The 55,534-nt window shown below is 40.5% G+C and overlaps 6 protein-coding genes across 12 annotated transcripts; 4 read left to right on the top strand and 2 right to left on the bottom strand.

Annotated features, from left to right (window-relative positions):
• Window positions 1-3,923: 3,923 nt before the first annotated feature.
• On the top strand, window positions 3,924-7,019 carry rassf11 (Ras association domain family member 11). Its single transcript, XM_078254412.1, has 3 exons — window positions 3,924-4,033; window positions 4,308-4,420; window positions 4,511-7,019. Exons 2-3 carry the CDS (start codon window positions 4,318-4,320, stop codon window positions 5,842-5,844), a joined length of 1,437 nt encoding a protein of 478 aa, XP_078110538.1. The 5' UTR covers window positions 3,924-4,033; window positions 4,308-4,317; the 3' UTR covers window positions 5,845-7,019.
• A 148-nt stretch (window positions 7,020-7,167) lies between these two features.
• On the bottom strand, window positions 7,168-23,264 carry csde1 (cold shock domain containing E1, RNA-binding). Of its 7 annotated transcripts, none has more exons than XM_078254405.1 (21): window positions 23,156-23,264; window positions 19,883-20,579; window positions 18,661-18,908; window positions 16,249-16,447; window positions 15,940-16,106; window positions 15,306-15,392; window positions 14,673-14,770; window positions 14,505-14,586; window positions 12,940-13,068; window positions 12,687-12,812; window positions 12,391-12,606; window positions 12,053-12,223; window positions 11,803-11,967; window positions 10,337-10,444; window positions 9,900-10,078; window positions 9,685-9,797; window positions 9,428-9,547; window positions 9,137-9,315; window positions 8,810-8,973; window positions 8,500-8,632; window positions 7,168-8,232 (listed from the first exon to the last, which is right to left on the bottom strand). In XM_078254405.1, exons 3-21 carry the CDS (start codon window positions 18,784-18,786, stop codon window positions 8,185-8,187), a joined length of 2,610 nt encoding a protein of 869 aa, XP_078110531.1. In that variant the 5' UTR covers window positions 18,787-18,908; window positions 19,883-20,579; window positions 23,156-23,264; the 3' UTR covers window positions 7,168-8,184. The 7 variants fall into 7 exon arrangements, with proteins under 7 accessions (XP_078110531.1, XP_078110532.1, XP_078110533.1 ...); XM_078254406.1 differs by having other exon boundaries at window positions 10,349-10,444; XM_078254407.1 differs by having other exon boundaries at window positions 12,083-12,223.
• A 2,166-nt stretch (window positions 23,265-25,430) lies between these two features.
• On the top strand, window positions 25,431-30,522 carry sike1 (suppressor of IKBKE 1). Its single transcript, XM_078254413.1, has 5 exons — window positions 25,431-25,878; window positions 26,772-26,877; window positions 26,970-27,112; window positions 27,247-27,360; window positions 28,854-30,522. Exons 1-5 carry the CDS (start codon window positions 25,720-25,722, stop codon window positions 28,971-28,973), a joined length of 642 nt encoding a protein of 213 aa, XP_078110539.1. The 5' UTR covers window positions 25,431-25,719; the 3' UTR covers window positions 28,974-30,522.
• Window positions 30,523-30,709: 187 nt separating this feature from the next.
• micos10 (mitochondrial contact site and cristae organizing system subunit 10) lies at window positions 30,710-35,005 on the top strand. Its single transcript, XM_078254404.1, has 4 exons — window positions 30,710-30,820; window positions 34,098-34,145; window positions 34,540-34,646; window positions 34,787-35,005. The coding sequence occupies exons 1-4, from the start codon at window positions 30,748-30,750 to the stop codon at window positions 34,793-34,795; spliced, it is 237 nt and encodes a 78-aa protein (XP_078110530.1). The 5' UTR covers window positions 30,710-30,747; the 3' UTR covers window positions 34,796-35,005.
• A 1,917-nt stretch (window positions 35,006-36,922) lies between these two features.
• On the top strand, window positions 36,923-44,654 carry htr6 (5-hydroxytryptamine (serotonin) receptor 6). The gene is made up of 3 exons (XM_078254401.1): window positions 36,923-38,307; window positions 40,975-41,109; window positions 43,591-44,654. Exons 1-3 carry the CDS (start codon window positions 37,393-37,395, stop codon window positions 43,945-43,947), a joined length of 1,407 nt encoding a protein of 468 aa, XP_078110527.1. The 5' UTR covers window positions 36,923-37,392; the 3' UTR covers window positions 43,948-44,654.
• A 17-nt stretch (window positions 44,655-44,671) lies between these two features.
• Window positions 44,672-52,812, bottom strand: tmco4 (transmembrane and coiled-coil domains 4). The gene is made up of 14 exons (XM_078254400.1): window positions 52,704-52,812; window positions 51,818-51,968; window positions 50,975-51,149; window positions 50,809-50,836; window positions 50,585-50,714; window positions 50,125-50,222; window positions 49,715-49,858; window positions 49,414-49,533; window positions 48,476-48,640; window positions 48,074-48,210; window positions 47,896-47,980; window positions 46,223-46,340; window positions 45,918-46,035; window positions 44,672-45,270 (listed from the first exon to the last, which is right to left on the bottom strand). The coding sequence occupies exons 1-14, from the start codon at window positions 52,744-52,746 to the stop codon at window positions 44,770-44,772; spliced, it is 2,013 nt and encodes a 670-aa protein (XP_078110526.1). The 5' UTR covers window positions 52,747-52,812; the 3' UTR covers window positions 44,672-44,769.
• Between the last annotated feature and the right edge of the window lie 2,722 nt (window positions 52,813-55,534).

Below are 55,534 nucleotides of genomic sequence, written 5' to 3'. Positions count from 1 at the left end.
AAGTCCTCACAAATAAGATTCCCTGAATTACCAGGTAGTATCAATCTCTTAGGAGAGTAACTAGTAACAGCAACTTTGCTGCAAAAAGAAATTAATGAAAAAGTGTATTTTTCAACTGATAATAAAAGTTGATATATCGTTAAGACTTTTTAAACTCTCCTCACCTTCTGGCTTTATTTGTCCTGGTTTCTATATAACCATCTCTGAAAAACTTCCCTAGAATGGAGGTGAATGGATTTCCATGTGTTCTCCTAGGAGCATTGACAATATATATTTGAAGAACCCAAAAGAAACATGTTTTTTCCAGAAGCAATGTTGGTACCTTGGTACTTTGTAAAATCCACAAAACATGCAGGGCAACAGTTTTAAGGGAATATTTCTTCAATTTTAATTACTGTTAAAGTTTTTTTTTTTAATGTTTTTTTCCTGCTTTGAGCACCACAAACAAAATTCCATTTAACTCAATTATTCATTTTAATTCAATTTTATTGTCATTGACCCAATGTGCAGGCACATTTGTAACGAAATGTAGGTCAGTGGCTTCCAACAAACTGTGCAGGCGGTGGGCGTATACACAGTAAAATTAAAAATACACAATATTATTAACATTATCAACATTATTTACACTCTGCAATTGAGGTAAGATGTATCTAAGGAGTAGGGGGAAAAAAAGCAGGACAGCAGATGGGCCGATACACGTGCAAATAACATTGTATTATAAACATGTGCAAATGTTGTAAATGTACTTGTGCAAATAGCAATTATATCAGGGTGGGGACAGAAATCTCAGACAGGTATTTATAAGTTTGGGTTGTTAGGGAGGAAATATTCTCATCATAATCGCAGACTTTGCCATTCAGTTGTGTAACACACTTTTGCTTCGCCGGTCATCCTAAGACGGTGCCCAGACACTTAACAAGTCATCTATTTTTAGGGAATGTGATCCTAAATGTCAACGTTCCTCTTAGGGTGCAACTAGTGAGATATCATGTTAGAAATGGGCAGGCAGTCAGTTTAGCTACAAAAATTCACAATGACAGAATGTTTTAACAGGACATTTTGTAAATGATAATATTTTTCATAAGCATACATTTTAAAATTCCAGCTAACACGGCAGTTTATAGTTTACTGGTGATTGCACAGTTTTGAGACATTATCTTGAACTCTTGGTATGAATTTAATCTTCTCATGTCTTGACTGTTTGGAGAGCATGCTCTCAATAAAAATTCTTGTATAATTAAAGCAACACTATGTAACTTTTAGCGCGAGCTGTAGTTCCAATGAGACAACCTGTAGGTGGACCGAAGCGGCGGGTAGCACCTTTTTTGCGTGAGAATTTTGTATTTTACATTTCCATAGCCTTCACCAGGTTGCCACATGAATGTGAACTTGAAGGACAAACCAACAAAAGAAAGTGGCAATAGGTGCACAGGCTGACATGTTCTCTGAATAATTTCTTTTCCGTGATCTAGAGAGATCGAACGGTTGCTCACCAGGAACCTGAGAGATTATAAACAGCTGTCCATGTGGTTAACATGAGCAAGAGGGAGCAGGGAGTCCAAGTTTACCCTTCTCATATTACTCCTATCATCATCACCCGGACTGTCAGACACTACCAAATTACAACAGGTGCTCCCCTGTCCGGCTTCCAGTCTGGGAGTTGTTTGGTTAGTGTTTAGCCATACAGATATTCCCTGTGGTTTTCACTTTTGTAATTAATTTCAAATGTCATTGATATTCATTTATTTATTTATTCACACGTCATCATCATATCATTAAAACTTAATTTCAGAAGGTACAATGATCATATGTAGGACGCGTGAAATGGGGAACCCCAAATAAGCTACTAAAAGCTTTTCGGGGGGGGAATACATAGAACAGAGAATTTACAGTTCAAAGTTTATTGTCATATGCACAGTAAGGAAACATGTTTATCCTGTAGAATGAAATTCTTCTTTTGCTGTCCACAGAATGCCAAACAATGTAAAATCTACAATATATACTACAAATATACAAAATAAAACAATTTTAAAAGGCAGCATGTGAAAAATAAAGCAACAACACTGATGATGATAATAATAATAATAGTAAACAGTGCAGACACTAAACACTCAATTTACAATAGACACTACACAGTCAAATACCACAAAATACAGACACTTAAGAAAAAAATAAACAAATAATAAGAAACAAACAAAAATGAAAAAATAATTTTAAAAAAACAAAACCAGTCACAATAGACTCAACACAGACAAATACCACGATCCCAGTACATATAACACTTAAAGAATATTGAACAATCATATGCTATAAGCAATTTTTCCTTCAGACTTTTCTTGAAGATGGAGACAGAATGGGACAATTTCAAGTTTTCATCAAGCTCGTTCCAGATCTGTGCTAGAAAAGAAGCAGCAAAAGATGTTGTGAGCACCAAAATGAAACAAATCCAAATGGTATTTCCAATATATAAATAGTTCAAGTTTGTGTCATATAACAATGTTTTGTTTGATATTGAATATTACCGGTGTTAACTTGTGACCACTTAGCTCATCTCAAACCTGAGCTCCACCAACAGCCGCACAGAAACCTATGATATAAAGCGAAGATCACTGCAGCATTATAGCCGCCTCAATGCACTGTGTTGTCTGCAACATCTTTTATACCGTCTTTTGATGGCCATTGAGTGAAAAACTGACACATTACAAAAGAAGATACATCTCCAAAAGAATTAGGTCTAGGTAAAATAGTCTGAAATGAAAAAGCCCAGATTTTAATGAATGACAGGCTCGGAATATTAAGCAGCACAGACTCACTGAGGAATGAGTATGTCTTTGATAGTAATGGCTCACTTGTGCACAGTTTACAAGTTCAGCATGTTTACATGTTCTGTTTGGATTGTAATCACCCTTCCTGTTAGAAAGATAAATAGGACACCCAGACTTTAAAACGGCATGAACGCTTAATCCCTGGTGAATGCACGTATACAGGATCCGTTTGTTTTCAGATACAAGTTTCATAAGACTGTTTAGGTTTTACTCCACAAAAGGCACTGGCTTTAATCCTAGTTATGCTAAAACATCCTATATATTATACACTATACTACACTGCACAATAATAAGTTAACGCAGCAGTTTCACATTTTAAAATCTCTCAATATAGGCAAATACGTTTATATAATAGTATCCTACAAATTGTGGAGGTAGGGGTGAGTGTTTGTGTTGAGGGGGAAATCACACAGGAGACACGGTTTAAATAAATAAAGTCTATTTTTAAAAGTGTGTACATGCATGACTGTGTACCTTTTATAAGAAATAGAACTCACTGGCAATAAAACACATTTTTTAGACCCTTTTTAGGGGGGCTCAAGATTCAATCGGCTAATGAAATTACTGATTTAGCAGGGGAGGTTAACACTTTTACAAGGCACTATATCCATGTCACATTCTCATTAGGGGCTGAGCCCCCCACAAAGGTCTGATCCTAGAATCGCCCCTAGCTACGACAAAGGCGGAGGAGACACAGGATACTGTCAGGAATGTGTTTTTGTCATGGACATACAGTATAAAACCCGTACAAATGAGCTCAGCAAGAAGATTGAAGTATTCCCAAAGTAATCCAAATTATTTACAATACAACACTTAATTTGAGTAATCTAATGAAATGTTACATTTTAGGGCTATAGTATTCAGTAATCTGTAGTGGGCTACATTTTAAAAAGTAGCCCTTCCTACAGTGTTAGCTATGTAATTCATACCACTTTCGTACCGACAGTGACTAACCAAATGTCTTCTTATGCTCCATTTATTTTTCCTGTCGTACAATCTCATATAAACCTAGAGAAATTCAATTTCGCTGTTTTTTTTCCCAGGCAAAATGGAAACTATGCAAGATGGGTGGGATCATAAACTGTCCTCATTCGTAGATTACTTCAGGAATTTTAATTGCTCTTAATTGCTCAAGAGTTCCTCCAAACCAGAACGTTCCCCCAGAGCAGATCGGTTACGAGCAACTGCACTACAGACAGAACAAAACGGTAGGTGCTTCTAATATTTTGTCATGGATATTTCTTTCAAAGCCAATATTAAAAGTTTGTTTTCTGTTGTCTTAGTTTCAGTTTAAAGGGGACACTGTAGAAATCCTACAAAAATGCTTTAAACTGCCCTCAAGCTTGACCAACACATGAGTTGCAGACAGATTACAGTGAATGTTAATGGGGGTCATATCACTGTCTCCACCACTTCCCCTAACAGTGACCTGCACAATGTGCCACACATTGACTCAAATGTATTGTCTTTTTCAAATCACAGATTGGGTACAATGGAAGTGAAAGTGTCAGTGGACGGTATCCCACGCGTTGTTTGTGGAGTTACAGAGAAAACAACATGCCAAGAAGTAGTCATAGCGTTGGCTCAAGCCCTGGGTATGTACATCTGTGTCTCTACATGGTAACAACATTTATGTTCTGACATGTCGACCAAGCTGACAACCACAGTGTCATCCTTCTCTTTAGGTCAATCTGGGCGTTACACTTTACAGGAGAAATTTAAAGACTTTGAGCGGTGCATGACCCCTAATGAATGCCTCCTGGAGACTCTTAAGAAGTATGGTGAGCAGGCCAGGGAGGTCCGACTCACACTGCTCCACAACGGACCCTCAGTCTGGGATGAAATGAGCAGGACAAAGGTTGGCAGATACCAGCCCTGCCCGCCATTAAGAAGAAAAGATGCAGGCACCAGAATGCGGCGGGGCAGCAGTTCACTAAGTTTGCATCGCCAAAGCCTGCCACCGCTGTCCTGTTTAAGACAAGAGGCTGAGCAGCAAAAAGAGGACTTGAAAAGGCCTAAAAGAAAGTCTCTGACGCTCATGGAGGAGGCCTGGGAATGGCTGGAGAGTCTGGGTAAAGGCAAGGTATATAGTACTGCTTGTGATAAGGAAAGCAGTAAGAGGACAGATAAAAGGAATCGTACCTCTTTGGGTGTTCCTCTCACTGTTAACGAAGGTAACCCAGGTCAAAGCAGCAGAAGCAAAATCAGAGGTCAGAAAAGTTTAAAGTCAGACTTGGACAATCAAACATCCTGCTGCATGGGAAGTCAGACCAGGAGTAAAGAAAGCAAACACTTAGAGAAAACTCAAAGAGTAAAATCTGATGACCTGTCCAGTTTAAACTGTGCCACAACTGAAGATGAGAAAAACAGTCTAAGAGAAACCATAATATATCAACTCAGCTGTTTGCAGGATTTCCAGGTCCAAATAGCGTGCATAGACAAACAGATTTTGGAGCTTGAGGAAAAACAGAGAGCCAAAAAAGCTGAGCAGGAGGCTCAGCAGAGAATGGTTGAAGAGGAGATGGAGCAAATCAAGTTTTGGGAGAATGAATTAAAGGCAGAGGAAGGTTACGAGAAAGATTTGCAATGCCAGTTCCTTGAGATGAGGGCAAATGCTGTGGAGTGCAAGACTAAACTGGAGGAGTACAAACGCAAAATGCAGGGGCTTGATTTCTTTGCCACTCAAAATGTTGTTCAAGAGGATTTAGAGAGGCTTTCAAAAGGTGCAAACTCTGCCACAGAGATTTCAGCTGTTTCAACTAAGGACCTAAATCAGCAACAATCTGATTCAGATGGGGATGTAAACATTAACAGGAAGTTCCTTCCCAGAGAGGACTTGAGCCCTCCTCATGCTCCAAATCCTCCGAACCAGATAAAGGAGCGACGGCCCACAGGGCCCACCGAGTTGAGGGAGTGGTGGGCACGCTGGGCTCAAGCCCAAATCCCTCAATCGCAGACTAAAAAGAAGGTGATCCACCGCTCTGAGCTCACTATACATCTGGGCAGTACCAAGGTTTAGAATCAAATCAGAGATGACACATTTTAAGTCAATAAATATTAGGAATGCTTCATTGCACACAAGCTGTGGTTATTTATTCTCTTAAAATGCAAGCTGCTGATCCTGCTGGTTTAACTTGTATTGAGCATTTGTATCAAAGACTGGCCACGGTGATCCTCAGCAAGGGAACAAGGTTAGGGGGTAGAAATCGGATGACCTTCAACAGGAAGTGCTTCAATAAAAAAAATAAAAAAAATGTAAGCCTTATTTTGTGTACAGCACATTTTAAATCTTAGATTAGATTCACAAAACTTTACATTTTAAATGACATCTGCAGGTAGGATTCCTTGTCCATGCAACCTTGCATTCTGGTAAATTATGGACTATATTGTACATGCTACAAGCTTAATAAAAGAGATGGAAATCTAAAAGGACAATATTCCTGCCTTTGCTTCAAGACAGCTTTCAGCTGAGCATTTTAGAGATTCTGCACTTGACGGTGAAAGAATGGGCTGTCTGAGGACACAAGCAAAGAACGGTTCTCTATAACTGCAACAGTACATACAACTGCACACCTCAAGAGAGCTGGTGCAAGTTTTCATTTTAGAGTGTTTGGACTGAAAGCTTTCCTTGAGCTTCTTTTCTGGTGAATTTATAAATGGCTGAGAAGCCCTAATTGTTAATGTTTCTTACTGGGGCGCACTCACATTTTTTTAAACAATCGCTGGCTAATCTGTGCAATTGTCTTTTTAAATGGAGGTCGTTTCTAGCCCGTAAGTGAATACTTGAGTGAAACATTGGTCAACATAATAAAATTGTTTTCGCAGCTACTTTGTTCATACATTTTATTCAGTCAAATCAAGCGGCCTTCCTCTGAAATAATTCAATTACAAAACAGCTCATGATTTTCATAAAACTTTATTTCATTTGTTTCATTAGAGACCATCAACAAAAGTACATGAGAACCTCTGTCCGTGGTTCAACTGAAACCCGGTGATCTCCAAAGTTGAAATTAATTTAGACTGTAACTTAATGTGCAGAGGCACAACAGCTCACCCACCATGTCTCCAGCGCACAATAACTGGTAGCCTGATTTCTTAATGCTTTTTTCAACTGAATTTCTAATACTCTTCTCCTTCTTTAAGTTAAATTTGTTTTGTTATATCTGAAGTTTCAATGAACCTTCACTAAGCCAAGCACACACATTACATACAGTATATTTCAACCCACAGGTTTGGGATGCATATCAGTATTATTTCTACTAGAAAAGAAAGCCACCCTAAGATTGTTCTGAATGTTTTGGTGGTTTGGCTGGGAACAGAGGATGCATCTAATTTTTTTCCATTTTGCTTGTAGTTTTTAGGCACCTTATTCTTACTTAATTCAATATTAGCAGATTGAGTTTCAATGGAAAAAAGCAAAAATATGTGCAAGAAAAGAAAAAAAGAAAAATAGTATAAAAGAACTGTAGATATAAGATGCCACAAGGAACTCTGCACCTGGGAAAAAAATTGCTTTAGTGGAGCATGTGAATACCAAAAAGGTATCTAAAGGCTCCAGGTTGGTAAAAGTAAATCCCATTAGATCAACTACCTTGACATAACATACATCAATCACACACCATGCTTTCACTTCAGCTCTTCAATAAAGCATTTTTAAAAACTGCTCAAAAAAACGAGCAGAGAAGAATCCTCAGTTTAAGCCCGCACATGAAAAATATGATCCTCCTTATGGAGGGAACTTTGCTTTGCTTTATGCATCTTTTAGGAAAGCATACAGTAGTGGAAACTTGTCCGTGACACCATTTTAAGTTTCCATGGTTAAAGGAGCAAAAATAAGAGAGGAAAAAAAAAAAAAGAAAGAAAAAAGGGGAGCAGATGCTCAAAAGACATGCCAACAGTCACACTCATTCACCCAGGCAAACTACTGGACAGATTACAGGTGCAGAATTCCAAACAAAGCAGATTCAAAAAAAGGACAAACAGCCACACAGTCATCACTCTGATTTAGAGGGACAAGACCCTCAGAAACAAACACCTCAGTTACACACTATAATCACTTCTAGAATACATGACACACACGCGCGCGCACACACACACTCATAGACCCCATGTACACTGCAGTGTGAACTCTGTATCAAGTACATCATACATGGGAGGCAGGGAACTGTGGAATGAGAAAAGTTCCCTCGCAGGCATCGATGCGGATAAAGATTACACATGCCGATTACTGTATGTGCGAGTATGTCTTATGTATGAGTTTGTGTGTACAAGCATGTGTCAAAATCAAATTCCCTTAGCCCCTGTTGTTGCCCCTTGGGACAGCATCCCACCAACACCAACAGGGTGGGCTCTGTATTGCTCAGTCAATGACACCAGGCTGGCGAGTCTTGCGCTCCACATTAAAGCCCTGTATAGAAGAAGACAGATGTCATTAATGTGGTCGCTAACAAATGCAGAAGTATTTTCTTCTCAAGTATTGACTTGATTTTTCCCTAGGTAATTCCGCATATAAAAAGAACATAAATCAACAACTTTGTATCGACAATGTTTAATACAAAAATAAGTTAAACTGGTATAGAGTTATGATTTCAATAGAACTGCATATTAGGTCAAAGACTAGCAGCTACATTCATAGCACAGACAAAATGTGGCAAGAGCACAGGCTCGTTTGTACCTTTGAATTGTCAGGACCACGGGGCTGTCTTACAATCACCAGGCGAGGAGCACTGGCGTCGTCAAGAGTGATGCTCTTTAATCGGTTTACCAGACGATCTGGACGCGGAGTGGCCACCTGTTTAGGCCCCTCACTGTAACGTTAGGTACATAATGAGCATTCAAGATCAGCATTAAGAGCAATTTCTTTTTTTAAATCTTATATCACTTGAAAAGTTTAAGTATATAGCCTACAACAACATTGAACATTGAACAACATTGAAATTATAGTTAATTTAACCAAAATGTAAAAACAGGTTATGAGTCTTTACCTGACTCGGCGCACGTTGCAGGCACTACATTTCCCTGTGCGTTGATTGAGGACAACCGAGAACTCCACCTCATCCCCGGTCTGAAGCTCTAGGCCATCTTGCACTTCTTTCACATGGAAGAACAGCTTCTTGCTCTCGCCCACTTCATATGTGATGAAGCCAAACTGGGGGCAACGAAACCACACAACTTCAGGATTCCAAATTGGAAGCAATTCATTCCAGCATAACCTATTCAGCAGTAATGGTAACTTTAACACTGAGGTTTCTGAGACATGTGGTGCAATGAGCAATAATGAAACCGGGAAAAAAAAATATATACATCACTACCTGGTCTTTGACACACTCCACCATGGCTCTACGCTGAGGGACCACATTACAGGCCATCTTCTGACCAGTTTGGGCTACTGTGCAAACCTGGAACTTAACAAGTTCTCCTTTCTGCAGACAATCAGCCTTGTTTGACATACCCATGATTCCAAAGGGATAATTCTGACCTTTAGTTGCACCTGAAACAATCAAAAAGGGAGCAGGGTTGAGATCACCTTAATCTTCCTAAGAAAAAAGAAAAAGTGCTTTAAAATGTTGAGTCTATAAGTCCCATTAAAACTTGACACCAACCTTCCTCTGTGACTTCAATAAGCCCTTGGTATTCAGTCTGGGAAGGGTCCACACTGCGTAAGGGACGGATAACTTTCCCCATCGTCGCTGTCGCACCAACATCCTCACTAATGCCATTCACTAAAATTGGAGAACAATGGATTTCACACACACACACCTTTTATCTGTAGGAACTCCCACCTACATCGCCATATTAACAAATATGAAATAAAAATTGTAAATATTATAAAAAACAGTTGGAATTAAACCCCTCATACCTGCAGCCACTTTGGTAACCTTTTCAGCACTGACTTTGTTTCCTTTTCCCTTAGAGAGAGTGTACTCCACTGTGTCGCCCAGCTCCAAGTTCTCCAGGTCACCACACATTTCACTGAGGAAGAATGGATATACACTGAGACAAGGACAGATCTTTGAAAGCCATTCACAAGTAAATGAACTCATCCAAAAGGGCATGTAAGACTTAAACCTCTACCTATAGTGAAAGAAAATCTCCTGGTCATGATTTGCTGTCTCAATGAAGCCAAAGTTGTCCTTCAGTGTGGCAACAAATCCAAGCAGTCTCTTGGCATTGGAGGCATTACGGTTGAGGACCCTAATGGAGACGGCGCTCTGCTGGCCAGTTCGCTTCACTTCGTTGATGGAGAACTCCACCTAGAGGACAAACATTAATAAGTCACACACAGGGGGTAAGACCAAGCACACACAGCCACAAAAGTTGGATAATATTAGCAGCATTTGTCTGTTATAGGAGAAGACCTCATTTTGCCCACCTCTTCAGCAGTGTCTGAAACGGTTGAGTTCATTCATTTAATGTGCAAATCCTTTCAATGAGTTTAACTCTTTGTATTGTCTTCATTTAATCTAAAAAAATAAAATAAATAAAATCACTGAGTGTCACTCAGTAGATACCTTGTCTCCGACCTGTGGGTATCCTCCCCCCTCTAGGTCCTTGTTATGGTATGGCACGGTGAGCTTCACTCCACAGTCTTCATAGGCAATCACTCCTTCCTCAGCTTCCTACAGAGAGGGCAACCAATCACATCATCTTTTCAATAATTGGCATTACCGATGCTGGATCCAGCTGGCCGCAGCCAAGGGCAATTCTCACCAACGCTACACCCGTTTCTCAACAAAGCTGGTGTAAGATACCAATGTCTTAAATAATGCAATCGGGCGATTATGTAGTGTATTAGAAAATAGTGTGCAGACAACCCACACAAGGCAACACTGTGCGCAATGCATTATTCTGTAGTAGCCTAGTTGGTTAGCATTAGCCTAGTCTACTGCAACAGTTCTGGAGTTACAGCCTACTATAAAAGGGCTGCATAATTACCATCAGTATAACAGTTTCATTGGCAACACTTCTGCACTAGTCGCATACATTATTCTCCCCTCAGTTATTCACAGAATTTGACTAAACCAATCACAGCATGCAATTTACTGGCATTATCATGTTAGCCATTTAATCCCAACAAAAGCATGAGACTACAAATTAAAGCTTGCCGGGCTGCTTGATTACAGAAAATGAGCAGGCTATTTTATGCTTCTTAAATCGGTTTTCTTGCAGCAACTTCAAATTACCCTAATCATTTTGAGTGTAAAATATCTTATTGTCTTAATCTCAAGTGCCAAAAAAAGGACCAGAGTATTGGAGAACTTCATTAAATGAAGGTGGTGCTTATAATCATTTAGGAATGACCAAAATAAATTATTTTATTATTTGTATTACTAAAGACACTTAGACTGTTCCCTAAGACCATACTAGAAATTGGGACTACCTTTTCATCATTAATTGTGCAGCCCTACAACTCACTGAATCAGTTTGAGTGCATGATTCTAAGGGGTTAATTGGGAATCAAATACCATGCTGAGGCAACCAGTGGGCCAGAAGCCTGCAAAGACCAACCTTTTCTACAACTTTAGCCTTGAACAAAATAAGAGAAAGACACCTATTAGACAAGGCCCGCCAACATCACACTTTATTATATTGTATTATTACACTGTATTATTTGTGAGCTTTTAGACTGTTCATATAAAAAAGGTTTAGGAATCATATTTTAGACTAAATGTTAGAGAAAAGCATAGACTATTGGTATAAGTCTGTATATACAAGTATCTTTAGCATTTATTTGAGAGACTATTCATGTGGCTTCATGCAGAACATCTCAGTCCTACCTTGTCTTTTTTCTAACCAACAAGGAGCATGAACAGGAGGATGTCATTGGACGAGAAAGCAAAGAGGAAAATTAGAACTAAAAACAGAATTTGGGAAGAGGATAGATGTGATGTGGGTTGGGATGGACTATGAGGCCATTTTTGTACGCAAAAGGTGCATTTTCATGTACAATATTTGTCATAACCGTGCACTACGGTACCTTTTCCTTGCTCTTGGTGGGACTTGCATTCTTGGTGGTGGTTGCCACAACTTCCTTCTCCACCACACCCATAAAGCGTTGCTCAGACTGGGTATGGAAGGACACTGTGCCCTTTGGCAGCTTCTTGATGCGCACTGCATGGTTCCTCTGAGCTGATAGCATATCCTGGCAACAACAAGACATTTAATTTAGCTTGTTATTTACAAATAATTAAAATGTGGCTGATTAAATAGTAAGACAGAATACATACTTTTGTGAAAAGCTTATAAACAGGACCTACAGGCACAACAGTGAACTCCACTTCATCTGAGATGTGCAGTTGGCTTTCCTCCAGGACTTCACTGAAGTGAAAGAACATCCTGGCATCCCGATCCACACACTTAATGAAGCCAAAGCCATCGCGTATAGCCGCAATCACCCCCTAGAAGATTGAGTTTCACAACGTTACCTTCTGAGAATAGGTATTCACTTCAGTTAAAAAATTAATGTGGATGCCCCTTCCATGAAGTCATCTCTACAATGCATAATTACAAAATATAATGGACCGCTTCAGGAAAATCACACGATTTATTCTTTTGTAATTCACACCATTTCACGGGTCTCCTTGGTGAATTCGAAGGTGTCTGGGAGGATGTCGATGTTGGTAGCCCTCTCCAGCTTGTCTCTGCGGTCGGTGGAGATGTTGAACTGTATGTGGTCTCCCTCCAAAAGGGTCACCTTGGACTTTGTGTCTTTCTCGCCAAACGGCAGTTCCTTGTCAGTGAAACCAATCCGGGAACTGATGCGGCCTGGCAGAGGGTCGTTCTGTGAAAGCATTAAGGAAAGATTTGTGAATATTGTACGTTATATGCTTGCCTTTATTGCCAGACTTGTAATCCACTTGCCTGGTTTTTGGTGGGAACCTTGGGAATGACCTTAACAACAGTGCCTTCGAACTGCTCGATGCTGATATCCTCAAAGATGACTGTTCCTTGGGGGAGCAGCCTTACGTCTGTGGCTACTTCTTTACCCTATGGCCACAAGAACATAAAATGAAAACAATGTTATATATACACACACATATTCAGGCAGGTCATTAAAGAGTTAGGTGTCAAAGTTGGTCAAAATCTATCCAAAGTTGAAACACTTAACACCTACATTACGGTCTTTGATGGTGAACTCAACATCATCTCCAGCCTGCAGAGCCTCCAGATCACCCTTGAACTCGCTGTAGTGAAAGAAGATCTCCTTCACCACATCTGCCCTCTCAATGAATCCAAAGGCCTCCTGAAAGACACACATGGTTCAACGTGACCGGTACATCAACCTACCATTCAAAATGGGAGCTCCTGCCTCAAGAGTTCAGTGGGTTTCTTTATGGGGCAAAAAAATAATAAATAGAAGAATTGGCAAATGTTGAGGCCAAAATTACTTACATTCGAAAGATTAAATTTGACACGTATTTTAGTCGATATATAATTCCACTGTATGGTGGAAATCGTGGTATGGAACCAGGAATACAAATTCCCCATTTAGATATGACGCTGGGCTACCCAACATCTGGTCTGGATCAACGTACGTACATTTTCCAGGATAATTGCCCGACATCCAGTGCGGTCCGCTCTCTGTGTGTTGCCTTTCTCAATATCCCTTCGGGAAACCACAAACTTCGAGCTAGCAAGCTACGCGCGTTTTGAAGACAATTTGGATTGTGCAATAAGGCAGGCCTGCTTGGTTCTATCGGAGAATGATTGTAAAGATTTACAAAGAATGTGTCTACGACATTTATTATCTAAGACGTTTTGGGAGCAATCCCCACATGGTGGGGATTACTATGGACGAAGTACACAGATACACTGGTAAGAGCAATTAGGTTTAACAATGTATCCAGCTAATTTAAATAACTCCCGTTACTGTATTGTGTGAACAGTTACTTCATCTAATATTTCATGTGGCATTTTCTTTTGCAGGGTGCAAATGTTCACCAAAACAAGTGTCTTTCCCAAGACTATTTTGCAGAGCCACCATTGCCGCGTCCGGTGCTTAGCGCCTCCCAAGACGGTTCCAATTGGTTTAAAGAAATGCAAACAATGCAGAGTGTTTTTTCCTCTTATCCTAGAATGCATGTATGGTGTAGTAAGACCTTACTCAACAGCGCTGTGGCGGTCTGATAATGCTAGACTTCTCAACATCATATCTAAAGCAGATCTGTTTGGCAAATCCTTAAACTGTTGGCCCCTCCCTTCACGTTAATGTCTCGCTGGCTGAACACCAGCGACTCGCCGCTGCTATGCTCTGCACACTGCCCATGCTGGGCTTCTAAGGGTGATTGGTGCTCATATTGAGGTTACCCGCCGATATCGCCGGCGTCCCGGTCGGGATGGTTGACGAGTCCGCTGATGAGCACCACTCTCCTGCAGAAGTCAGGTCGCCCCGGTGATTGTGAACATTGTTTGCAATGTTAATTTCTGTATGCAATGTTCGCGCTCCCTTACCTGTTACGCTACCAGTTTCCTCCACCCTCTCTCCCTTTGTGATCCCCTAAATCAGCAGTATGAACACAGATCTCCCACAGAAGCCCGAGCCAGGTAGTGCACCGCGCAGAGTGGCAGCGATTAGCACTATTGCCAACCGTCTCCTGTACGTAGAATGCTGTGATTGACCAATCAAAATAGAGTATTCAACAAAGCTGTGTCATGACTAATGATATTCATGGCACTTACCTTTGTAGCACACACCACACCCTGGCATCTCATTTGCTTTTTCTTCACAAGTTGAATATTACGAGCACTGACTGCACCAGTACTGAAATACAGAAAAGGTTAAATATAAAATCGAGTGCAAGCTGGGAACTATTAAGACAATACTGACATGGTCGTGTAAAGACTTACTGCTTGTTGGTTTCCATATAAAAGCTGACTTTGTCGCCTGTGTCCAGGTGGATATTCCCCTCCACATCATCAGGAGTATAGGTAAGGTAAAACACTTCCTGTGAAAAGTCAAAAACAGTGTTTAACTTTTTGGACACACCCATTAACCCCAAAACAATTTCACATTCAGGAAACAAACTTTTTTTTCCCCCCCTGATGTGGATATTTTTTTTGGCAAGATGCTGGCCATATCTGCCCAGAGAATTCACTAGTATTTTTGTTGCTGCCGTTCACATTCACAAAATGCACTACAGAAACGCAATGCAGTTTTTGAGTCGCCTTTCGTTGTGCAACCCTGCTGTTGTACAATGACAAAAATGAACGTTAAAAACCAACCAAAAAGTGTGCGCGGAAATGCCAACTATAAATAAATAATGCATGCTTCTGCTGAACTGCTAGCAAAGCATAGACAAGTTTCTGAAAGGACTGCCAGGTAAACGGAATGCAGACAATGAAGCTACACCAAACACCACAACTACCAAGACAAAGGCAAGTAAAGGAGCCAACTGCCAATCTTGAAAATATGTTTATCCACAAAAAGGTGGGCCTGGCAGAAAAAGATTGGGAACCACTGCTGTAGTCTATGCCACTTACCCCATTTCTTTCATAACAAACACTGCCAGTGGGCACCTGGCCGGGAGCAGACTTTCCATCCAAGTGCACTGGGATTGCAGAGACAACCTGCAGAAAAGCAGGGAAAGACAGATGGAAGGCCATTAGCACACTGCTTTGCTAATCGTAGGTTGATTATCCATTGTAATTACGTAGCCCGCTTAAAATATTTCTGGACATGTGATGGATGAAATGGCTGAATTTCAAATGTCATAGTAACAAGTATATCAAGTGTCCCAAATGTGGTGCATTATTGACTCTTTACAGACATGTAAAATTTGTTTCACTTTGACAGGCTGACCAACTGCGCTATACTAGTTGCTGTGAGCAATCAGAAATTAATACACCCATTGGGCAATTGCATTGATCACTTGACCACATTTGTTCTACAGACATTGAGCACCTCAAGCAAACATGCATGTCAGCACAACAAGCCAAATCAGAAATTCAAATGTATTTATGTACTTAAGAGTTAAGATTAGAGGGGAACTTAGAGGGGGACCAAATTCAACAATTTACTTACAATAACATACCCTGCCCAAAAAACACAAAGGGCCATACAAATGTTACATTGACAGACAACGACAGAACCAAAAATAAAATGGTGTTCCTTAACTGGATGAATATAACCATGCAGCACAGTAAAGGGATAGGCGTGCAGGTCTGGCCCCACCTGGCCCGAGATGCGCTCCTCTGGCAGCACCTCTGGCTTTATCTTTAGCAGCTTCACTGCTATGGGCTTGCCAGTGCGCCTGTCAGAGGATACCTCAAACTCTACATCATCTGAGGACAGAGAAGCAGAAGAAAACCAAATACTTGTATCAGGGACAACTAAAGTTTCAATCATTTAACTTGTTTTTCTTTGACAAGATAAGTTATCTACGTTAAGTATTTATGAGTAATACACAAGTCCAAGGCATCTCACCTCCTATTTTAAGCTCCTGCAGGTTGCCATTGTACTGGGAGCAGTGGAAGAAGAGACGAGCCTGACGTTCGGAGCACTGGATGAACCCGTAGGAAGTCAGAAGCTTCTCCACCACACCAGTCTCTCTAATGCCAGGCCCTGTGCCATTGGCGTACGCAGTATGTCCATTGTTATGGAGCATGCCTGGGTCGAAACTCATCTGGAGAAGAGAAGCAAGTTTTTAAAATGCATTCAGTAGTGGATCAACATGATGCAGACAAAAATGTAGGTCGCAGTCTATGCGGTGTTTGATGCCAACCTTAAAAACACTTCAAAACATGCAGGTAGAGCAAATTTCAGGAGGAAGTGGGGGGGAGGGGAGGAGCAATAGTAAAGCTACATCAGTCTTCTGGAGCTATCGGGCCAGCAACAGAGGGGAACACGCATTGATAATGACAAGATAGAATTTCAGGATAATTTATACCATTAACTGGAAATACATAAACAGAACAACACTGTATGGCGCTTCCTGGTACACTTACAAGTGGCATGCACTTAAAGTTAAAATGTACTGATTGTCAAGTGATTTTAGTTCCATATTAACTAAGCACTGCCAAAACTCCATGCAAATGTTCAAAACCTGTTCACCTCCCTCTACCTAACAACCAACGAAAAAGCACTTATCAAAATCTGCCACTAGACATGGTTAAACTCACTTTTCACGCAACTACACACCATGCCGTTAGCAAAAGTCAACATGACACAACAGCAGTTCACAGGGCTGTTAAGTCAGTGTGGGGACCACCGAACATGCCCTCTTACTGATCTCTGATACAAGGGAGTCCGCTTGTGTTTTTTACTTCCTGGGTGGGGATGGCAAGAGACGGAGGAGGAGCGGGGGATAGGCATGGGACCAGTAGAGGTAGATGGGGCAGAGCCAGTGTTGCGAGCCACTGGAGGTTCAGAGGAGCCTCTTTCCATTTCTGACATTGGGGAATGGACTTGGATATGCTGTTGGGAGGAGGCAACAGCTTTGAAAAGAGGACAGTCATAGCATTTAAATATTTTTCAAATTGCCCAAACCCAGATAAGTCCAGTTTAGTTATAACGCAAAACCAGTTGTTATCCAGCATTACGGTATAATATTCTGTATATTCTACTTTACCTCACAAATCTGCCATTATTTCATACATACGTGTTTGCCCATGCAATTATTGGAGGCCTAACACGTATACATTTCGCAACATTACAGCAATAGACAATATGCATGTCCTTGTATACAAATTTATCCAATACCATTTTATTATATTTTAGCTCTTTTAACCACCACTACTCAAATTCTGCCATCAGAAAACCATAAGGCCACTCAGTATCAATGGATCTGCTGTCATGACAACCTCACATTACAGCATCAGTCAACAGCACTAATCAGTGGTTGACAATACAAAGTGTATTCAAACAGGATGGCTCTACAGAGAAGGCAGGCTGAACTAAAAAGAATAACCAACCTCATTGTGCAGCCAGTTAAGGTGAAGTAGTTTCAATGCAGTGTCGCAAATGTTACTCAAGGTCGAGTAAAAAAAAATAAAAATAAATAACTACAGAAGATGGTGAATCAGAAAATGCAAATGACGGGTCAAATAGCTGTGCATCTACAGTGGATAAAGAGTTGGTGATGGGTTATGGGTTATGAGGGAAGTCCCAGAACAGCCTCTTCTGTTTGGCCCTTAACTGTCCTACCACAATGAGCTCCTCTTAACAGGCGACATATACAGAGGTATTTTACACTTTACTGTTCTTTAACACAGTATATTAAAATATCTGCATTTACAGGCTACATGCCTCAGCATTTGGTTGCCAGTACAGGGATTACTCTCAAACATCAACGTGAAAAATGATTTGTCTGAGGGACAACAAAGAACTTCAGATCATTGCTGATGGTTAAGTACTTTGAATACTACCCATTTAATTTATTTTAGTTTTTAAACTACATACCAGGACGGTATACTGGTATGCAGTTCAGCTTGAATTCATGTTGCATTGATTTGAGGGAAGTTCAAAGTAACGCAGGTACGCAAAGTAAAAATGAGGAAAAGGGGGAGGAAAAACAAAAAAAAGCTATTCAGGACTTGTGAAAAGAAGCAAATTTCTACAGTCAAATTGGCAGAACACCCCTCACCCTGCAAAATCAGAAAGGGTTTTATTGCCATGTACGTTTAACACATACAAGGAATTTGTTTTGGTGTTGTTGGTGCACGTCACACATTCTCTAGATGGAATAACATAACTGAGTAGAGGCAAGTCTAGGGAGCCCGAAAAGGATGGAAAGAGGTTAGGCCATTCACAGCAGAAAGATGCAGGGCAAGGTGGGTGGATGGGTGTTCGATGGGGTGGGTGGGGCACGTAGACAAGAGATGGGAAGGTAGAACTTACAGATCGGCCATATGGCGACAGGCTGAGTCCGACAGGGGAGGTGCTGCTCAGGTCAGCGCTAACAAACGCGGTGGGTGGCGACGCAGGCAAGGTAAACTCAACAAAGCCTTTCCAGGGGCTGCCCATATTTTCCCATAAACTCGGACCCAACTTGCTCGAGCACTTGCTGAACTTGATTACTTGTTAATTTTTGGCTTGAATGTTAAGTTCTATTTTTTGTAACCACCCAATGATAGACCGCTGGATGTCTGCAAGGGTGAAGAGAGGAACAAACATAACGGGTAAGGCAGATAGGTCAGCCAGTGTGCCAAGTGTCACAGACAAAAGGAAAGTAGCTGTGGGCTTTTTATCCCCCAAGGGAGTGTTGAAAAGGCAAAAATTAGGGAGGGTGGGAGGGCAATCAAATCCTTCTCAAACTAAATTGAAAAACCAGTTTAGCTGTTTGGTGGTGGTGGCGGGTCAGTTCAGCAGGCTTTGGTTTTTAAGAAGTTATATTTAGCAAATGGCAATGTAGATGTAAGACATGATCAAATCAAACTGTCTACTCCTTATCACACTCATTCCACATAAGGAATGTGCAGCCATGTGCAAAGACGAATGAATTTACCAGGATTTTCTCTCTCCAAACCAAGCACTGCAGCTTTCACATATATTTCAATCTCTGAAGGTGTGCTAATCAGTGAAGACAGTTGCTGCAAAGAAACCGTCACTAAAGATGTTGCCATTAAAAAATTGAGAACCCCAAACTTTAATTGATGAGGCCACAAATCCAGATTTTGGTTTCAATAAAGCAGTAGGAAATGTGTTTGCTTAAACAACATCCAACTTTGACAAAGGAGGACAAATGCACTGTTGTTTGTGTTCAGTGAGAAAAAGTAAACAAAAAACGCATTGCTGCCTAAAATCAGCGCAGCTGGAAAAACTGAATCAGAATTGAGTGTTGCACAATCTGTGTTTGAACATCTGTACACTAGGGTCGTGTGTACAAACTGGGAATTTACCAATTAGTTTCTGAATTCCACCCAAGTTGAGGCATCAAATTTGTCATCAGAATTCTTAAACCGCATACAGTGAAATATTTTCAGCATATTGGGGGGAGGTGTGTGTGTGGGGGGGGTCATTCAAAACATGTCAAATCATAAGTGACTAAACAATTACAAAGTGCAGTTGTCACTGGCATGACAGGTCTCATGTTATGAAGAAACCACCAACTGAGACCCACCTTTATTCGTCGTCTTGAATCTTGTAATTCTCAGGACCTCGATGACTATGCAGTTCCTGCAGATCTTATCACGCACACAGTTTAACACACACAAACACACACACACTTGTTACAGGTTTCTGGCACAAGTTCTAGATGGTTGCATAAAGCAAAAAAGGGGGAGAAATCTAGCGCAAAAAAGGCAAACGCAGGTGCAATAACACTGCTTAGAAAAAAAATTGCAATGAAATCAGTGGGAGGAGTAGAGAAAGGGAAATATGGGGGGGGGGAGAAACAGGACTATTGGGGGGGAAAATAAAACTAGCACGATAGCAGCCCACTCCACACCCCGGTGGTGAGTCGGTGGTGTGGTGAGGATGAGGAGGGCTAGGAGCAGCGTTGGGACGTGTGCTTTGTCAAAGCTGTTGAGTAGGCACAGACTTCTGGTTTCAGATCAGTTAGTCTTCTCAGAATATGCTTGGGCGTAGGATTGCTTCTCTTCTGTGTTTCAATTGGGCTGATGTGCGTCTTCTTTGGTCATTAGAGGATTTGGTTACTTCTTGTGTTTTAGACCGTTGAAGTGATCCGTTTTTTTTCTACGTGTCTTCAGTGTTGCAACTTTGCTTGTTTTGGGAGGTTTATCTTCAGTTTCTTTGTTATGACCTGAACTTGAAGCAGTTGCGGATGGTACAAAAATTCTGTTCCGTTTCAGTTCATACTGTTGGGGGAAAAAAAACACATTTGGTTAGCGGAGCAGAACTGATGACTTTGACTTCACATTGATTAACAACATCTTTACAGATCAAACTTTTAGATTTAACACAAAAAGGCCCAAAGGATCCAAGTGTGTCAACTGATAAGAATAATAAAAAAAAAAAACAGCAATAAGTACCGATAGCTTGAAGTTTCTTGAGAAGACTAAATGCTTTGCCCCCCTGACTCAAGTAAAAAAGGTTTTTCTTCCTCAGATGCCTCTGGATACAGCCCACAACACCATGCATCTGACTAGCAAGCAAGAGCTGTGGATCAACACGTCTTTGTGCATACCATCAGTTCAGGCCATGATATTTATGGCACTATTTCTGACCTGGGCCGTCCATTTTGTAATTTTATCATAACAGTTTTGCACACTTTGTATTGTATATGTTCAGCTGAGATGTGTGTACCATGTGCATGAATTTAGCTACATTTAGTTAGAAACTCAGAAAGTGATCTCCATAGGTAGTTTAGGGCAGAGTGTTGTTGACCTAAATACACTGCATTGAAAACAAGCTGGGTTAGCCAACCTGGGACACATGATCTAGTCTGCTGTGACTGTGTTGCAATGACTTCCACCCTACTACTTCCCAGAACGTTAAAATTTGTTTAAAAAAAATGCTCAAATGGGACTCTAGCAATAGAGAGGGGGCTTTTTTTTAATGCTTCTCTAAATATTCATATCCAAATATCGCATCCAGATTAAATAACAAGCAGTTCTTTGTTTTGTTTACATTTGCAAGGCTTAGGTTAATACTAGTACAAAGTCAAGTTATCACAAGATGGATTGGTTAAGTGGGTTAAAGGTTATGAGCAATGAACAGGGACAACTCTTCAGTGAAAACAACCTTCTGAGAGATGAGCTATTTGTTCCCATTTTTCAGCTTTTAGTGACGCAGAAAGAGAAAAAAAGAGTCCATCCACTAAACCACCAGCACCGATTGGCCGTTTCAGCACTTTGAGTAACGTTATAAGACTACATTTTATCTCGGTAATCATTAAACAAGAAATACTAAAAACATACAGACTGCCCCAGTTACGACAGAATGGCTAACGTTAAACCCACGTATCTGGCACGAAGGTGCTACCCTGGTCTGGGCCTGAACAACAACCGCCCTGACAGTACCAACCATGTGACTTCCTAGCAATCCGCCATCCTCAGCTGGAACTGCCAATATGGCCTGATCCAACACGTTGCGGCATGCAACGCTATCGAAAACGTCACATCTAAGCTAGTCAGCTAATGGTTAACAATCTCAAACTCTTCACATTTGCAAAGATGGGTCATGTTTCGCTATTTTAGTGTTTGCTAGGCAAACTTACGCACACAGTAACAGTCGAGTACACATCGCAACGTCTTAATGACCTTGTGTGGACAAACAACCAGACATATTAGCATCTCGCTAAAGCTAAAGTCGTAAACAGCCAATACCCCCGGGCGTTTCCTATTTTAAATGTAACGGTAAATCAAATCACTGCGACAGGGTCATTAACGTTACGCCACACATTAACGTTAGCTCAAAAAGTTAGCACATCCGGCGTTTCTGGTTACTTAGCTGTTATCACAAGTACGAGGCTAGTCTGATCAGCGATCAAGTACGCTCACATAGTTATTGTTACAACGTAACAGAGACAACCTTACCAAGCTCCATCCAAAAAGACGCCTTTTTAATGTTTTGTGGTTTATTTTACAGAACATGACTCGAGGCTTGTGATAAAACAATTGGGTGTCGTGATAAATTTGGCACCCGTGTTATTAACTAGTAATTCTTGTATTTAAAAAAAATATATATATATATTTATAGAACTGGGTAACATTAGCACCGTGCACTGGCCTCCGACACCGGGGTTGGTTTTTTTAAATAGAAATTTGATTAAACGGACAGATAGATGTGTTTGGAGTAGATATGAAGACTGGACCTTAACCATTAGCTAGAGATTAAACGGGCAATGAACACTTATGACTAGCTAATCTGGATCAAAATAGTCAGTAACTAACGTTAACCGAGTAAATTCTCTAACGTTACATACACAAACAGAACAGAAAGGTAACGTTATCGAGCTAACGGCACGAGGACAGGACAACAAAGAAGCTATGACAAGCGGACCGCCCCGGCTCGTAACGTTAAGTTATTCAATTCTAACCAATTAACGTTACAGCGTCTGTCACTAATATTTACCACAGCCATGTCACAAGTGCTGTCTCTTTGGTAAAGTTATACGTTTTAGGAATGCAGAAGTGTTTGTGTACCGTTAACAATGTCGCTAGGTCGTTCACAATGCTAAGTGGCTAACGTTGCGGCTCGGTTAGCTTTAGCTAGCATGCTGCTAGACTGCTTGGTCCTTGTGTGTGGTGATTTATGGTGAGGAAAAACACGGCAGCCCCAACCCAGGCCCGGGATCTGCGTATGACTAAGTGCTGGATAACCCGTTTGATTCTGAAGACCCACTGGATAAAAAAAATATATACCACTTACTGGCACAGTTAAAACAAATGTTTGAATTGTTTTATAAAACAGGAAAATTAATAAAACTCACCCCAACAGCTTTCAGCACTGTCACCAGCGCCGCTAGAAGCAGCACGGCACATTACGTAGTGATTAGGGAGGCAGCTACCGCGATATTTGACAACGTTAGGACTTCCAAAGAGTCTAAAGGATAGAGTGGCCACTGCCCATGGATACACCCATGCCACTGCCGCGTATGTTCTGATTACTTTTGTTGTCTAGCAGTGATCAATAGGGGACTGGACTAGAAGGCAGATATATACGAGCCGTGTTACTGGAAATATAGGCATCAGCAGCATCATGTCATTCACTAGTTCTAGACAATTGAATTTAACGCGTGTCCCTCGTTTAATCCCTTGATAGTAACTTTTCTCTTCCTGTAGTAGAGTTTCTGAGGCCACACGTTGCAGCTTGGGGGAGTGTTCAAGAATTACATTTTAAAGTGCTCCTTATTTTCAGGTTCATAATTGTATTTAGAGGTTATATCAGAATAGGCATCACACTTTGTTGGGAGTCGCACATGCGCAGTACCTAGGTAAGGACTACTACCCTCTCATGATGGATGGATCACAAAAAAGATATATAACACAATAAAGGAAAGGGGAAATGCCAAAAAGCATAATATGAGCACTTTAAATGCTGATCATACTTAAAGGGGTGATCCTTGGATGATTTAGAATTTTTTTTAAAAACTGACATGAGTGACAAAAATGCTCAGAGTTTAGCAGTCTGGATCATAAATAGAATGGTTTATCTCATTTAATTATGGCCTGGAGTTGGACTTGTTGTTGATAATGTGCATGAGCTTGTGTGTGTGTGTGTGTGTGTGTGTGTGTGTGTGTGTGTGGGTGGGAACTGGGAATCCACAGATACCCAGTTCTAATAGCCTTCTGCAATTGTATAAATATTGCAATACTTTGTGGGCCATATGCTCAATCACCATTGTGATACCTCATTCAGCGATAGATAGTGACCTAACAGTAGGGCTGGGCAATATTTCAATATTATATCGAGATCGTGATATGAGACTAGATAACAGTAAAGTGGTGTCATTTTCTGAATTTACCAGACTGTTCTAGCTGTTCTATTATTTGCCTTTAACCACTTAGACATTATATCCACATTATGATGGTTATTTATCTAAAATCTAAATGTGGAAGATGTTTTGTGAAAGCACCAACTGTCAACCTTACAATATCGTTGCAATATCGACATCGAGGTGTTTGGTCAAAAATATCGTGATATTTGATTTTCTCCATATCGCCCAGCCCTACTAAACAGACATTTATTTAAATGAAAATCTTCGAGATTACATCTTCAAGGGGAACTACGCCAATCTATGGTCTAAGACAGTCTAAAAATATTAGTTGACATTATCAACTCTCGCAAATCTCAAAAAACTAGAGTGATAAAACTCTAATTTGTGATGTCATCAAGTATGAAGTCTGGAACTCCTCCATAAACAATGAATTGGGAAAGATGTTATAGATCAGGGATTCTCAAAGTGGGGTCTGTGGCACTCTCAGGGGTGGGTCTAAAGGGGTGGCCTGGGGTGGCACCCGCCCCCCGATTCCATTGGGCTAGAGTGCTGTCAATCTGACAAAATTGATTTCCATTGCATCAGAGTAGTGTCACTTTGCTGCCTGTTCTGCCAATAGCTGCATTTCCATTTGGTACTTTAAACATACATAGTATGGTAACTGTGTACTTTGTTGAAATGGCCAGTTTAGAAGTAGAAACATATTGAACTCACTGTAAAGTACTTGTTGCTGTAAGAAATAAATAGTTAATTTCTGTTCTGTTTCCTATCATATGAAAATTATGTACAGCAAAGTTTTCTTTGTTGAAGTTTGAGGCAAGTTTATTGTAAGTGTTTTGCACATTATTTTTATATTTTTATTTTCTATGAATGCAATGCTGGTGTATCTTAAGTTCTATGTTTTCCATAAACTGAATTTAATAAATCTCCAAACAACATAAAAAGGAAAGTTTTATAAAACTGCAACAACAACAAAAACCTCTGTTTCATGACATTTCATGTCCTTTTAGTCCTTTCCTATCGCTGACACTGCGCTGTGGAGATAGGTCTGGCAATGCCACACTAGTCCTCTCCCGGAAGGACTCTTACAAACTCACCTGGCTTTCTGTCCACTCCTGTTTTTTCCCTCGTATTTTGTTCCTGTTTTTCATCATAGCCTATTATTTGGTAAATCAATCTTACAGTTGCTTCTATCAAACGTCCTTCTAAACTCTCCAATAGATGGCGGTATCTACCTTGATTTTGGTTTGAAGATACGGAAGTGACGTTATTGTTTAGTCTCACACGGAAACGATACACTTGACAACAAAACAGAGAGACCAATTATTCATTTGCATGTAACGTTACTGTACTTACTCTGTGTACCGACAAATACTTCCGAAGGCCCGCAATAGTTTGTATACGTTGCCATAAAGGCGTTGCAGCTGCTTCGGCTAACCAAGGCTAGATAGCCAATGTAAGCTAACACTGCGAGGTATTTCAATCTAGCTGGCAACGTCAACGTTAGTGTGCAGTTAGCTTGTCTACGTTACATACAGGAGTTGTCAGTTTCTAGAATGGCCTGCACTTTGGAAAAAGTGTTGGGCGATGCCCGGACCCTTCTCGAGAGGCTGAAAGAGCACGACACGGCCGCCGAGGGACTGATAGAGCAGTCCGGGGCCCTCAGCCAGAGAGTGCAGAGCATGAGAGAGGTGGGAAATGCCCTTCCAGAAAAGGTAAGTACAAGTATCTCAACCGGTTACAACCTCAAAACGGTTACAAAGAAATGTAATTCAAGTGCTGCACTACTCAATGGCATACACACAGAAGTGGTAAGAAAGGACTTTGTTCAGCTCCAACTTAACGTCACCCATACATTCAGAACAAATGTTGTTAAATAAAGAAATCTAAAATGTTTCTTCTCATGACCCCACAACCTTCTCTCATCTAAACACAGGGAAACATGGGAACCAATGCTAAAAGCAGAGATTATGATGAAACGTGAAAGTGCTGCTTGTTGGGTTACTTTTGTGCTCAGTTTACCTAGACATCCTTAAAGTTTACAAAAATGATAAGCTCAAAAGTTTTGTATATGTGTATGTTTGTGATAACCACAACAATATTAAACTTCTTTATTGTTGAATGGAGTTTGGCATGATAGAGGTTTTACATCCCCCTCTTCCTGAGACTGTTGTTTTTAGTTATTTTGTTCATGTTTATGTTTTTTTTTTTTGCTTTAACAAACACAAAGAATAAACTGTTGGCCAACCAGTTAAAGTTCCTATTAGTGAAAAAGCAACTTACAACAACAATTAGATGTTGTGAATGTCATGGAAATATTCCTATGGAGCTGATTAATATTTTAGTAGAACATTACCTTTTGATGCTAAGATTGAAGTAAATTTTCATAATAACTTGTATCTTGAAACTCTCTTATTATACTCTGTTGTTGTAATTATACTACTTTTGAAGTAAGGTGTCTTTCTGTTTCCAATATGCTTGTAATATGTGTTTTTGAAGTTTACATAATTCCCCTATGTCATGGTTGATTTAATATTAAAACGGAGCAACACAACCTCCTATTCCTTATCATTTCTCTCCACTGCTATATACTGCTCTCTCCTCTCAGCAAACAGAAGACACTTCAGGATTTCAGGAGCTGACCAAATACAAGCCTCATGTCCTTCTGAATCAGGAAAACACCCAAATCAAAGAACTACAGCAGGAGAATAAAGGTAAAAAAACAAACAAACAAAAAACTGTCTATTCTTTTGATTTTATGGTTTGTTTACATCTTTGCTAACCCTCTTCATGACTGTCTGTGTAGAACTATGGTTATCTCTTGAAGAACATCAGTACGCGCTAGAGTTGATCATGGGTCGATACCGCAAGCAGATGCTCCAGCTGATGATGGCAAAGAAGGAGTTGGACACCAAACCTGTGCTTAGCCTCCATGAGAACCACGCAAAAGTATACTAGCTGTCTTCACATTTTCAAATTCTCGGTCATTAATAGGTTAGGATTCCAAATGGGTGCACATTTAAAAAAAAAAAAAAAAAATGTGTTGACTTTAGGAAACGTCTTGTTTTCCGACTGTTCTCCAGGAAGTGCAGAACCAGGTGGAGCGGATATGCGAGATGGGCCAGGTGATGAGAAGAGCAGTGCAGGTGGACGATCAGCACTACTGCTCTGTTCGAGAGAGACTCGCTCAACTAGAGGTGAGCACAGGGCTTCAGATTTCTGACTGAATCCATATTTCTTGGAAGGTTTTTTTTATTTTTTATTTTTTTTTGAAATTGCACACTGATACTGTCTTTGTATCTACATGTGGTATCTGTTGAAGGTAACGGGAAGTGATACATAGAAATACATACATACAAATGTTGCATGTATCACCTACATAAATATATACCGTAATTGAATAATATGTGTTAGGGGTGTGACGAGACACCCAGCTCACGAGACGAGACACGAGATTGGGTTCACGAGCTATTTTACAGAAGACTGGAGAAGTCCTTTATTCAATCGAAAGTCACAAAATGAAAACCGAGCACTGAAAGGTTTTGCCATAAACTCAGATGACTGGCTTCTCTCCTGTATAACTAACAGTTACACTGTTACTTATTCTATATGTTTGGTGGAGAGAGAGTCTCTTCACTCAGAGAACCAAGGTTACAACATAACTAAGTGTTTTCTGGCAGTAGTTGAGACCAAATGTTTTGTACTTGAATTTGTCATTGTACAGTAGACAGAGAGAAATACAGCTTATTTGATTATTGTTTCACATTGATTACGTTCTAAAGCACAAATAAATTACCATCAAACACTCAACAGATGATATTTGTGAAGATAAATGCTATTTTCTCCTCCTCTGCATTGTTTTAAATTGCAGCTCTAAACAAGGAAGGCGGCTACTCTAGTATTGATTTATGACCATTATAGGATGAAGGGAGAACATTTCTCTTGGTTTAATATCATTAAAAGTAAAGTTAGGTTTTGCTGTCCGCTTCCCGCCTCATTTTAACAGAGAAAGAAAGCGCCACAGTGAACTGCACACTGCTGACGAGTCTCGAACTCCGAGAACTCAGTCAACTTTGGAGAACGGAGGTGCCTGGGTAGCTCACCTGGTAGAACGCACACCCATATACAGAGGTTTACTCCTCGCCGCAGCGGCCGCCAGTTCGACTCCAACCAGTGGCCCTTTGCTGCATGTCATTCCTCCTCTCTCTCCCCTTTCATGTCTTCAGCTGTCCTATAAAATAAAAAAAGGCCTAAAAAAAAAAAAAAAAACTTTGGAGAACGGCCGAGGGATTTTCTATGCTAATTTAAAGGCTGCTGCTCTGCACTTGTGCACTGATATCGCGAGACACTTTTTACCTCGACGAGATCTCTGTTTTGACGTGGGCCATACGTCGGCGGTGTGTCTTGGCCTTGTGACTTTTTTTTTTCTGAATTTCTTATTCTATGTTTTATATATAGAATCAGGTGGCCAAACTCTGAAATTTTTCTCTTGTAGTGATATGTAGTCATACAGACGGTTTTGGTTTAATGATATCCGTCTAGAGATATTTACTGCCATCCAATTCATTAAGGTGAATTGAATTACATTGATTATCCACAGTAACCGAGACGTTGTTTCTGGAAGTAGATACAACAATTAAATCTGGACTTCAGTTTTTCCTTAAATATGTGGTTATTCTATCTTCTTTAGATTGAGAACAAGGAGCTGCGAGATCTCCTGGCCATCAGCAAGAGCTCTGTGAAGACAGCAAGGGAAGAAACCAACCAGAGAGCAGCAGGACAGTCCCCTCAGCCAGGGTCCTATGAGTGATCAAAACAGCTTCAGTGTGAACCGTGGTTGTGGCAACAAGCTCTTCAAGACCAGGAGACAGGGTTGATGATCTCTATACCTGTGTTTACCACATTATTTTTTTAACATAAGATGGAATGCAGCCAAACCACAGCATATTTTTTGTAGCGAAGGCCACTTAAACACAACATTCTGGCTATCGGATGTATTTACCTGCAGGTATATCTGGATGATAGCTATTGTTTTCATATGTACAGTATGTGTAATATGACTGCAGTCGTGTTGGAGTGAATTTCACATAAGCCTTGACTTTTAATGAGGTGTCTTGGTTATTACGGACAAGAATTCTGTGGGAGCTAAGACACATGTACTGGAGTAAAAGGCAGTAAAAGCAAAGGGGATTTATTTTGTTTTTGGCCAAAGATGCATTTACTCTTCTAAGACACAGTTTCTACCTCTTTGGTGCCCCTTTGCTGTTCACACACACACTCACAATGTGTAAAATGCTCATAACCACCCTTGCTTTAGGTTCACTTGAAGTCCATTAAGAAGCCAACTTGTAGTCTGTCTGTACCATTTTAAGAAGCTGTGCTTGAGAATCACTCTGCCAACAATATGACTTTTGGCTGTTTGTTTCACACAGTTTGCCTGCTGAGGAGTGACAGTGGATCATTTGTATGCGATTGTAATGAATTTGATATGTTTGTCAGTCTATTTGTAGATGTCATATATAACATGATTTTTCATGTTTAGTACTTAGGTTCTGTGTTTACCAGTTTTGTAGTTTTGGATGCAGAAGAGTCCCAGCTGGCACATCTTTATTTAATGTTAACAGTTTCAAAACATGGCAAGTTTTTGTTTAATGGATATAAAATGTTTGCGCACTGTATGTGTCAGAAATTGTATATTGTCATCTCAGGAAATCGGTGTTAATACGGTGAACATGCTGTAATGACTTCAAGACAGTGTACTGTTTGTGTCAAACGAAATTTCATTCAGAAACTTTAAAATACATTTGCAATTTAAAAAAAAGTGTGAATGTGAATATTTTTATCTGCCAAAACATACATGTATTAGACAGTATCATGGGTGTAACTTTGGTTTGAGAAGTGTGGGGGGGGGGTCCCCTGCCAGAAAAATGTTTTCTATTTGAATCCCATTTCCTGCATTTCTACATACGTTTAGGGACTATGATGATACAAAATCCAGGAAATAATTAAGTTGATCATAATGATAAATTCTGCCAGAAAGAATAGTACTAAACAATGTATAAGAGAAAGAGGTCTTGCTTTCTTAATTGTTTAATATAGGTGAGGGGGTCACAAACGGGATTTTAAAAAAAGTTGGGGGGACATGTCCCCCCTGTCCCCAGTGGAAATTACACCCTAGCAGTAAATACAGAATGTATGGAGGTGAATTACTGTTCTATTCTCTACCACAGGATGGCGACATTAAGCCGCTTTGGTTTTAACCATTTACAGTTACAGTCTATGGTTTTAACGCATCGCGAGGTTTGCCAGAGTGGGTAATGTTGCGTTTAAGTGAAGAAGAAATAAAGAGCTTTCGACTGTTGGAGTTGTTTTTCCTCCACATATATTGTATCAACAACATCATGTGGATAAAGTAAGATTTCATTTGTAACTGGCGGTCCAAAACCTATACATTCATTCATGCCCAAAACCCACTGCACTTCATCACGGTCCCCTGCGTTTAAAATCGTAAGAATTGTACATTACCGACAGCACGTGAAAGCAGCACCATAGCTGCCTTTGACACTAGTTGGAGAAGCTAGCTAATGTTCAGCATGTCTGAAAAGGAGCTGGGGAAAAAGTGGGACCGGTGCCTGGCAGACGGTGCCATTAAACTCGGTAAATATCCTAAAGTCTTTCGCGTATAACGGCATTGTAATGTCTCAGAATAAGAACAAAATGAGTAGCAGTTTTTACTCTAGTTCACAGCTGTCATTGACTGGGCGAGAGGCTAACTAGCTAGCCATAAAGGGCTTGTAAAGGACAACTAAATGGCCAGTCACTGGTATTTGCGTTTCACTCAAATTTTGCTGTTGGGAAGATCCTAAGTGCGGGCGCTATTCATAAAATGATAAATGCGATGCTTTCTTGCTTATCGGTGTACGTTAACTTAACGTTACACCTTTGCTAGGACATTTAGCTAGTAAGACACTTTACGAGACATTATGCCCACTTCGGCATTCATACAAAGCATGTTTTAATACCACGTAAACTTAGTTTATAATTCCACAAGGTTACATAGACATGGCGACAGGGTAGGGTGACCAGACGTCCCCGGTTTCCGGGGACAGTCCCCGGTTTCGGTGACCTGTCCCCGGCTGGAGCTGTCCCCGGAAATGTCCCCGGTTTTCACTGTGACTGACAGACCCGAAATTGGAATGAAATAGTCGTGCACCCTACACGCACAGGCTCAAGACAGCCAGAGCAAGCCTCAGAGCTCAGAGATGTTCTAGAATGCCCATTTTACGATGCTAAAATTACTGTTTATTTACATGGAGTCTGGTGGGTTTAGCGAAAGCAATTTCGCGGACTTTTTATGTTTAAAAAAAGGATCTTACTCTTTAACAGAAAGGTCGACCTCCTTAGAAATACTTTCCATAATGTTGTCAGACACTTAGAATATTAATCTGAGTCTGTCAGTGGCAAAACAGGCACTTTTATGAACGTAAATACAAGCTGTACAATTGACGTCCTATTAACTTACATTGTAGCTTGTTTCGCCGTTGCCGACTGCAGTGATCTCGTTTAATACTGGACCAATGTCAAAGGAAAATATTTCCTCAATAGTTTTAATTGTATCCGATACTCAATGAGCTGTTGCAGAAACAAGCCCAGCGTGAAGCATTAAAGCAAAAGCTGTCAGATAAATGTAGTGCAGTAAACATTACAACATTTCCCTCTGAGGTGTAGTGGAGTACAAGTATGAAGTAGCAGCAGGGGAGATTCTAGGATCAGACCTTTAGGGGGGCTCAGCCCCTAATGAGAACGTGACATGAATATGGCGCATGCAAAAGTGTTAACCCCATTGCTGTGACAAATTGCAAGAAAATTAACATTGAACTTACATGAAATGTTATCATATTTGCATTCTGCATAAATCTCTGCGCAGAGATTTTCTCTGTGAAATATCTCACAAACTCTTCACTCAACACATGCATCGGTACAACAAGCGGTCCCTGAGTAATCCGGTTTTGAGATTTCAACATCATTTCTACATGATCTACAAAATTATAATGTATTCTCATGTAAACTATTTATGTCAGCACAGATATGTTTTGTAAATTGCTTAGCCAGTGTATTCCACCATAATGGTTATTATATTGCCAGATTCCAGACAATCCCACTTACTTTTTATATATATATATATATATATATATATATATATATATATATATCCCACTTACAAATATGAATATATATGCTTCCTAGTGACATTAATGCAAAAATATGAAGAAAAAAACTATTCCACCTGTGTGTGCATGGTTAAAATTCTGAAGTGCAAAATAGCTCAGGCTACAGCACAAATATTCCCATCCATAGATATATGAATAATCAAGTCTAACCTCTGAATTTCTTTTCAAAGGGCACCAGATTGATGCATTTAAACGTTAAAATGCACAAAATTTTCTTGCATGCCCATGGACCCCCCCTAGGGGAGCTTGTGCCCCAGTGCAGCTCTAGGTCTAGTGACGCCCCTGGGGCAGTGTCCCGTTTTAAGTTTACAAAGATAAAAAATGACCTGTTTTGGAGGTATTTATGCTTCTGACCTGAAAATGTCCCCGGATTTTGTCTCAGAAATCTGGTCACCTTACGACATGGAGCAGTTCAAAGTTGAGTTTATTTATTAAAGTACGGTATTGCTTGATTAATCACTGGTATTAAAGACCAGTGGGTTCTGTAATTTTAATTTTAATAAGCAAAGCACCATCAATTTGGCAGATGTTTGAGTGGAGTTTGGTGCGATGTCAGTGACAGCATCAGCTATTGGAGCGAGGTACCTGACTCACTTTGTTTTGAGAAGGCTGTGTGCAAAGACTGCATGTGTTCTATGAAACAGTGGGGGAAATTACATCACATAGGCTAATTGATCAGTTTTCGAGTTAGCAGGTACCGGGTACTTTTTTTCGTAATGGAAAGGCGAGTAGAGTAGAGTCGAGGCGAGTCGAGCAGGTACCATGTAATGGAAAAGCGACTTTAGAGTTTATTGCCATGTGTTTTAGAAAGCAGTGCATTACAAAGCAACAAAGCTTAAGTTGTGGCTACATAGAAAATATACGATACATAAAGTTAATATACATAAGTCAAGAGACCGTATGAGACAGCATCTGCACACAATAGAGAAATGAACATTAAACAATAGCAGTAATACATTTAAAAAGTCTATTAAAGGTGCATTGTCATCCACGTTATAATAGAGGGTTTTCATTGCATTACTTACTTTGGCCTTCGCAACACAACGGTCGTTAATGACTTGGTACTGCGTCTCCCTCACCCATCCACACACCATCTGGTTATAAGCCTCCGAACTTTTGTAGGATTTAAGGTCTTCCACTGTGTATGGGCTCAGCGAGAAAACCAGGTAGTTGACTATATCGGGATATGCAACTGAAGGAAGAATCACCAGGTCGCCATGGATCCAAGAAGAGGAAGCCAACTTGTAGGGATCTGCACCGCCAGTAAACTGTAATTTTTCAAAATATCGCACAATATATAGTGTGTTCCAAGTCCTTCCATGCCTTTGCATTTTGGATGCCTTTTGATGAGCTTTTCTGTTGTTTAGGCATAAAGTATTACAGTATCCAAAGTGCACAATACTCCATTACTCCATTCAGTTGTTTACACCGAGTGCCTCCAATATGGCCGCCCATCTAGGTTATCGCCCAGAACGTGACGTCGGTGAAAACCCTCTATAATAGCAGCATGGTTGCCCAATGGTTAGCACTGTGGCCTCACAGCAAGAAGGTTCTGGGTTCAAAACCAGGTCGTTCTGGGCTTTTTTTCCGTGTGGAGTACTGCCCAGGGTTAAATGCAGAGAATGAATTTTGCTACATGTATGTGACAATAAAGTACCTTTTACCATTTTATAGTAGCTGTTTTTATTTTCCTCTATTTTCAGGCACTGGGCTGGGGTTAGGAATCGTGTTTTCTGTTCTGTTCTTCAAACGTAAGTAGTTTCAATGGATTGTTGCTTTAACTGCATCTTGAACCTTTAATTAAGCTCAGAGGTGCTTGACAGGAGGAGCAGAGCTAGGAGCACATTACAAGTAGCTGTCTACTGCTAGCAGCGAAACACAATGGTCTTATCTAGCCTAGCACATTATTCAAAGTGAATTTATAATTTAGAGTATTTACTGCTTTTATTGTGAGAAGAGCACCAACAACATCCATTCTTAAAAGCACAAAAAGGAGCATGTAAAATTTAATTACGGAGAAATAAAAAGACAAACAGAAAAGGTGTCACAGCGAGTGTGAAAAGGATTTCACATGTCATCTCTGATACGATTTTAAATAACACTGTGTCATTCTTGAGAAGAGATAAAGTACCTTTTCATTTGTAGGGCACACTTGGCCGATTTCATTCGGCTCAGGAACAGGACTTGGCATGGCATATGCCAACTGTCAAAATGACCTGAGGTCGTTTTATTTGCTGCACAGAAGCGAAAAGGTTTGTTTGTGCAATAAAACACATATGGAATTAATAACAACTAACAGAAATATTTCCTCATCTCTATTATTAGAATAACAACCCTGTCATTGTTGATGTACATCAAGGTTCGTGTAACTAATTTCTATTTTCTTTAACAGGAGCAATAGCTGCAAGTCATCGAGGGACTTTTTTTATTTTTTTGACATGTTTTTTGTTTTTGTTCTGTCTGTGTGAGAGTCGCCATTTGCACTGTTCTACAGTTAGATTCTTGTCTTCCGGTTGAACGATCCATCCTAGTATGACTCTTGTTTGATTTGAATGTGCCTGAACAGGACAGCCTGTGTATGTTTAATAAAATAATCATCATCACGACAAAACATTATGCCCTGGTGATTCTTTTTTTCCTCAGATGCTTTATAATGGATGAAAACCATTTCAAATCATATTGAACTATGTAGTAGAAAAACAAGAGTAACGTAATGAATTATAACAGCTAGATTTTACTCCATCACTCCAAGCAGCAATTGTGATACTTGAGGGAGTAATAGGAGTCAAGTGTTAGCTTTAACCCTTGCGTTGACTTCGGGTTACATTGACCCTTTTTCAATTTTTGTTTTATATCATAAAATATGGGACGTAGAAATAAGAGCTGAAAATGTGTAGAAGAAAAATTTTACAATTTAAAACGTTGGGAAAAGCAAAAACAAACTGTGAAAAAAAGGTATCAAAAACGTCGTAAAATAAGTGTTTTTTTCAAGGTTGACGGGAAGACAACACAAGGGTTGAAAAGGTGGTGTTTCAGTTGATTTCTGAATACAAGTGGGAGGGATTTTTTGAAATGGTGTGGTGGAGGAAGGTGGGGCGAGCAATGCAAACGCTGTCCCAGAAGGTGGTGGGCTCGGTGTGGGTGAGAAGGGGTCAGAAGGTTGGCAGCAGCTGATCTGATGTGGCAGATGACAGGGGTGTAGTGATGGAGGAGATTAGTCAGTTCTGAGGGGGCATGACAATTGAGAGCTTATGCATATTTTGCTTTAGTATTTGAATGGCAAGGCTATTAAAATGTGGAGTGCACATGATTTTACCACATGCTTTTGTTATTATGTTATTTTATTCAAGTGCTCCTGTTGGGAAGTGAATCATTATTTTCTGGATTGAGAATGTGGGAACAAGGTCAAGTGACTTTGTTTTTTTTTCTTCATTTTTATTCAGTAATGGTAAATTAAAAAAAAAATGAAACCCAAATCTACTATTGATGAACATTTTTCATGTTTTAATTGTTTTTCAAATCTGAGCCACAGTGAAAGCAATTAGACTTTTTGACACTGCCATTAGAAAAAAAATGAAGACAAAGCTTATGTAAATTGTGCAATTCTAAAATGCAAAAGAATAGATTTCATATGTATTTGCTTCACTCTGATGCACTTAAATCATCACGACTTGTGCAGCCAGTTGTTTCAGAAGTCACATAAGTTGTATGGAGATCACGTGTGTAAAATCCAAGATTCGACTAGTGATTGAAGGTGAAATAAACCCGTATCTGAAGGGGCCAGCAGTTGTCATCAGGGAAATCATTAAGTCAAAAAAGGATTAAACAAATCTGAGACAAGGCTATTGAATAGGGAAGGATACCATAACATTCCCATGGCATGGACTGCACAGTAAAAAAGCTTAATTATATTCAGTGTAATTTAGTCTTGTAAATCATTAAAACATGAAAAAGTCAGAGAGGGTGGCTTCTTTTTAATCTTTGCTACTACTGCTCTATAAAGAGAAATTCTATCTTTGAAGAAAAAGCACTTCACATCAACTCTTTATAATGCCTTACAAAAATGCCATAATAGTTTTCCCTCAGTAGATAAAAACAGTATGACCAAACACTGAAAAAAACCGCCCACTCCAACTCCTATGCTGAAGAATTAGCATTTATTGGCTGTGATTGTGCATGGTTATGCATTAACATCTCAATGCTTTGACACACTCCTTCTCAGAAACTGCGTGCTCTGGCTGGGAGGCGCGCTGGAGTGGCCGACAAAGGGATTAACAGGAGCGAGGCATATAAAGGCAGCGTTACAAGGACCATGATACCTGCAGAGCACTTATGAACAGAGCCTTGTGTACAAATGACTGCTTCACAATTTTGTGTCCGTTTCGGCTCCCCTTCTCTGTTTCGCAGAATAAAAAGACTTGTGAAAAGCAGCAGAGCCCCAGCTCGGCGAAGGGAAGCTGTACAATTTCCACTGCTGTGAGGTGAGGTATAATTCTGAGAATTGGTCCTATCTCTCTTCATCTCCAGTTGTTCCTTTCATCAGCAAAGCTCTCGTATGCCTAGTTGAGATATCTCTCTGTGTGCCCTCCTCCACTGACTGTCATCATTGTGACATGCTGCTTCGAAACCCTCTGTCAGCTATCGAATGCTCATTCTGGCGCTTAGCTGTGGATGAGGCAGGGACATGCTGGCCAGGATGGAGAGATGAGTGTATGTGATTTTGATCACTATACTGGTGGCAGTGGAAGTAAGCCCAGGGCACCTGGATGTATTCCTGCCAAAGGGAGATGGAGATATTTACCCGTGGAGAACAGTCCGGTGAAACTTGACAGCGACAGGGTTGGATGGCTTCTCATCACAAGACCTCTTTTTATTCAACAATGTCCCTAAACTGAGAGCTTTGGCTGCAAAGGAGAACTGGTTAATGTGTGTAACATCTAGTGGTGCCTAAAGGGGAACCTTCAGGAGCTGCTTCATTGGCTGTTGTCAACCAGCACCATGGCTGACTCTCACTTGTCTGGCTCCGTAGGAAGCTATAACAGCAGCTCTCCCACCACCAGTGCTTGGAACATCACTGGCAGCGGCCCGTGGTTGTTGGCCTTCATGCTGACTGTCATCATCCTCATGACAGTCTGTGGCAATATGTTGCTTATCGCTGTGGTGTTTGCCCATCGCTCTTTGCGTTGCACCTCAAACTGCTTCCTGGTGTCTCTGTTCCTGTCTGACCTCATGGTGGCCCTGGTGGTCATGCCCCCAGCCATGCTCAATGTTCTGTGTGGGGCCTGGGTGCTGTGGCCTGCCTTTTGCCCGATTTGGCTCTGCTTTGACGTCATGTGCTGCAGTGCGTCCATTCTCAACCTGTGTGTGATCAGCCTGGACCGCTACCTTTTCATCATCTCACCGCTGCGCTACAAGCAGAGGATGACTCCACCTCGGGCATTGCTCCTGGTAGGAGCTGCTTGGGGGTTGGCAGCTTTGGCTTCCTTCCTTCCCATTAAGATGAAATGGCACAGCTTAGGCCATTGGAGTGGACACTCATCTGTTCCTGGGATCAGCAGTAGCAACATCAGCTCTTACTCTGACACACTGTACCCAGCATCCTACTTTCAGCTGTCACCATCGGGAGGCCTTTCCTTCCAGTGCCGCCTGCAGGTCACCCTGCCCTTTGCCCTGGTGGCATCTGTACTCACATTCTTTTTGCCCTCCAGCGCCATTTGCTTCACTTACTGTCGGATCCTTCTGGTAGCGCGGAGGCAGGCGAAGAGGGTCGCAGCACTGAGCCACCCACCACACCCCCATCCCTCTCTAGGGGAACCCTCCAGGCCTCCGTCACCTAGGGTTGCAGCAGGGCAAGCTCAGCAGGACAGAGATGACTGCAGTCACCAGGAACCTCCTGTATCACAAAATGTACCGGTAAGCCAGAGAGACTAAAAAGTAAAACAAACCAGCCAGGCAGATATATATATATATATATATATATATATACACACAGTGGGGAGAACAAGTATTTGATACAATGCCGATTTTGCAGGTTTTCCCACTTACAAAGCATGTAGAAGTCTGTAATTTTTATCATAGGTACACTTCAACTGTGAGTGACGGAATCTAAAACAAAAATCCAGAAAATCACATTGTATGATTTTTAAGTAATTCATTTGCATTTTATTGCATGACATAAGTATTTGATACATCAGAAAAGCAGAACTTAATATTTGGTACAGAAACCTTTGTTTGCAATTACAGAGATCATACATTTCCTGTAGTTCTTGACCAGGTTTGCACACACTGCAGCAGGGATTTTGGCCCACTCCTCCATACAGACCTTCTCCAGATCCTTCAGGTTTCGGGGCTGTCACTGGGCAACACGGACTTTCAGCTCCCTCCAAAGATTTTATATTGGGTTTAGGTCTGGAGACTGGCTAGGCCACTCCAGGACCTTGAGATGCTTCTTACGGAGCCACTCCTTAGTTGCCCTGGCTGTGTGTTTCGGGTCGTTGTCATGCTGGAAGACCCAGCCACGACCCATCTTCAATGCTCTTACTGAGGGAAGGAGGTTATTGGCCAAGATCTCGCGATACATGGCCCCATCCATCCTCCCCTCAATACGGTGCAGTCGTCCTGTCCCCTTTGCAGAAAAGCATCCCCAAAGAATGATGTTTCCACCTCCATGCTTCATGGTTGGGATGGTGTTGTTCTCATCCTTCTTCTTCCTCCAAACACGGCGAGTGGAGTTTAGACCAAAAAGCTCTATTTTTGTCTCATCAGACCACATGACCTTCTCCCCTTCTCCCATTCCTCCTCTGGATCATCCAGATGGTCATTGGCAAACTTCAGACGGGCCTGGACATGCGCTGGCTTGAGCAGGGGGACCTTGCGTGCGCTGCAGGATTTTAATCCATGATGGCGTAGTGTGTTACTAATGGTTTTCTTTGAGACTGTGGTCCCAGCTCTCTTCAGGTCATTGACCAGGTCCTGCCGTGTAGTTCTGGGCTGATCCCTCACCCTCCTCATGATCATTGATGCCCCACGAGGTGAGTTCTTGCATGGAGCCCCAGACCAAGGGAGATTGACCGTCATCTTGAACTTCTTCCATTTTCTAATAATTGTGCCAGTTGTTGCCTTCTCACCAAGCTGCTTGCCTATTGTCCTGTAGCCCATCCCAGCCTTGTGCAGGTCTAAAATTCTATCTCTGATGTCCTTACACAGCTCTCTGGTCTTGGCCATTGTGGAGAGGTTGGAGTCTGTTTGATTGAGTGTGTGGACAGGTGTCTTTTATACAGGTTATGAGTGGAGAACAGGAGAGCTTCTTAAAGAAAAACTAACAGGTCTGCGAGAGCCGGAATTCTTACTGGTTGGTAGGTGATCAAATACTTATGTCATGCAATAAAATGCTAATTAATTTATTATTATGTGATTTTCTGGATTTTTGTTTATGATCCCGTCTCTCACAGTTGAAGTGTACTATGATAAAAATTACAGACCTCTACATGCTTTGTAAGTAGGAAAACCTGCAAAATCGGCAGTGTATCAAATACTTGTTCTCCCCACTGTATATAGCAAGATTTAAAAAGGTTGATTCCGAACAGGTGGCACAGAGATAATAACCACACACAATTGTCCATCTATAAGAGTTCTTAAACCTTTAACTTGACATTTTTAAGGTTTTACATTAAACTGGTATATACCTATATTCCTAATAGCTATGTATCATGCCATTCCCTTGAAATGCCTAATATACTGTTGAAATCCACTCCTAAGTGAGATATAATCGAAGTGCAGCAATTATTAATATTTTATAAAATATAAATATTTTGCTCTTTATTTATGCAAGTAGAAAGTAGAGATCCAGTAAAAGGGAAGAGGTGTAAAAGAAAAGTACAGACAGTGTGTCCGATGTGCTGCCCCCATCTGCAAGGATCACAGTCATATAGTCTGTCACATTTGCCTACACACAGACACACACACACACACACACACACACACACACAAACAGAACAATCAATTCTGAATTAATTCCTTTTATAGCTGCACGAGTCCATCAAATGGAAATATTCTAGACATCTTGTGCATCTTTTTATACATAAGCCTGACATGTTTGGTATCTAGGAATTTGGAGGTGTTCAATCGATACTTTCATACCATAAATATTATTGAGGAATGGAAAAGAAAAGTAATGTTTTGGGGAATTTTGGTAAAAGCTCTTTCTTGCCGAGGGTTAGTTGAGAAGATTGCTACCTCCCATACTTTGTGCTATGCTAAGCTGACTGGCTGCTTGCTCTAGCTTTATATTTAGCGTACCGACATGAGTGTGGTATCGATCTTCACAGTTAACTCTCAGCACGAAAGCAAACACCATAAGCACATTTTCCAAAATGATAGACAACTTCTTTAATTTAGTTTGATAACAAACCACTAACTAGATGCAAAAAGGAATCCAAAATGAGATGTCAAAGAGGCCATAAAGAGGTACCCAGAGAAGCTTCTCGACATTAGTAATGTAGGCAAGGGCAATTTACCTTGTAGCCTATATTATCTACAATTCTAGGATTAACCATTTCTATTGTCCTCTACTGTCCACAGCCGTCAGTGAACAGTGAGCGTTGTCTGGCTCACAGGCAGGGTCGGAGGGCACTGAAGGCCAGTCTGACACTGGGAGTCCTCTTGGGACTCTTCTTCAGCGCTTGGCTGCCCTTTTTCATCACCAATATGGCTCAGGTCAGTAGAAGGACCAGACACTGACTCTACCACAGATACAACACAGAAATGTAGTCAATGAAAATGAACTTACAGGTAACATGACATATTAGCACCCATCTGATATGTCAAACAAATCTTGGCTTTGAGTGGTGGTGATGGCGCAGTGGATATGACACATGCCTTTGGTGTGGGAAACCTGGGTTCAGTTCCCAGTGCACTATGTCAACCCCTGAGCAAGACGCTTAACCCATAGTTGCTCCAGAGGCGTGCGACTTCTTGTCAGAAGTCGCACGCCCCTCGCTTTGCAAGCGACCTACAAAGCAATTGTGAGGGGTTCTTTCTTCACTACAAAGAATTTTTTTTCTGACATTTGTGATGCCTTTTTTTCACAATTAGTTTTTGCTTTTTCCAACGTTTTACATTTTTTAATTTTTCTTCTACACATTTTCAGCACTTATTTCTATGTCCAATTTTTTCTGATATAAAACAAAAATTTAAAACGGGCCAATGTGACCCGAAGTCAACACAAGGGTTAAAAAGTCTGAGTTTGTTTGTCTTTTTTCTGGAATAGCTCTACTATTATCGTTGCTTGAGTCACTCAGCGTTTGTTTTTTTTTGTCAGTTTTCTCACAAATGTGTGGTGGGCACAAAACAGTGTAAAATAAATGCAAAAGAAAGAATGAAAAAAATACATTTGGATACTGGTCTATTTTTGTATTGGCCAGCTTTGGCGTCACAGCCTTGCCAAGCTATCTAACGAGAAACTAGATTGGCATTTCAGCTTCGTGACTCATTCCAAAACCCAGCAAAACGACAGCACAGTATCATTTATAATTGGTAGGCCTACTTTTTTGAAGTTTTTTTTTTATTTGATCAGACTAACAACACACACTCATTAGTGGGCGAACATATCATTGGTGGCCATGGAAACCCTCGGCGAGAGTAAATGAATGTTGAAAAACAGCTCAATCTAAATTGGTAATGACACTTGTCCTGTTTTTCAAGCTTACAATGATCCAGTCATTTTGATTTCCCATCTGTGCCCTCTCGCTTCTCCCCCTGCATAACATAGAGCACAGAGACTTGACTGTGTCTGCGCTCTCCTTCCTTTTCACACTCAATGTGGTGTGTGAAACGCCCCCCTCTTTTCTGTCCTATTCCCACCGCCTCCCTGTCTCATCTTGATAGTATTGGATGCTCTCCTCTAACAGCTGTCTCCTCCTTCACTGTCCTTCTCCAAACCTAGTGGTTATGTTCAAGATCAGTGTTTTTAACAGCCAGACGCAAATGTATTTACAAGTTCTACTCAGGGGAAATTAGATGTCCGGTAAAAAAAAAAAAAAAAAGAGTGATGGACAGTCTATGTGAATCATGAGAAAGAAGAAAACATGTCTTCTTTTATTTTTATGATTTCAGAAGATTTCATTTCAAATTCATAGGAGCCCAAAAGGCACAGGGAAAGTAAATACATAAATACATGTTTAATGAATAGGCAATACATAAAGATTATATTATTTTTTATTTACTTATATCTGCATTTATGTATTTGCTTATTTATTTCAAAACTGCACACCGCAATTGGACACAGAAAGCAAATAGAAAAAAAACAAAAAAAAATATGTACAATAAATTAGAAATAAATATATTTACACAAAATAAGTATAGTCTACATGTTGCCAAAAAAAACATAGATCAATGAGTGGGCAATAAATACACTTTTTATTTATTTCATAATCTATTTCTTTTTTTGTTTTGTTTTTTTGTTTTGTTTCATTGTTTCATTCAGATTTACTTATTGTATATGTATGTGTATATATATATATATATATATATATATATACATATACACATACAATAAGTAAATCTGCACCATAAATTTAGAATAAATATACATTTAGCCAAAAAAGATAAATAAATACATTAATTGGACAATAAATAAATAAATAGATCTTTCTTTACTTATTTGTTTATTCATTTAATGGTATCTATATATTATCATTAAAGGTGTCTTGGGAAGTTTTTAAACAAAGTAATGTTTACATTGTTTGTATCCTTGAGGTCTTACAAACGTGTTAAATGCATTTCCTTCCTCAAAAAAATCTTTTGCAAAGCCAATATTTTGAATATTTTAAATGTTGCAATGTTTATTTTTGCAAAATAAAAATAAACAATGCAACATTTAATCCAATCTGATATATATATATATATATATATATATATATATATATATATATATATATATATATATATATATATGCGCATAAGCAGAACAAAACCAGCAGCAGAATGTGTATTGTGTTGCCTACATGCTTGTGCACACGCACAACACAAATCAAACAGGGACTCTGTTGCTATGGGTAAAAAAAAAAAAAACTCTCAGGTTGCCTTAAGGTGACATTTCTCTGTATTTATTTCTAAAATTCATTATTTGTCAGATTTTACTGTAAATGAACTTTTGATGTCTTAATGCCTGCAATACTTTCCACCGTCTTCATTCAGGCAGTGTGTGAGTGCGTCCCCATGGCGCTCTTCGATGCCATCACCTGGCTGGGCTACTGCAACAGCACAATGAACCCCATCATCTACCCGCTGTTCATGAGAGACTTCAAGCGGGCTCTGGGGAAGCTCTTGCCCTGCTGTTCCTCGCAGTCTCCGAGAAGACCCTCGCCAGCGCTTTCCCTCTCTCTCCGCAACTCAGGAGACCCTAACATCGCCAGCAGCCCCCCCTCTCCACTGCCCTCTGACCCCACACAGCCCCTGGCCACTGCCACTGATGCGGTCAACCTGCTGGATGCAGAGCATGCTGGCATTGATTTGCCTCTGCTTCTGCCCAATCAGGTCGACACCCTGGATTGAATAGCAATTATGGAAATGCTAGTATGGTATGTCAGGGTTTATGGTAGGAAAGGGATTCAAGACGAGTACTGAAACTCATAACAATTTCTGATTTACTCACTCGCCTAAGAGGGAAGAAAAAAAAAAAAAAAATTGTCAGATTGTTCAGTGTTTGTCAGAAAAATGTCTATGGACACAAAGTTCCACCTTGAAATATGTCTTTACAATTATGAAATATGGATGAAGAAACCGACTATTTCCAGTATTATCAGTGCCAGTATACAATGTATAACTAGACCCTGAAACTCTATGGTAAGCAGTGCTTCACATTGGCATGGACGGAATAGAGAAGAGAAAGGCCTTGAAGACGCATTCACTGAATTATGCTCGGCCTTATGGAAAATAAATACTGTGAAATATCCATAGCAACCAGACCAATGAATGAAAACTAGAAGGATGTGAGAGGAACGGAGATATCACCTATTTTGTAGCATCCTCTAAAACCTAAAGTAATATTTACAGGTATTTGATCTCACAGCGAGTTTAGAAAACAATTTAGGACACTATTTACAGGTGGTAAAAGAAATGTACATCATTTACAAAATCTTAAATTGTTATTCAATTAATACATTTGTCTAAAAACAACATGTCAAAGCTGGAGATTTTCACTTGAGGCTGCCATACGTGTGCATTGACTTTTTAGCCATCTCTCTCTCGGCGTGTCAGCGTGTTGAGAATGGAATGGATATTTTCACCAACAAAGCTTTGATGCTGAAAAAAAAAAAAAAAAACTCGAGAAGCACAAGATTTTACAGGGAAGCAGCTTGTCCAGTAACATGCTCTTTACAAGTTTGGCTGCCTTTGTTTGTGTGTGTGCTCTGTAGTCCAGTGTGTATCATCCCAGCTCCATGATATGTGTTCATTATCAGGGTCCGCCTCCTCTACAGCGTCACCCGAGGCATTTAAAGCAGATGCTGTGTTGTCATTACTTGCACTCTCCTCAGAAGTTTGTAGTATATTGTTCCTGTCTGATTCGGTATCATTTAATGAGTCCAGCAGGTCTGAAATATCAGGGATATCCCAACCGTCACCCATCTCCTCTGTCACTGTCGCCTCTTTCACGTCTCCACTTTCTCCTGTGCAGGTCTCAGCCTCTTCGGCTTGGTTTTGTGTCTCAGTCACTTGTTGCTCATTGGGGGTTTGGTCCGGGATGTCCACTGTCCCTTGTGTAAATGTTACAAAGTGAGGTAGAGCAAAGGAGGCTCCTGGGACTTCTTTGGTGGGAACACCTACTGCCACCAAGATGGTGTCCATTTGACGCATGTAGTCCAAGTGACCTTTCACCTGGGAAGCAGAAACATGGTTTTACTGTCCCCGACGGGAAAAAAAGGACACGTTTCTTTGTAAATTACAGTGTATATTCCTACATTATATGACCAGGTACTGTGTTTAGTTTATGGTGCTTCAGACATGTCCTGTATGTTTCTTTACCATTTTTTTTAAATGTTAAGTTGAGTGAAATGTGAAACCTCTGATGCTTTACCTAGTTTTGTAAAGCATCAACTAGTTTTCTTGAACCAGATGTTATCCACATGTTGAAGGTTCCTGTGGAATCATGTTCATTTACAGGGTGGCAGAAAGGCATTGCTGTAAAATGAAACAGACCAGCAGGGCCTTGTTTTTTTTTTCTTATTATTTTTTAATTTTATTTAAGCAATGCAACTGTCTCTTTTTAAGTGCTAATAAAATTATGAATTGCATCAATTAGTCCATGACTTCTTATATTATTATTTCACGGACTCTGACCTAACAAACAAGTGTGACATTTGTATGCATGAAAAATGTCAATTTGAGGCAACTGAACATGTGGGTATTTCTTCAAAAAATGAAAACCTTGAGATGTTAAATCATCTTTAGCTCACATGTACTCGAAAAACAATTTATTAAAGGGGACTTTAGCGGGCCTAATTTAAGTATATGCTCTGACTCACCACTGAGGAAAGATCCACATTGATTATACGCCGATCCTGGATGTTGATTGGCTGTAGCCCAGCAACAGACATTTGTGCAGATGAACTTCGGTACAAGAACCCCAGGAGCCAGTCCCCTCTGACAGGTGGATAGTTAATAAAGTCATTTTTTCATGAAATACTTAAAAAAAAAAAAAATCACAAATACTGCATCCAAAACACTGGACCTCAGACATACAATGACTAAATGATGAGTACATCAAAACTATGATGCAAAACTACATTTTACTCAATGCATACTAAAGGTTAGAGCTCTGTTAGATTACCTGCAGTAGCCGTTGACTATCTTTCCAGCCACTACCCTGGACATTCTCTCCCAGGCCTTTTCAGAGCCGTCCACAGGGGCCCCCAAGAGGACTACATCCTCCACTACTCCTTCACTCCCTGAGGAATCACCGCAATACAGGGCTTGTCAGAACAATGTACATAAAACGATAGAAGATGAGAAACTGAATTAGATTAAAAAGGTGCAGTAGGTAAGACTTATAAAACAAACTTTCTGTCATATTTGCTGAAACTGACCCTAGAACTACATGAAGCAGGTAATAATAAATAAAAATAAAAAAAATACAGGCTGTAGGCCAAAAAAAAAACTGGCTCCTCTGGCACCACCTACAGCCTGTAGTGTGATTTGCAAAAATCCACAGCTCCCTGTTCAGATGCTCCAATCATGGCCGGGGGTGGGGGGGTGTCTAACTGTGTGTCAGTCACTGCTCATGCATTCATTCTCCCTTGTGGGGGGGAGGGGCTTAGGAGACCGTTTTGGGCTTTATCAGAAAGGGGGGAGGGACTGAGAAGTTGTTGACGTTCCAATTTTTTTGGCTAAGTCCTGGATCTTCCCAATCCTACCTACAGCACCTTTAATTACAAAAAAAAGGTATAACCACATTTAAATACTTATTTAGGCCCGTCATAACAATTCTACCATGGACTCAGACCTGAATTTTAACAGCCACATTAAGACAATTACAAAGTCAGCCTATTACCACCTTAAAAATATATCAAGGGTTAAAGGACTTATGTCTCAGCAGGATTTGGAAAAACTTGTCCATGCTTTTATCTTCAGTAGACTTGACTACTGTAACGGTGTTGTAACTGTACTGTTACAGGTCTCCCTAAAAAAATCAATCAGACAGCTCGAGCTGATTCAGAACGCTGCTGCTCGAGTCCTCACTAAGACCAAGAGAGTGGATCACATCACTCCAGTTCTCAAGTCTCTACACTGGCTTCCAGTGCCTCAAAGAATTGATTTCAAAATACCTTTGCTGGTTTATAAATCACTAAACGGTTTAGGGCCAAAATACATTTCTGATCTGCTACTACACTATGAACCACCCAGACCTCTCAGGTCGTCTGGGACAGGTCCGCTTGTTGTCCCCAGAGTCAGAACTAAACAAACTCCCAGAAAACTGCAGGTCCGCAGCAACTCTCAGTTCTTTTAAATCAAAGCTAAAGACCTATCTTTTTGATGTTGCCTTTCTTTAAATAACTGTTCATTTGTTATACTGAAGTTGCATTGATGACACTCTATAACTGCCCTTTAATGTTTAAGTTCTTATACTGCACTGTAACTTTTATTCACGTATTTTATCTCTCAGTTCTTTAATTTCTTATACTGCACTGTCAATTTCATTCTTGTCTTTTATGTTTTAATTTGCTTTGTTTCTCTTTGTTTTTTTTAATCGTTTTCTAACTGCTCTTTAATGTTCTATGTAAAGCACTTTAAATTTCCCTGTTGCTGAAATGTGCTATACAAATAAAGCTGCCTTGCCTTACCATGCTTCACCAGTGACTTAGCAAAAGAGATGATTAAAAGTCATGACTTTAACCCAGGGATGTCTCACATTGAACAAAGACAGCCAGTGCAAGGAATCATGGGTGTGAATCTAATCGTGACGCATAATCAAAATACGATTTATCCACAGAAAGGTGTTTGTACCTTTGTCGTTTGCAAGCTCCTGAAGACAGTAGTAGATAACTCTGGCCCCAAGACTGAAACCTATGAGGCTGACAGGCCGCTTACCCTTCAAATACAGACAGAAAGAGAAGAGATGCACAATTATGAAGTAGCTTTCATCCTCCTAGTGTTTACTGAATGTAAAAAGGTAGTACAATACCTGCTGTCTGCTTCTCAAAACCTGTGCCAGGTGTTTCCCCACTTCAGCTGAGCGGTTCAGACAAACACACCAGGGGTTGTCAATGACGCTGGCTACTGCCAGCAAAGACGCCGGCCACGTCAGAGCCGCCACGATGCCTGAACAGTGTGGTGGTGTAAAAAGACATCAATGCAGTACCAAGACAGGGTCAATACAACAAAAGGACAATAAGCTAGATAAGACAGTCGGGGTTGTTAAACAAAAATCAACTCATTATCAGCAATCAATGCCACAAAAGCATTACCCTTTTTACATCACATGTCACAAGTTCAGAATAGAACATATTTGACCACTAGCATAAACACTGCCGTTTCCAAATACAGACCCACTGAATAGACTTAAGTGCTTCCGGCACCCTCCTACCTGAGAGCACTGTGTACTTGAGCGCCTCCTGGGCCACCATGCTGACCAGCCCATCCAACAGAGAGGCCATGGCTGAGCCCAGATCCTTGAGGAAACGTGACTCCCACACCAGGCAGTACTGTTCCCCGCACTCGCCCAGGCTGCACCACGGGGCCTGGAACGAACCTGGAAGACAGAAGTTGTGTTTTAATGTAAGGAAACAACTAAGCAGCACTTGTAAACTGTAACTTGTTTTTTTTAGCCATTGTACGTGAAGGGGGTACTAAGCTTGTAACTGAGTGTATTTTTTAGTGGGAGGGGGAGAGAGCTGCATCGTTTTATGTAATAGCAAAACTTAAGTGGTTTGTTTGCATAATCTCAGGTGAACACTCTGGTATAGAACATTATGTGTCTATACCAGTGTCTATGTATTGTGTGTAACTGTTGCCCAGCAATCCCATCTATGTTCTTCTCGGTTTCTCTTTAATATTAATGTCCTTCTTCGTTTTTTGCCACCTAACTACTTCAACACCATTCAACATGGGAACTTCACCTTCATCTTACTGAGGAAATTATCATAATTACTGTTTGTATCCTCCATACTTAAACAATATGTATTGTTTTTCAGGATGCGGTTTGACCAATTTACAGAATTATATTAAGAGGCTTAACTGCGATGATCACACACATGTTCAGTGCAGTTGTAGGTTCAATTCAGTTGTTATGATGCCACAATGTCTTACGATTAACACCTCTGAGCGCAAATTATCAAAAACAGACATTCCTATCTGGTTATTTTATCCATTCATTTGACAGAAAATGTACTATACCATAATACTGTATATATTGATATTGCCATGTAAATTAACATATACCATGATAGAGGACCTATCCATATGGACCTCACCTAATCAGCGGAAATTGTAAGTGGTTGTAGTGACAACAGAAGCCATACTTACTGTATTTACCACCGCAGAGCCAACCTGTCACCGCGATGGTCAGGTGAAGATGCTTCCCGGATCTCAGCGGCAGGAATTCAAACTCCTCTATCGCCCCGACGCACTTATTCATCTTATAGCCTGGAGAAACAATGTATAAAAAAATGAAACAAAAGGTAGGGAAGAGCAGATATCAAGAAGGTGAGAAAAGCTAAATATATGAAACTAAGGGGATAGCACAAATGTGTATTTATCACGTTCAGTCAAAATTCTAAAAGATTACTTCTATCTGCACGCATCGCATGTCTGCCAACATTCTTACCAGTCAATCCGGCTCCTGCTGCTCCAAAAAGGGAGGCCATGATTGCAATGCCAGTGGCTGAGCCCAGAGCAGCAGCCCCTCCTGCCCCCAGCACAGCACTGGCCCCTGCTGCCACTAAGGGGGCTGCCAGCCCACCTGTCACACCTGGCAAAGGCATAAACAATGCAGTCAGTACAGAAAAAAAAAAAGCCAATATGTGTAGAGTGAAGCCTTTTAAAGAAAAGTTAAATCTAAGGAGTGTGTGGTGAACTGATGCAAGATGCAATCTTCGTGCATTATTCTCTATAGTGATTTAATTATCAGTTGATAAGCTTATCAATTAAAGTCTATGTGTGCACATATGATACTAGATGTTTCAAAAGTCCATTTAAAAAAAGGTTTTCAAAAGCACTTGAAGCAAAAATAATCACCAATCACAGTTCCTCCTCCCACGGTGGCTAGTCCAATGAGGAGATAGCGGCGCAACTTTCGCCCTCTCTCTCGCCTCAGCCGCAGAGAGGACTCCTCTCTAAAGAGCAGAGCCAGACAGACCATCTGAATTAGTTGAAATATTCATGAGCTCTACAAATAAAAATGTCAAATGACTCTTCTTGTGCGTTTAACGTGTCATCCTGAAAATAAAATGAATGAAATAAGCTGCTTGTTTATGCCACACAGCCACCTTCACGCTATCATTTTGGATACACGTGTGACTGTCGTGCGCAGTGTTTGTGTTTTTTTTTTTTTTTACACACACACACACACACACACACACACACACACTTATTTTGTATTCTTAAATTAACTAAGGCACCACGTAAACATAGCATCTGACTTAGTTACAATAATTTTTCATCCATCCTTCCTTCCTTCTATCCAAACAGAACTTACTCGCTCTCCTCTCCTGCTTCCCTCAGCCTCTCTCCCAGTGTTTCCTCAAACTCCTCCAGCTGCTGTGGAAAGACTCGTAGCAGACAGCTGACATGACGGATGAGAACCCTCGATCTGGCATCATACTGGCCTGTGACAGACCATGAAAGTCATAAAGGCACAGGCTTATATGAATTTACACCAACTTAAAGTAGATAGTTATTAATTCATCAAAGGATTCTTACCGTCTTTGACAGAAAAAGACACCAGATCCTGTAATACAAAGTGAAAGCTGGTTATAATTTGTGAGTTTGTAGAAATCCAGACACAAGCTAATTTATTTTGTTTGCATGATCAGTTATGAAACACTCCTATCAAACCACAAAATAATAGAATTAGAGTGAGCATCACCTGTATGATGGGGGTGGCCCCTGAAGCCAGAAGTGGTTCGGCCTGTAGGATGGAGAGAAAGGTGTCGGAGCCTTCAAAGCCCAGGCCTGACAGGAAAGCCCCCATAACCGGCATCACCGACTCGTCCAGGTTCAGCCAGCGGACCAAGCCCTGCAGATACTTGTCCCTGAACACACTGAGAAACACGCAACTGCTCATCTCCTCAGGTTCACAGTTCAGTTAAAGCATTATTATTCACAGTCTAGTTAAACAAGTTATTAATGCACATGGATATTCACGTGTGGAAGAAGGAAAAGCAGCATTCAGAAATGTTGCATTTGTGCAGAAAAATAAATAAATAAATAAAAGGCCAGGCCACATGATTTCTTTGAGGTTCAGAGTGGCTTCCTCTGCTCACTTTTTTCCTAATCCAATATCGAACCTTTGGAAATGTCTGGATGTCTGAGACTTCTTAAAGATCAGGTAAGAATCTCTCTCACCCACTTAAATTTGACCCTGGTAGATGACCACATACATAACTGCACGTGCAAGTCCAAATTTGATTTAGTATTTTTTGCCATTATGGAGAGCCAAGGTCTGTCTGTCTGTCTGTCTATCTATCTATCTATCTATCTATATATGTGTGTGACAGTTAATCACACTGACCAAACATTTATAACTTGTCAGTGATCAGTCCCTTATCCCTTAAATAATTAAGGTGGAATTAGAGGAAGGTGGATGGTAGATTTGAGCTTACTAGAAAAGACGGAAGCAAGCACTCTTCAACTCAATGACTACATTGATATTAGTAGAATGGACACACACAGGATGTCATGATGACATTATCCCTCATGGCTCTGTTACCTGTTTTCAGGTCCAGTGAACAACTGGCCCAGAGAGACACCACACAGTGCAGCATAAGCAAACCGGCCCTGTTCAGTCAGCTGTCTGCTGATTATTTCCTCTGCGCTGGGGTCACCTGGGGCATCTTGTGTTGTTCCAGCCCCCCCTGGGTCTAAGGTGATAAAAAAAAAAACAAAGTTTAATAATTAACCCCAACAAGAATAATAAGGCCTCTTTAAGGTGGCAGTTTGATTCACATCATTGAAGAAACCAAATACAAGTGACACATTAAAGACATATCAAAGTCACATTAATCATGAGTCAGAAACTCAAAGTGTTATTGGTATACAGACAATGTGTAGCCTAGATTATTTGAAATGCTGTCAGCAGGGACAGGCTCAAATCGCAGATTGGAGCTTGCTCTTTCTCAATGCGGTTTGGTGGATCACCTGCATGCCGAAATTATCAGACGACCCAATGATTTGATATAAGAACTTAGGACATACAAGATATGTTAATGTCACCTATGACAAATTTAACAGCCCGATTCGGAGCGTAGTTTAGTTAGACGTTTCGTTCTGGCAAATAGCTAACTAACATTACACGGAATTAGGTTACACGGAGTCTAACTTTGTGCTTCTCATCATCTCTCTCTGATAAACTGACATGAATTCAACATACAGAAGCAGCTAAAAGGAGACCCAAGTGTTGTTCAACGCTTAAAGTACATTTCAACAACACACAACACTTTAGTTAGCTGCTACCAACAGCTGGCTGATAGAGACCACTGCCTCAGCCTGGACAGTTAACTTAGCTAACGGTTCACTGGTTACTTTTGACAAGGTGGTCAATTTAATAAATTACTCTACTGCCGCACTAAACAAACAATACACGTATTCTACGGTACCTGGGGCAAAATTGGTGTCCGAACTGCTCTGTTTTTCCTCCATGGCCACAGATATCTCAACTCTGTACTCTAAACTTTTGTTGCCTTCACTTGTTCCTCCTGAGCTTGATATCTGAAAAGCACACGTTAATAAGGCACTACAGCGCTGAGGAGATAGGTCTCGCATGGTCTGGCAATGCGAGACTACGGCACTGACCCTGCTGACCCAACCGATTTTAATGGTACATATTCCCCAATCAACCAATGCAACAAAAACGTTTATTGATGATGTTTTAATGTTCGATATCAACCCGCACATACATAATTAGTGTTGGATTGATACAATGAACAGAAAAATGCATATTGGAAACACGTTTGATGATACGATTATGTTACTTTTTTGGAAACATGTTGGATATATCACTGTTACCAAAAAAATGCAGCTTTCTGTCACAATAAAAACTTAGTTGGGTCATTCACATAGTTGTTTACATTTTGGTTTTAATATTTTCGACTGTCCATGAAGCTATCATTTGTGTGCAACTTTTGAGTGACGTAACGTCGTCCACGTACGCTTACACGCCTACAACGGAACGGGGCAGGGGTATGTTCACGACTGACACGTTTTGAAAAGTTTTTGTCCAAGAAATTGTTATAAAGTTGATTAATTACACATCTTTAGGTCAGGAATGGGGAATTATGTGCCACGAGTGTCTGGTTTTACTGATTAAAACTGCTTTACACAGAGAGGTGGGACCCAGTGAAACCCTCATAGATAGATCCACAGATAAAATCCACATGAATGTGCCAAGGGATGTATAAGTAGGGTGAGACGCTTGCAGTGACAGGGCAGGTAAGGTGCTGTAAGGTGCTCTATGAGAGTGTGTGTCATGGTGGTAGTGCAATTAAGTCCAATAGTGCAAGGATATGTAGACATAGTAACAGAAAAACTATATAGCAGTGCAAGGATACGTTTTCAAAAAGACAGCATTAAATATGGGCATTGTAAGGGACCACGCTACAATCTGTGCCATAGAGTCTATGCCTGTGATCTATGCCTGTGACACAAGATCCAGAATCAGAGCTAGTACAACTGCTGGCCAGTAGGTGTGAGTGTAACATTTATTTTCTCGCCTCGTAATCCTTTTCTGCTGTTCTGTTTCCACAACCCTGATTATACCAATTATTATTGTTTGTCACTTCAGTTAGCTGAATGGTTACTTTTTTCATAATGTCGGCTAGAGTATCCTGAAATGTGGCAGAGTTACCAGTCAAACTGAGCAGTAAAACAATAATATGCCTTTTTTTTATTGTTATTATTTCGTCGCCTTCTATCTACACACATTTCTGAGTTGGTCCAAGGTCCATATGGATAGTTGTCTGTCTGTCTGTTTGTCTGTCTGTCTGTTTGTCTGTCTTTCTGTCATCTGCAAAGTGCTTTCTCTCAGATGCTTGGTGGCAGCAGAATGAGGACGGTTGCCTGCCAACCAGCCTCACTCAAGGGCATGGTCATGGTAGCACACTGGAATAATTTGATATGATATTGCCAATGGCTAAGAATGCAACAGAAAACACCATTGTTCAATGGTGTGTGGTTAAACGTGGATTCTAATAGCGGTAGGGTCACAAGCATAAAAAGAGAAGAGCAAGAGACACTTAATAGACCAAGGCCAATGCATTTGGAATGACTGGAAATAATTTTTTATGTGCAAGGGAGATATGCCCTTTGAGTCATTCAGTGCCATACTCATACATACAGCATGTAGCATAGTATAGTTTAACATAGTGTAGTACAGTAAAATAGTAGGCTACAGAAAAATGAAATATAGTAAAACTAAAATATGAGAATGTTATCATCCAAGAGTGAGGGTTAAGTGTTCTGACATAGTTTGATTCAATGCATGTACGTGACTCTTTTATTTACTCTTCATTTTAATATACACTCTGATCACTGTGCTGTTGATCTCTGACTTTCTCTTGGGCATTTTCAGACTGTTTGGCTGCTCCTCTCCCACTCCCTTCCCATTTGTTTCATCAGCTCCAATGTACTGTACTTGGCACCGCTCTCGTTTCCCTTCATGGTTTCCAGTCTGAATTCTATGCAATGACAAGAGAGCAAGGCAAATACCGGAAAAGTGTGCAAGGGCGGATTAAACTTCCACCAGGTCTTCGCGTGGAGGAACTGTTAGTACAATGTGGATACTTTGTCAAAATAAAACCCTGGCCTTGTCACAGAGGAATCTCCAAACCTACGTGTTCTGTATTTGTCTGTCTCCGAAAGGCATCCTGTTTATACAGCCTACTGAACAGTCTCTGGTGTATCATTAACAAGACTTTATATGTAGCAAAGCCACAGCTTGATTACAAATGATATGCAATAGCACATCTTTATTTGGAATGTCTTTCTTGCATAGTATAAAAATGGAAAATAAATTTCTACACTAAACACAGCAAGTAAAACCTATACAACTAACTTTTTTTATGATGTACAGATAAGAGACATTGTGAAAGAAGAATAGTTGAATAGGACCCATAACAGTTCTCATATTACAGACTTGTCTAGACAAAATAAAATCCCAGAGTGTGACTTTGAAAACCTTCAGTGTTGAAAGGCAGTGATAGAAAACATAATTTTAAGTGAACCCCTGATGTTCCTTGTACAAAATCCACGCTATTTGTACAACCGGAACTCAACATCCTTGGTAACAGTCTTATACTTCAGCTGTTACCAGTGATTTAGTTTCTGTAGCTATGGTGGCATTAAAGTAACATCCAAAATTCCTTGGAATGCCTAAAATCACACATAAGCAGTGTTTTGCATCACTAAATATTGTATGGGCTTCAACACTTTG

Source organism: Sander vitreus, chromosome 7 (genome assembly GCF_031162955.1).
Source record: "Sander vitreus isolate 19-12246 chromosome 7, sanVit1, whole genome shotgun sequence".
In the NCBI taxonomy this organism is placed as follows: Eukaryota; Metazoa; Chordata; class Actinopteri; order Perciformes; family Percidae; genus Sander; species Sander vitreus.
Note: the sequence above shows the minus strand (reverse complement) of the source record. Positions and strands in the feature narration are given on the sequence as shown.

What these genes read in the sequence shown, in the direction of transcription:
- rassf11 (XM_078254412.1), top strand. Translation starts at nt 4,318, where the DNA reads ATGGAAGTGAAAGTGTCAGTGGACGGTATCCCACGCGTTGTTTGTGGA. An exon ending in AGCGTTGGCTCAAGCCCTGG is followed by an intron (nt 4,421 to 4,510) that starts GTATGTACATCT and finishes CCTTCTCTTTAG; the next exon opens with GTCAATCTGGGCGTTACACT.
- tmco4 (XM_078254400.1), bottom strand. Translation starts at nt 52,746, where the DNA reads ATGGAGGAAAAACAGAGCAGTTCGGACACCAATTTTGCCCCAG. An exon ending in AGCAGGAGCCGGATTGACTG is followed by an intron (nt 49,534 to 49,714) that starts GTAAGAATGTTG and finishes TTGTTTCTCCAG; the next exon opens with GCTATAAGATGAATAAGTGC. An exon ending in CAAGTACACAGTGCTCTCAG is followed by an intron (nt 48,211 to 48,475) that starts GTAGGAGGGTGC and finishes CACACTGTTCAG; the next exon opens with GCATCGTGGCGGCTCTGACG.
- htr6 (XM_078254401.1), top strand. Translation starts at nt 37,393, where the DNA reads ATGGCTGACTCTCACTTGTCTGGCTCCGTAGGAAGCTATAACAGCAGC. An exon ending in CTGTATCACAAAATGTACCG is followed by an intron (nt 38,308 to 40,974) that starts GTAAGCCAGAGA and finishes TACTGTCCACAG; the next exon opens with CCGTCAGTGAACAGTGAGCG. An exon ending in TCATCACCAATATGGCTCAG is followed by an intron (nt 41,110 to 43,590) that starts GTCAGTAGAAGG and finishes GTCTTCATTCAG; the next exon opens with GCAGTGTGTGAGTGCGTCCC.
- csde1 (XM_078254405.1), bottom strand. Translation starts at nt 18,786, where the DNA reads ATGGGCAGCCCCTGGAAAGGCTTTGTTGAGTTTACCTTGCCTGCGTCG. An exon ending in TTTGTTATGAAAGAAATGGG is followed by an intron (nt 14,771 to 15,305) that starts GTAAGTGGCATA and finishes GACTTTTCACAG; the next exon opens with GAAGTGTTTTACCTTACCTA. An exon ending in TCACCATCAAAGACCGTAAT is followed by an intron (nt 12,813 to 12,939) that starts GTAGGTGTTAAG and finishes TTGTGGCCATAG; the next exon opens with GGTAAAGAAGTAGCCACAGA.
- micos10 (XM_078254404.1), top strand. Translation starts at nt 30,748, where the DNA reads ATGTTCAGCATGTCTGAAAAGGAGCTGGGGAAAAAGTGGGACCGGTGC. An exon ending in AGACGGTGCCATTAAACTCG is followed by an intron (nt 30,821 to 34,097) that starts GTAAATATCCTA and finishes CTCTATTTTCAG; the next exon opens with GCACTGGGCTGGGGTTAGGA. An exon ending in TTCTGTTCTGTTCTTCAAAC is followed by an intron (nt 34,146 to 34,539) that starts GTAAGTAGTTTC and finishes TTTCATTTGTAG; the next exon opens with GGCACACTTGGCCGATTTCA.
- sike1 (XM_078254413.1), top strand. Translation starts at nt 25,720, where the DNA reads ATGGCCTGCACTTTGGAAAAAGTGTTGGGCGATGCCCGGACCCTTCTC. An exon ending in ACTACAGCAGGAGAATAAAG is followed by an intron (nt 26,878 to 26,969) that starts GTAAAAAAACAA and finishes CTGTCTGTGTAG; the next exon opens with AACTATGGTTATCTCTTGAA. An exon ending in TCCATGAGAACCACGCAAAA is followed by an intron (nt 27,113 to 27,246) that starts GTATACTAGCTG and finishes ACTGTTCTCCAG; the next exon opens with GAAGTGCAGAACCAGGTGGA.